The sequence below is a fragment of the Marmota marmota genome, unplaced genomic scaffold, assembly GCF_001458135.2.
Source record: "Marmota marmota marmota unplaced genomic scaffold, marMar, whole genome shotgun sequence".
Lineage (NCBI taxonomy): Eukaryota > Metazoa > Chordata > Mammalia > Rodentia > Sciuridae > Marmota > Marmota marmota.
The window spans coordinates 39,846,562-39,918,650 of NW_026000005.1; positions in this window are offsets into that span (position 1 = coordinate 39,846,562).

A 72,089-nucleotide genomic window follows, 5' to 3' on the forward strand; every position below is an offset into this window, starting at 1 on the left:
TCACTAGGTTTGGGTCATGAATTTACCCCTGGACCAATCACTTTGGCCCAGGGCAGGTGACTGCCCTGATTAGCGAAGCCTGGTTGTGCCCACCCTTATAACAAGGGCAGTGATTTTTGTTGCCTGCTTAGAGGAAGCTGGTAGGAGCAGAAGCACCAAGACAACCAAGCATGGCAGCTACCACATAGTCTCAACGGCAGGACTGGCCTTGTGGTAAGAAAGTTGTGCTCATGCTGAGTGCTCAATGCTACCTAATATCTTTCTGATCACGCTTTGGCTTCTCAAGTGACTGTCTGCAGCAGTGTAAGACATTACTTATGCTATTTATCTGTAAGTGTGTTTCTTAGTGTAGATTAATAAATTGGCATTCTGATTTGCATTCTAGTCCTGTAATCTTGGTCAAAGATCTCTGTCCTTGGGGGTAGAGTCTCTTCTCAGGGTGCTTACAATTCTGGCCTTCCTGCCTTACCTGAACCATGATGCATTCCCCCATGGGGGGTATCAGATCAGACCATTAAAGAACAGCAGCTCCGTGACACCATGACCTCACCTCACTACTTCCACTTGACCTTTAATGCCCAGTAGATGTAAGAATTAGGCAGGAATTACAAATGTGTCCCAAACACTCCCGATCCAGATGTTATCTGGAGCTGGTCTCAGAGTTTTGAAAATTCTTTTAAGTGTCTGCTTGCTCGCTGCGCTCTTCATCCCTCTGCCTGGATAACTCGCCGAGGGACTGAGGGAGCGTGACCATGCCTGTCTCACCCATGGCCGTGTCCCCAGTGCTGAGCCCAGTGGGTGCACAGATACAGAAGATCACTGGCTGTTTGTTTCATGAATCGGTGAACCATTGACATTTTCATTTCCTCTTTTCTTTTTATCACCATCCCATTCCACCCAGGCAGCAGTCATTTTAAAACTTCAAATTTCTTAGATTCTAGGTGTGCATTCCTTCTACACGTTAGTGCTGTGTCTCAGTACTGAGAAGGTCCTGAAAGGGAATACCCTCTGGTCCTTCTGTTGTGCTGCTGGGCCTTCGCAGGGCCCTGTTGATCATTCCATAGCCTTTGCAGAACCTTTTCTATCCTTCTAAAAGCTAGTCCGATGGCGGAATTACCTGGCTTTCTTGAAGACTTTTTTGTTGTCAGGTTTCCCTTTTGAAAGCAAAGCGTTCATTAAAAGTGGATGCAGAGCACGCAGCTTCCTATTGTGGAGCCCTCAGGCCTAGCAAACTCAGCGGTGAAGGTAAGGGGCTTTCAGGCCGCTGCACTGACACACCCTGACCCCCTGCTGAAGTCCCAAGTACATCCGTGGGTCACACAAATGGGTGGAAAAATACCCGTTCGATTTTAACAGTGACATTTCTTTTGCTAGGCAATTTTTTTGCTTTTTTTTTTCTTTACAGATAAAGAAAACTAGAAGAACCCTTCTTTAAAGGGCCCAACAAATGGTTTGAAGGATGCACCAACACCTGTAACAGGGAAGAAATCATTCTCTTAAAATGCCCCATTAGCTTCCTTCAATTTTGAACAGAATCAACAACAGAGCAAAACCAGTGTCCAAGTGTTATGGTCCATTCCAAAATGAATTCCCAGGAACAGCACATTGGAATTCTTCAAGAGCTACATAAACACACAATTAGAATTTTTTAAATATAGACTTAAGATTTTTTATTTGAATATTGAAATATTTAAATAGTTCCGCATAAGATGTTTTAAATATGAATTCACTGGAAGCTAAAATTCAGTGTTTTTTTTTTTTTGACTAATGGGCTCATATTTTTCTGAGTAGGAATAACTTATAATGCTTCTCGTGACCATTTGGTAGCCTGAGACTCCAAGGCAGGTGTGAATGACCTGAAAATTCACAAATACTTGTGTTTCTTGAATAGGGATTTTCTTTCTGCCATATTACTGAAAGAATATATGTCATTTAATTAGGAGTTAAAACTGCAAGAATTCTTTCACTTCTTGAATATTAGTCTGGATTTCAATTTTTTGTGTGTTAAAGAAAAGAGAATAGTGTTTTCACTAATTGGCTTTGTAAGTAAATGCCACAAATTTGAACCAGCGAAATGAATTTATCTAATAAGATACATCTTTTTTTATGTACCTGAGTATGATGTTTTTAAAAAGAGTGCTATTGATAAAATATATTCTGAAGACCACTTGATTACTTTATCTCTATTTTTTTGTTAAGTTCTAAAATAATTTGGTTCTATATGTCTAAAATCATGAAATGAGATAATGATTATTTGATTTCATTGTAAGCTACCCCTTGGCTAGAATATTTTTTGTTTTTGTTTCAGTTATCTATTGTTAGGTACCTCAAAAATTAGTGATTTACTTAAGTGAAATTTGTGTAGGATTCTTGTATTGACAGAATGGGGTCTTTCTGCCGCTCCCACCTGGGCTAACTTACGCAGCTCTGTTCAGCTGGTGGAACCCCTGTGAACTGAGCTCAGCTGAACCCTCTTTCTTTTTAAAAAATATCATGTCAGTGTCAAGTGTTGTTCAAAGAGAACCAATTCTGTTATGGCTTAGATGTGAGGTGTCCCTCAAAAGCTCACATGTGAGAAAATGCAAGAAAGTTTAGAGGAGGAAATGTTTGGGTTTGAGTACCTTAACCTGCTTGGTGCCTTCTTCCACTTGAATGGATTAACTAGGTGGTAACTGTAGGTAGGTAGGGTGTGGAGACAAGGCACTGGGGTGTGCCTTTGGGGTTTATATTTTGTCCTGGTGAGCAGGAGCTCTCTGGTTGCCTGGTGGCTACACCTGATTCTCTAAAGCCTTCTCCCATGATGTTCTGCCTCACCTTGGGCCCAGAGCAATGCAGTCAGCCATCCAGGAACTGAGACTTCTGAAACTATGAGCCTCAAATAAATGTTTCCTCCTCTCTATTGTTCTTGTTAGGTCTTTTGGTCACAGCAGTGAAGAAACAGACTAAGACAAGCCCATAAGTTCAAACTCTTATCAAGCTCCCATTTGTGTTATATTTATTGATGTTTCATTGTCCAAAGCAAATCACATAACCAGTATCAATGTGGAATGGGAGTCCATAAATATGTAATTTGTTGTGTGCTATTACTGTAATAATTTACTACAGTTTTCTAGTCAACAAAATTATAAAAGGCTCTGCTAAACTTTATGTAATTTGAAAACAAGGATCTTAGACTGCAAAGCAGGAGAGAGAATTGTAACGGCCCTAGTGAATGAAAACTTCCTCTGTTGATATTTCTTTATAGCATAATGCTGAAGTCTTCCTGTCTTAGTAGGGCTGCTATAACAAAATACTACATACTGGGTAGCATATAAACATCAGGAATTTATTTTTTACAAGTTCTAGAGGTTGGGAAGTCTAAGATCAAGGATCTAGCAGATTCAGTGTCTGATGGATCTGCTTTCTGACTCATAGATGTCTCCACGCTGTGTCCTCAAAGAGTGGAAGGGGCAAACCACCTTTCTGAAGTTTCTTCTAGAAGGATACTAATGAAAATCATGTGAGTGGGGCCCTCATGACCACCACCTTGGGGTAAGTATTTCATTTACCTGACATTCAAATCCTGACATTCAGATCATACATAGCACTTCCAACAGAGAGGTAGACACTGTTTCTCCACCTTGAATCTGGGTTGTCATTGTACTTGTTTTGACCAAGAGTTTGTGGCTGACTTGATGTTTGCGGAGCTCTGGAACATAACCTCAAGATGTCTTGAGGCCTCTGCCTTTACTTTCTTGGGACTTAAATGCAATATGAAGAAAAATTGGCCAGTCTGTTGAAGGGTGCGATGCCATGCAAAGAGAATTCCTGTTACTAGAGTTTTAGACCAGAGGCCTGACTTTAGGGATCTGGATCCAATAAATCTGGCCTGGACACTAACCCCCCAAAACAAATGGAAAATGCAATGGTTAAAAGCATAAAAGGAGCTGGCTTTGGTGGAGCATGCCTGTAATCCCAGTGGTTTGGGGGCTGAGGTAGGAGGATCATGAGTTCAAAGCCAGCTTCAGCAATTTAGCAAGGCCCTAAGCATCTCAGTAAGACCTGTCTGTAAATAAAGTATTTAATAAAGAGCTGAGAATGTTATTCAGTGGTTAAATGCCCCTTGGTTCAATCCCTGATACCAAAAAGAGAAGAAAAAAAGAAAAACATGAAAGAAAATTTAACCATATAGCTATACTAGGAAGAGAAAGAGATTCATGTCCTCAGCCCTGTCTTTGAGGAGCTGCCAATGACTTTGAGGTTTTATAAAAAGGGAATGAGGTTACGGTTTGGGGTTTGCATAGCTGGAGGTTTTTCATAGTTGCCAACCCAGATGATCTTGATCAAGTGTAGTCTGTCCATCATTTTCTCAGTATTAGTCAGGAGGGACCTTGACCAGGACAAGACAGTTGCTGTTGCCTCAAGGGTAGCTTGAAATTATCACAAGGTGGGTATCAATCAGATCTTTTCCCTGAAGTCCAAGATGACTCAAAGCAAAACACATGTAGGCAAAATGGAGACAGAGAGGTCAAGTCTTCATACTGCCCTTAGCCACCCATTGAACATTTGCAGGGAAAAGTGAAGACTCTAAGTCCTTGTTACAGTCCCAGCCTTCTAACCCTCCCCATCAGGGCTTCAGCCATGTGGATGAGGCCAGCTCCACATGACCCACCAGAAGAATGCAGGCACAAGAGCAAGACTACTCTGTCCAAGAATTTGTAAGAAAAGATTGCAGCCATTAACATAAATGCACATATTTTTTTTTTTGAAAACTGAACAATGCAAAATGTGTGAGAATATTCAGATTTTCTGGTGATGGAGCCATTGAGACATTGATAAATGAACTTGAGAGACCCAGGCTGGCACATCCAATTCCCATTCACCAGCTCATTTTCCTGTTAAGGGCCATAGTCTGAGAGGATCAAAATCACATGCAGAGCAAGAGAAAATATAGATGGTTCTACTTAAGATTTTTTTCTTTGCAATGCTGTGAAAGTCATACATATTCAAGTAGAAACTGTACTTTGAATTTTGAAATTTTCCCAGGTTAATGATGTGGGGCACATATGCACAAGACGCAGGGCAATGACAGCAAGCTGAACTTGCCAATCAGCCAGGTGATCCCAAAGGAGTATACCTAGTCCTCTACAGTGACCTGCATTGCTAAGCTGTGATATTTGGTGGGTTAGGTGTATTAAATGCATTTTTTGACAAGTGATATTTTTAAATTACAATAGGTTTGTCTGCACATAACCCCATCATAATTTGAGGACCATTTGTGGTGTATTTGTTATTGAATTTTTTTTCCCTAAGTACACTGGGAACATGTTCTTTTTTCTAATTATATAAGACACAGCTGAAATAAACATGTCTGAATATTGCTGAATGAGAAAGTGAGCTTAAGAAAGAGTCATGTATCTTAGAGCAAGAAGAATTGTCTTCATAAAAAGCTGAATCAAAAAGTGGCTGTAGCTGCTCAGGAGTTAAAGAAGAACAGAACCCTGCAAGTTCCCCCTCCACTTCCTCTCCCTAGGAAACACAAGTATGCAAAGAGAGGCAACATCAGGATCCATTCATTTTGGAAAGGATAATTTCCATCGATCTTTAATGAATGAGCTAGTGAATGGGAATTGGATGTGCCAGCCTGGGTCTCTTTTTTATTGTGTTTAGTTAGCTGAGTATTTTAGAAGGTAGTACAACTCAAAAGATGCTTAAGTTTCTGCTGGCCCCACCCCCACTCACTCCCAGGAGTGAGGCACAGAAGACAGACCAGGAAGTCTAACAGTCCCTGATGAATGTAGTAGTTTCCATAAAAATTAAACAATTGTTTTGCTTTACATTAGGGTTCACTCTTGGCACTTCATATCCTACGGTTTGGGACAAATGTAATAAAGCCCTCTGTGCACCATTATGGTATAATGGGTAATAATGATGTGTTGATGTAAGTTCAATTAAAACAAAATTTGAAAACATTTTCCATTTTCAGCATGATAGACTACACTAAAATGAAAAACTTGCACATACATCTTATGTGCTTGTCTGATGAATTCCTTAGGATACATTCTAAGAAGCAGAATTTCTAAGTCAAATGAAATATGTGTTTTTGGAGGCATTTATTTGTATACCTAAACTGCTCATCATAAAAGTGGTATCAGTTTATACTCCCCTTAGCATCCTTTTAAATCTTTGCTGTTCTGATAGGATAAATTATGCTGTCTCATTATTGTTTTAATTTATAGTACTCTAATTACCAGCGAGGTAGAATATAGTTTCATATCATGTCAGTCATTCACATATCATGTCAGCCATATCAGTCATTTTTCTTTTGTGATTTCCTCATATGTTTGCTTCACAGTTCAACAAGAGAATCCAGGCACTTTGGGTTATGTGACTCAATCTGGAATTTTTCCTGACATTTTATATTTTCACCTTGTTCAAATCTGTTCTTTCTTGTCTGATCTTTAGAAAAAGATTAGAAAACTAATACTGATGAAAACAAATTCTTTCATTTGCTGCTGGTTTTCCCAAGTTGCCTTGACCTCTCCTCTTTCAGTCTTTTAATAAAGGGCAAAGCAACACTGTCAAAATGTGACAGAATAATAGAGATATTCCTCAGAGATAAAGTGCATATTGCAATAAAGCGAGTCACACAGCTTTTGGTTTCCTAATGCACATTGAAGTTATGTTTGACTGTTCTGTGGTCTATTGAGTGTGCTATATAGCATCATGACTAAAAAAAGTTGTGCATACCTCAATTAAAATACTTTATTGCTAAAAATGCTAAGTCATTTGAGCTTTCAATGAGTCATTGTTTTCTAATGGAAACTGTTGCCTTGATGTTGATGATTGCTGACTGATCAGGGTGGCATGTGCCAAAGCTTGGGTTGGCTGTGACAACCTCTTAAAATATTACAACAGTGAAGTCTACCACATCAATTGAATGCTTGACAGCATTTTACAGAATGTCTTTCAAATTGAGTGTGAATCCTCTCAAATTTTGTAACTGCTTTCTCAACTAAGTTTTATGTAATATTCTAAATCTTTTTTGGTCATTTCAACAATGTTTGCAGCACCTCCACAAGGAGTACTGTCCATTTTAAGACACCACTATTGCAGCCAGGTATGGTGGCACACCTGTAGTCCCAGTGACTTGAGAGGCTGGGGCAGGAGGATTTCAAGTTCAAAGCCCAAAGCCAGCCTCAGCAATTTAGCGAGTCTCTGTCTCAAAAAAGAAAAGAAAAACAGAAAACAAAATAATGGGGATGTAGTTAAGTGCCCCTGGGTTCAATCCCAAGTAAAAAAAAAAAAAAAAGGAAAAAAGAAAGAAAGAAACACTTTCTTGTTCATCCATGTGAAGCAACTCTTTATCTGTTCAAGTTGGATGGTGAGACTGCAACTGAGATACATCTCCAGGCTCTGCTCCTGATTCTGTTCTCTTGCTATTTTGAACACATTTGCACCTGTTTTCTCCATTAAATATCTTGATTCCTTCAAAGTTATCCATGAGGGTTGGAATCAACTTCTCCTTCCAATACCTATTAATGTTAACATTTGGACTTCCTCCCATGAATCATGAATATTCTTTTTTTTTTTGGTGGGAAGGTACTGGAAATTGAATCTAGGTCTGCTTTACACTAAAACACATCCCCATCTCTTTTTCTTTCCTTCAATATTTTATTTTATTTTTGAGACAGGGTCTCCTCTAAGTTGCTTAGGGACTTGCTAAGTTGCTGAGACTGGCCTTGAACTTGAAATCCTCCTGCTTTAGACTCCTGAGTTGCTGGGATTACTTGTGTGCACCACTAATCCCAGGATGAATATTCTTAATGGCATCTAGATTGGTGAATCCTTTCCAAAAGTTTTGCAATTTATTCTGCCTTGATCCATCAGAGAATCACTTTCTAAGGCAGATAAAGCTTTAGAAATGTTTCTTAAAAATAATGACTTGAAAATAAAAATTCCTTCTTGATCTATGGAATGCAGAACGAATGTTCTGTCTGTAGTATGCAAACAACATTAATCTCCTTGCATATCTCCATCAGAGCTCTTGGATGACCCAGTGCAGTGCCAATAAGCCACGGCATTTTGAAAGGAATATATATATATATTTTTTCTGAGCAGTAGTAGGTCTCAACCGTGGGCATAAAATATTCCAAAAGCCATGCTACAAACAGTTGTGCTGTCATCTGGGCTTTGTTGTTCGATTTATGGAGCACAGGCAGAATAGCTTTAGCATAATGCTTGAGGATCCCAGGTATTCATCATAGTAAATGACTGCTGGCTTCGGTAAAGTTACCCGCTGCATTAGCCCCTAACAAGAGTCAGCCTGTCCTCTGAAGCTTCGAAGCCAGACATTGACTCCTCTATAGCTTTGAAAGTCCTGGATGGCATCTTCTTCCAAGAGAAAGATATTTTGCTCCATTGAAAGTCTGTTGTTTAATGCACCACCGTCATCGATTATCTTGCCAGGTCTTCAGGCGTCTTGCTGCAGCTTCTCCTTCAGCCCTTGCTGCTTCCCCGGGCGCCATTTTGTAATAGGGATGGCTTTCTTCCCTTGAACCTCAGAAACACACCTCTGTTAGCTTCAGACTTTTTTTTTTTTTGTACTGGGGATTGATACAGGTGTACTCAACCACTGAGCCACATCCCCAGCCCCTTTTGTATTTTATTTTGGAGGCAGGGTCTCACTGGGTTGCTTAGGGCCTGGCTTAGTTGCTGAGGCTGGCCTTGAACTCGTGATCCTCCTGCCTCAGTCTCTGGAGCTGCTGGGATTACAGGTGTGCACCATTGCACCTGACCTGCTTCAGGCTTTGCTTCTCCAGCTTCCTCACCTCTCTCAGACTTCATAGAATTGAGGAGATTTAAACCTCGCTCTGGATTAGGCTTTGGCTTAAAGGAATACTGGGGATGGTTTGCTCCTTTCATCTCGACCATTAAAACTTTCTCGTATCAGCAATAACGCCATTGTGCTTCCTTCCTATTTGTGTGTTCACTGGAGTGACATTTTTAATTTCCTTCAAGAACGTTGTGTTCCGATTTGGCACCAGAGGCCCAGCTTTTAGCTTGACTTGGCTTTCAGCAGTCCTCCCTCACTTAGCTTAATCGTGTCCTGCTTTTGATTTAGAGGGAGAGAGGTGCCACTGTCCTTTCTGTTGAGCACTTAGAGGCATGGAAGAGCTGGTCATTGGCCTGATTTCAGTATTGTTGTGTCTCACGGAACAGACAGGCCCGGAGAGAGGCAGAGAGAGGGGGCTATGGCCAGTCAGTGAAGCAGTCAGAACACGTATTTGTGATTAGAGTTCACTGTCTTATATGGTATAAGGCTCCCCACAAACAATTACAAGAGTAACATCAAAGATCGCTTAGAACAGTTCACCATAAAAGGTACAATACTAATAATAAAGTTTGAAATCCTGGGAGAATAATTAAAATATGACACAGAGACATGAAGTGAGCACAGGCCATTGGAAAATTGGTTTTGTTGCACTTACTATCTGCAGGGTTGCCATGAATCCTCAATTTGTAAAAAATACAGTGTCTATGAAATCCAATAAAATGGGTGATACCTGTGTTGCCTTTTTGAAATTCAGGCTTTTTCAGGTGGAGCAAGGGCTTTGATAAGAGAGAGGGTGGGCTTCTGGTCATAGAAATGGAGAGGTGGAATTAAAGGATTAATGTGCAAGTATCCTCAAACTTATTTTTCACATCTTTGCATTTGTGATAATCACAGGTGAATATTGGCAAAGGGTAAAGCTGGATGTATGCAAATGTCTCATGCACTATTTGAAAAATCAACACAAAATAATGCTGCCACAGTGGTGTGTCCAAAACATTATCATTCTATGTAAAATATGGAAAGATGATAATACTTATGGCTTGTATTAGGTTCAGAGAAACACATGACATAATACATAATAGCATATAATTTATATTACAGGATACTAAAGTCATGTGATTATGAGGCCAAGGTGTGCCACCATTTTTCATCTGCAAACAGGAAAACTGGGAAAGCAGTGGTGTGATTCAATTCAAGTCTGAAGGTGTGAGAAGCAAGGTTCTGATAGGGTGAGTTGTAGACTGAGTTTGAAGGCCAGATGACTAGAGTACCAATGTGTGAGGGCAGAAGATAGAAGTCACAGCTCAAGGGTAAAGAGCACCTTAGCCTTTCCTCTGCCTTTTTGACCCATGTGGTTCTTCAATGGATTGGACAATGTCCACTCACATTGGGAAGAACCCATCTGCTTAACTCAGTTCACAAATTCAATGCTAATCTCTTCTGGAAACATCTTACAGAGATGCCCAGTATTAGCCACAATCTGGGCATCCCTTAGCCCAGTCGAGTTGATATATAATCACATCGTTACTAAAAACTGTATCCTCGTAAGATGAATATTTGCTGCATAAAGGAGCAACCCCCAAATGTCCACATCCTCATTATATGAGTGAGTATTCTGGAACTAAAATGCTAGATCTGGCTGGGTCTTTGGAGCGTTCTTGCAGCTCAGGGTCATTGCCTGTAAAATGAAAGTTGTAGCTAAGTGTAATGTGATTCAGGAGCATATAATTCCAAGTGGAACAAACCCAGCATTCCTAAACCAACCCAGAATGCACTGCCTTGTACACATCACCCATATCTGCTTTGAGTCATGACTCTGGTACCCATTGTGCACACGAGGGCAGATTGCCTCATTCTGTGCTGACCCTACACCAGAGTTGGACTGCTCTGCTCCGGCACGTCAATGTGTTCACGGATGTTTCTTAACAAAGTTTACAGGGTTTATTAGCTATAGTTATTTGTTATATTTTCAAGTTTATGCTTCAGAGATGACAAAGCTGACTATGACTCTTAAAGTCCATAAGAATAATTATAGTGGGGAGTCTAAGATTTCTGTTTGCACCACGAAGTACACTGCTAATGAGAGATGCAGAATATTGCAGCTTCTCTGTTTTTTCAAGATACATTTTTGATGAAAAGATATTTCATGGTCCAAAGCCTCATATACTTCTGACTAGCTTTAAGCATAATTAGTTCCTTCTAAACCAGTGTCAGCTGTATTATGGAGGTCTCTTCTTGGTAAATGTTCCCATTTGGGTGAAATATGACGTTTACGGGGCACATTCTGTTGTAAAAATGAGAATGCAAATTTCTTGTCTGAAAGCAAAGTTCCTGGAGCATGTGAGTCAGGCAGCAGCAGTTTGTGCCTCATTTCAAAATCATTTCTGCTCATGAAGAACAGAATGCAAACTGCAATCAACTTTTGGGACTTTGCAGAAAACCCTTCCTATAAAGAGGAAGGTGATAAACAAACTGGGTTCCCACCAGCTATGGAAATTTCGGAGCTTCCTTTGAGCTGCTTTCCCCTGATAAGCTACCTCATGTTTTTCAAGTTCCCATAGTGAGCAAAACACTCAAGTGTGTAGTCTACAAGATTAACTGTCTGGCTGCAGCCCGCGGAGGTGGGGTCGCAACTCAACCTCCTGCCTCTCCAGACCCGCCCCTCCCTTCTCATTTTTATCCCTTGCTGCTACCCTATAAGGATCTTCTTGAGTCAGTGTGTTCTGTTTAATATGCTGCAAATCTGACTTGTTCTTCCAGCCTCGTTCTTGTCTTCCTGTTGCTCCCCTACCCCAGCTTGCTCCACATTTTCTCCCCAGGTATTTCTCACTGTTCCTCAGGTGCAGATGGAGCCCAGGGTTATGGAGCAAGCGTTAGTGGAGACTCACCTTGGGGCCAGGAACAATTTTCTGGGTGATGGGGATATCAATGTGCATAAGACATCGTTCTTTCCCTGAGGCATTCCCACTACTGTGAAATTCAAAGACCTAGGTTCATTCCAGTCACTTAGAATCCATTCTAAGTTTGTACAGCATTTCTTTTTAAAAAATTTTCAGTTGCTAATTAACCAATTTTTTCTTGTCTTGGAATGGTTCCCCACACAATCTCAGAACAGTTCTCCAGGCTCTTGGCTACTGCTTTTGTCAAGTTGAACAAATATATTCCTTACTGTACTGTTATTTATTTAAGATTTTTCTGGAATTTTTGTCCTTTTTGAATCAGTTAAATGTAAAAGGAAGTTTTATTGCTGTTTAAAATATAAAAATGGCATTCCTCTCCTTTGATAAAAAGTAACCCTAAAGAATATAATGAAGCCCAAATATTGTTATTAAATTCTACTGAGAAAGAGAACAATGATCATAGCAGCCTTATTCAGAATAACCCCATACTGGAAACTGCTCAGATGTCCATCATAACATGATAGATACGTAAATCATGGAGTTTCCATACAACAGGTTACTACACAGACATACAAAACACCAAACTATTATAACATCCAACTGGATGGATCTCAAAGACATACTGATGAATGATAGAAGCTAGAGCATTACTATGTAGCTCCAATACTATAAAATCAAGAATGAGAAAAACTGAGCTATGAAAACAGAAGTCAAGATAGTTCTAGCAAGAGAGAAGTATTGATCACGAAGAGGCACAAGAGAACTATCTGGGTGATGCAAATGCTTATATCTTAATCCTGTTATGGTCAAATAGATTCATCCACACATATAAAAATCCATCAAATTGTGAGTTCAGGATTAGCACAAGTTGTGCATGTTATTATAAAATTCCAGTGACATGGATAGAACTTTAAAGATAATTCTAGCTGAAGATTTTTAGCTTGGAAGTCTCTGAGCCTGAGGTCTGCTTTCTCTAAAAGGGAGATCAGGGAGGATTGGAAGGGTGTTAGGGACATACTGTCCCCTAACTGAGACTCTTTGTTAGGGGATTGAAGAAAATGTCCGTCTCACACTATAGTTAATGCTTTAGCATCATGTCCACTTGCAACCTAACATAATCATTTGTTCCACCACAGTAAGGGGCTCACCTTTGAGGCCATCCCTGTGGCATTTTTCCCATTCATTTTTAAGATTAGGCCCAGTCTCTTGACATACCCTAAAAGTCCTAGGAGAGTAGAAATCATCGCTATGCTCCCCTCTGCAGGATTGGGGATCCAACTGGTCTAGGGCAGTGATTCCTAACCAACCTCCTCAACTCCCTTTTGGAGTCTCAAATCCCTCTAGATTTTAATGCAATCTAAGGATTCTGCCTTAGAAAAGTGCAAATTCATATACACCTCCATTGTTTTACATGAAGTTTATTTTATTACATTGAAATTTGATCTTTTTCACATAGAATATCTAAAACCATTTTACAGTAACGTAGTCCATTTTATTCTTTCTCCTGTGCAAACCAATAGCCACTTTCTAAAATAAAGATAAACTCATCCTAATTGTATACTCCAAAGTATAAATATTAATTGTGTTTGGAAATAAATAGAGGGTAATTATCAATTAATTCATAAAAATATAAAATCAGGGAATGGTCTTTAAGGTATTATCTTTGACATGTCATCAGTCTCAACTTATTTTCATTTTTTTTTTAGCAAAATTTTCTGAAATTCTGACTCAGAAATGTCTTTAGTAGCAGAGAATTAGAGTGTCCTATCTTGCCCTCTTCAGAGGTGGGAAGGAAGGAGAACAACACAATTTCAGATTCTTGGTCACAATGCATCCTCTACTAGAATGTAAGTGTCACATGGCAGGAATCTTGTTTTGTCAGTGTGGTCTCCCCAGTACCTAGAATGCTACTGGCACATGGTAAATACTCGGTAAATATATGAAAAAAAAAATAAATGAAGGAATTTTCCTTTGTCCAAAGTTCTGTGAGATGATCTTTAGGAAGTCTCTTGAATCTGTGTTAGCTAGGAGACGATTATGGATCCTTAGCTCCCATTTATGGAGGGCTGAACTAAAGTACCTTTAGAATACTCAGGTACTTTTGGGTGTCTACAGTTCTATGTCCCCTTGACTTTGTCCTGCACAGCTCATCCATTTGGCATCTCCAAACTCCTCTGCCAGAATTGCCACCTGATCAGAAGACCAGCTGGCCGCTTACCACCAGCCCCTTCTTGGATGCTGAAAATACAAAGCTCTTATGTTGAGACATACCCTAGTTTTGCTGAAGTTCTAGCTTTTTGTAATCGCATCTTGTCATGAGAATGAGCCACACTGTTGGATGTATTTCTAGGTTGGATGACATATGACATTTCTTTGGTTTTGTTGGCTGTCTGCTTTGTGGAAAGGTAAGACTTTCACAGAGACAAAACAAGCATGACATTTCAGAATGAAAGTAAAACCTTAATATGCAAGAGCTTTGTGCTTTTTTTTGACATTTTCTAGTCTAAGAAGCTCAAGGCAAACAAAGACTCATGCCATAATTAAAATGATGAGTTTTTTTTAATTTCTACTCTGACATATGTTGTTATGTGGAAATTATAGCGACTATATATTCCCCTTACTGTACAGTAGCAGAAATGTCTTATGTTTTACAGATAGAAAATAGTAACATCATTGCAAAAAGTAATATTAATCTTTCTTGCTTATGAAGATGATTTCCAAAGTAATAGAAAGGAAACCAGAGAAAAATTATTTATGTTTGTTCCCTGATTCACAAACCTGGGAGTTGCTTCCTGGATCCCAGTTTGGAAATTCAGCCTGAACTCATGACTTAGTAGCATAGATGAAGAGGACTTTATAGGAGTTTCCAACTTTAGAAAGTTTAGAAAAACATATTACCAATTCACCCCCAAATATCGAGGGCTTTGGAAATCAGGACGCAAGGCTCAGGAAAGGGAGCTCCAAATGAGAAGACGCAGATTTTACTATCAGTTTGAGAGTCTCTGGATAATGTCAGTTGGATCTCTGCCCCTTTTCCTTTGCTCTCTGTCCTTTCCTCTCCTCAACATCTCATCAGATCCATAGACAGGATTTGGATGTTTTACATCATGTCAATGAAATGTGCCGAAGGACAACTTCACTTATACGCCAATGAGAGGTGTAGACTTCAAGAAATTTTCAGAGTATGATTCTAGCCACCGCAGCACCAGGAGAGCTATGATTTTGTTCCACAGTTTTCTTCCCTTTTTCCATGGACTCATCCTTTTTCTCATTCCTGGCCTTGCCCCGGTGATCTGCCTTCAACATGTGGGTCCATGTTGCTCTTGTTGTTTAACTAATTTCCAACCTACTTCAAATTTCACATTTCTCTCAGACTAAGATGCCAGTAACTGTAAGAAACATCACTGACTGTAGCTTCTTGCTGTGGGCAGAGAGTGATGGGATACAACTGTATTAGATGCACACATTGTTATTGCTTATAAAATGCAGTCAGATTTTAGAAATGAGAAACTGTGTGAAGTATTTTAGGATAGATAAAACATGTTATGGCTCTTGTTAGAGAAATGCATTTTAATCGTGAAGTTTCAGCCTTGGATGTGTGCGCAAGAAGGGATTTTATTTTCATATAGGGAGTCTTCCTTCTGCCCCTCTTACATCATAGCAAATCATAGGTCCTCCTCTGTTCTTTTCTGCCCCTGGTCTGGGAAGCATGGGCTCCTAGCTCCTGAGCTCCCACAGGATTCTTTGGAGAGAGAAAGCTGATTGACCTCAAGTGCTGCAACAGGGCAGCGTGGTGAAGCATGGAGAGAAAAGGTTGTGGAACTGGGATGAACAAGGATGCGGGACTCCAGAGGCAGCACCTGGCATCCCGGAGGGAAGACCGGCATTAGAGAGGGCAATTAAAGGAAATTGATGGTCACCGTTCTGCACAAATCAACCCTGTTCACATTTTTTTTTTTGTACATTAAAAAATATGTGCGCAGAAGGAAATAAACATGTCAAGGATTAGCATTCTGTAATCGTTCCTTAGTGCCACCAATTTGTGGCATAGTTAGGCCCACACTGGTGTGCCTCTGAGCCTGGCCTCAGGGAGGTGTTTGCTTCCATTGCTGACTGAACACCCCATGCTCTCTGTTAATGACAGTTTGTTCCCAGACGCCGGCACTGTGATAATCCTCTGTAGACATGCTTCATTTCAGCTTTATGGAAGCCCGAACTATTGCTCAAAAGTACACATTAAAACTACACTTGTGTTAGAAAATGAGAAACAGAATCAGCATTAGGTTTATAGGGGTCTTAGCCTGCAGAAATTGGTTCTCTGTACAGTGCTCATGCTCAGAACTGTTTGATACACCATAGCTACTCCCATTTTAAAGGTACAGAATATGTCCAAGGTGACCGGCAGGCAAGCACTCAAGCAGTGGTTTCAATGGGAGCTGGGGGCTAATTGGAGACCTTTGGCAGTGTCTGAAGGCATTTTTGATTGTCACAGTTTGTGAGGAACAACTATGGATATCTGGCGGTTAAAAGTCAAAGACATTCTTAAAAATCCTGGTGTCAGGACATCCCTGACAATAAAGAATTATTTGTCTCCAAACATCATTATAGCTGAGGGTAAGAAGCCATGTACCTGAACCTTTATTTGGATCTAGTTTCTCTTGCTTAGAAGCCTAGCTTTCCTGCTGCAGGGTGCAGAAAAGGTGGTTGCTCCGCGCCATCTTGACTTGTTTACAGACCCTAACAGCTTCCACTATTTCTAAGAGGGGAAGGCAGAACTTGATGAGCTCCAGAAAAATAAATTTAAAAGGTTGTGGACACTTTTTCCTATCAGGCACTGTTGTAAGTACTTAGCACTACTTAATTCCTCTTAGATTGAGCACAACTCTATGAAGTGGTTGACACACCAGGCACAGTGAATTTCAAAAAATGCCAACGACCCTGAATTCACATGTGGCCAGGCCGTGGACTCCACTGGATGTGCTGCTACATTAGAGAAAGCAGGAGAGGCGAGAAAGCTTCTTGGAGAACTTTGTGTGACGGTTCAGGAGCAGAAAGCAGAACTAACCACGCAATACTCCTAGGTCCAACTTCCTGCCTCCTAGCCCAGGTGCCTTACCTACACACTGTTAGAATCTAGGTTGCCAGGACCTTTGAAAGGCCAAATAACCCAGCGTTATTAAATAATTCATTAAATTTGAGACACCATAGATTATAAGATGCATGATTTATGAGCCACTTAGAAAGAAAAAGAGATCCTCAGTTTGAACTTGCAAGATACCATCGATTCTAAGACATAAGTTTATGTTGAAGACACTACCATGTTTTGAAAACAGGCATCTAACTGTTCAGTACAAAATAATAAATGGAAACTATGTGACATGAGACTGTGGTACAGAATACCGTGGGCATGAGAAGGGTCCCTGCGCTCAGAAAATAAAACAACAGCCTTTAGAATGATTAATCCATGGAGTCTCTCTAATGAGCAGCGTAGAAAGCAGCGATAGTGTTGGCCCTGCTGACTCACGAGGAGGAGGCTGATAAAGACTATTGAAGATAAAATCCTTTTTTGGTACAGAGAGCTACGTAGATTAGTTGTAAAAGGCCTAAGTTGTCAAAACCCAGTGTTTATGATCATGTAAACAGCATCAGATGACAGTTTCTTCACTGTCAAGTTCTAGACCAGTGCAGTGCACAATGTAGATTCTCAAAAATGTTAGTGGAATGAATGAATAATTATTTTTAGAATTTCACTCTTTTCCTCTCCTTTCTACAGTTTTTTTTTCATTGAAGAATATTACTAGCTTCTAGGGATCGAACCACCACATGACCCAGCCATCCCACTCCTTGCTGTTTTCCCAAAAGCTCTAAAATCAGCGTGCTATAGAGACACAGCCACATCATTATTTATAGCAATGATTTAAATTATCTAAATTATGAAATCAACCCAGGTGCCCATCAATAGATGAGTGGGTTAATGAATTGATATACATATATGAATATATATGAACATATATGAATATATATGAACACACACAATGGAGTTCTACTCAGCAATTACTAAATAATAAAATTATGACATTCGCCAATAAATGGATGGAAATGGAGAATGTTGTGCTAAGTGAAATTAGCCAAACTCAGAAACCCAAAAGTCCAATGTTTTCTCTCATATGTGGAAGCTAGAATAAAATAAAGGAAAGAGGGAGGGAGGGATAAGATTACATAAAGAACCAATCAAATATAAATTAATACATGAGCAAAAAGAAGTCTAATAGACTAGAGGAAGGAGAAGGGGGGAGGATGAGAAGGAAAGAGGGAGGGGGATCATGAGCTGAAACTGATGTTCATGCATGTATTGAATTTGTCAGTGTTTTGAATTTAAAAATATTATGAAGTTTACATTCTTAGTTTTTATGGTGAATTTACTGTTTCACAATCTACAGACTTTAATTTTTATCTTTATTAAAATTTTTATGTACATACCCTACCTTTGTTGAATCAGTAAATAAAAGCCATTTTTCATGTTATTACTCAAACCAAATATATGTGAAACATACTTAGTGTATAACCAAATATATGTGAAACATACTTATTTATAACATATTCATTGTATTAACACAGATAAATGTTTGGAAAGTGATTCCCACAGTTACAAGTATAGTAAATAAGAAGTGTTAATTAATTTAAATTGAATAATAAACTTAAATTGAATAAATATCCAAAAAATAACCATCAAGTTCAAATAATAATAATAATAATGGATATTCCAAACTTCTCACACTTACTTTCACTTTCTGTACCTAAAAAGGAGCAAAATGTTGAGTTTAGTTCTGGAATTTTAGAACATGGAAAAGGATATTAACCAGAAAGGTGAAAGGAATTTTCCCCAGGTATTTTAAATTTTTTTGCTTTTTGTTTTTTTGGTACCGGGGATTAAACTCAGGGATACTCAACCACTAAGCCACGTCTCCAGCCCTAACTTGTATTTTATTTAGAAACAGGGTCTCACTGAGTTTCTGATTCATTTATTCTCCAGGTATCTATTGAGCCTATCTTCTGTGGCAGATACTGCTCTGGGCACTGCTCTTAAGATGCTCCAGAAGAGGGAATAAAAAATACAATTATTCCCAGTTTTCTCTGCCAGGCAGAGGTAATGGTAAGTGTTGGGGGAGAGAAATAAGAGCCTTCATTGGAGCTTGTAGTATCCAGGAAGGGAGACCAATGGACCACAATATAAAAAAAATAGCAGGCATGGTCAACACTATGCAGAAATGCAAATAGAGTGTTTGGAAGAGGTGTCTAAGCTCCTTATCTGAACCTGTTTGACTTTAGAACACTGAATATGTCATTTTATCCAAACTACCGCAGCTTACACTGGAGATATAAATAGTCAAAGACACAGTCCTGTGCAGATATGGAAGTAGCATTTCATGAAGAGGAAACAAGTAGTAAAAAGACCCTAGTGTGGGAACAGGGATGGTCAGTATGTGGTGGACAAGGGGAAGAGACCTGTGAGATGAGAATGAAGATGTAGGAATGAGTTAGATTATGTAGGGCTTAATAAGCCCGGGTCAGAAGTTGTGCAATCTCATCAAATTATACACATACAGTATGCCCAATGATTTGTGTGTGTACACAAACATATACACACACAGAGCTACCTAGTGTTTCATAGCATGGCAGATAGCACGTATGATGTTGGTCCCATAAAATTATAATAAAGTTGGAAACTTCCTGTTACCCAGTGGTGGTGTACCATCATGATATCATGACCTCATAGCATATAACTCACATGTTTGTGTTGAGATGGTGCAAATAAAATTCACGCACTTCCAGCCATACAAAAGCATTGCATATGCAGTACTTCATACCTGGTAATGGTAGTGACTATATTACTAGTTTATATATTACTAGTTTATATATTTACTAGTTTATATATTTACCATATTATTCTTTTTATTCTTAAGTGTACGCTTCTACTTATTAAAAATTTTGCTGTGATACAGGATGTTGTGTTACCCTGGCAACAGCCTCATGTACTTCTCATCTATTGAATCTCTTGATTGGATTGAGCTGTCATCTTGGTTTGCAGGGGTACCCTTTATAATATCCACACCAGAATGAACCCCCCAAAGATGCAAATCTCAGATGTATCTCCATTATTAAGTGATACATGAATATACATAAAACTTCAGAGAGCCACTGGTAATTCTCAAGCATGGGTGTAATCTTGTATGATTTTAAAACATTATTTTAATGTGTGAGAAAGGATTATAGGTGGAGCAGTAGAGGAGCTAATAGAGCTATTCAGTGGAGAGGTGATAATGACCAGCACAGTGGCAAGGAGACTGGAGAAGGGATGGGTACAGCATATTCTTTGGGGCTAAGTAGAGATCACATGCTGGTGTATTTGACATGAGAAAATAAAAGAATTTTAGGACAACCACTAAATATTCTCCTTTAGTGGCAGTGTGACAGAAATTCTAGAGGGAGATCAGGCTGCCGTGGTGGAAGGGAAGGCTGTTGCATTTGTGATGCCTGTTAAACATACAGGCATGGATATTGAAGAGACAGTTGATATAAGAGTCAAGAATTCTAGGATGAAATCAGGATGAGACAAAAAGTTGCAAATAACTGTTATATAAAGGTTATTTAAAGACATGTGAAGAGTGTTGCAGGATATATAGACAGAAAAGAGAAGAGTGGCCTGGTCGGATCCCTGCAGGACTCCGATATTTCAAAGTTAAGAAGAGGAAGAACTGCTACCAAAGGAGACAGGAGGAGCCACTGGTGGTATAAGAAGAAGATGGTGATACAAAACCAAGAGAAGAAAATGTTTCCAGAGGGTGGGGCATTCTGCTATGCTGAGGACACTGGAAATTAAGGTAAGCAGTGACAACTGACCACTGGATTTCACAATGTGAAGATCATTGTCCTTGACAAGAGCATTCCCTTAGACAGACTGGGGACACAAATTATTGAGAAATAAAAAGAAAGGAAGAAAGGAAGAAATGAAGTTAGTGACTACAAACAAGTAGTTCTAGAAGTTTAAAATCGTAAATGGAACAGAGAAACCAGACTCTGGCTCATAAGATTAAGGGAGATGTTTTTTAAATGAGTTGGCCTATTTCTGTGTTGGTAGGAATGATCCAGTAGAAAGATAGCCATTTAACAAACAAAAGAGAGGATGCTTTAGTCAGCATTTTTGTTGGTGTGGCTGAAAGGACCGAACCAGAACAACTGTAGAGGAGGAAAAGTTTATCTGAGGGCTCACAGTCTTAGTCATAGAAGGCTGGTTCCATTCCTTGGGGCTGGAGGTGTGGCTGAACATCATGGCAGAAGAGTGCAACAAAGGGAAGCAGCTCACATGATGATCAGGAAGCAGAGACTCCACTGCCAGATACAAAATATAAAAACCCTAAAGCCATCCCCCAATTCCCCACCTCCTCCAGCCACATCCCACCTGCCTTCAGTCACCAAGTAATCCCATCAGGTGATTAATTCACTGAAGCTGGTTAAGGCTCTCATAACCCAATCATTTCTTCTCTGAATCTTCTTGCATTGTCTCACACATGAGCTTTTGGGGGACACCTCACATCCAAACCATAACAGAGGTACCAGGGATTGAACTCAGGGACACTTCACTACTAAGCCAAGTCTCTAGCCCTAATATATTGCAAAAGGGAAGACTTTATGAAGGTGGAGAAAAATGGGATTTAGTGGATTCCTGGAAGTGTGGGCCATTATTGAGAGCAGTGACATTTTATCCAATGTAATGGAAGAATGATTACGAGAAAAGATGTGCGATAAAGAGTTTTTATGGTGGGAAGATGAAGACTTTGCTTTATTCTTTAAATCAGTAAGGTACAAAAGAAGGCTGCTGGCTATTGAGTGAGATGGACAGATGGAGAGCAGAGTGTTGGAGGAGACAGGAGAAGGTGTGAAATGATCTGAAGAATTGATGAAGTAAATGAATTAAGGAAGCATAATAGGATTATTGGACTGTGTTGACTACTCTTTTGAGAATTTTCATTATAAATTATAAATAAGACCAGACAGCACTGTTGTATAATTTTCTTATCAGTATTCAACTACTTAGATGCATCCCACATAAATTTGGGTTAAACAAGATGAGAGCTTTGCTTGGCATGGCAGTGCGGGTGGGAGGTGCCAAGAAGGAAGGACAGTGTTTGCAAACAATGGTAAGAATGGTGGGTCTGCCTGTCAGTCTTAGCTGTGGGAGGCCACAAAGGGAATGACTGCTGATGATATGTGGTAGCCAACCTCTGAAATTGCTCCCAGTGACCCCCACTTCCTGTTACTGACTCCCTATGAGACTCCTTCATTTTCTGTGTGCTTTGGCCCAGTGTCTTGTTTCTAGTAAATAGAATATGCCAAAGATGATTAGGTACCATTTCTGAGATTAGGATACGAAAAACTGTGACTTCTATCTTGTTAGCATCCTCTCATTCTCTCCTCTGTTTGCTCTGAAAAGGTACACAGTCACATATGAACCGCCCGATGGAGAGACCCACATGGTGAGGGACTGAGAGTGGCTTCTGAACAATAGCCACTGCGGCACTGAAGTCCTTAGTCCAACAACCTGCAAGGAAGAGAACCTTGCCAGCAGCCTCAAAGCGGATCCTTCTGTAGTCAGGCTTTAGATGAGCCCAAGTCAGGGCTAGCATCTTTAGTGAAGTCTCATGGGAGACCCTAAGCTGAAGGACCCAGTTAGGTGTGTGCTGGGTTCCTTACACACAGAAACTATCAGAATACAAACACTCCTTGTTTTAAGTCATTAAGTTTCAGTGTCATTTGTTATGCAGCAATAGGTGAACCTTATGGTTTGATCTGCAATGTTCCCCAGTGCCTGGCTGAGGTAGTGCAGCAATGTTCAGAAGTCAAAAAACTGGCTCATGAGAACTCTCACCTTATTAGTGGATTCATCATTTGATAGATCAAAAATTTGAATGGACTTACAGTGCAGGGAAGTGGTAAAACTTACAGGCAGGTGGGGAATGGCTGGAAGTAGTCACTGAGGGTGTGGTCTTTGGGACTATAACAGTCCTGGGTCCCTTCTTGTCTTTCTCTCTTTGTTTCCTAGCTTTTACGAGCTGAGAAGCTTTCCTTCACCATATCCTTCTGCCACGATGCTTCTAGCTGAAAGCCAGCTGACCATGGAGTGAACGACTGAATCCATGCGCCAAAATAAGTCCTTCCTCCTCTAAGTTGATTTTGTCAGGTATTTTGGTTATAGCAACGAAAACTGAATAACGTGCAAACCAGTACATGGCAGAGTGAATGAAAGGATGGGTCAAAGGATGGGGCTAAGGAGCTGCTCAGATGGTTGAGCTATGGCAGGTGAGAACAAGAGACGGTGATCAACCAGCAGGCAACAATCATGAATATGTCATGAAATGTATCTAAAAGGATGTTCATTTTAACAGTATTTAAAATAGCAAAATAGAGAGTTGCTTAAACATTTATGGTAAAGCCAAAAATCGTGCTCAGTAGGACCTAAGAAATGTCATGCTGTTTAAAAATTAATGACAAGAAAGAATGTTTAAGATTTATTAGTCATTGGGAGGAATACGATTTCAGGACATAATGCTTAGTGTGAGCCCAATCTTACTTATTAAACTACACATATCTGCATGAAAATAGAGGTGTATTTTACCAAAATATTAACAGTGATTATCTCCAGAGAATAGAATTATGAATCATATACATTTTCTTTGTGCTTTTAAGTATTTTACAAATCATCTTCAATAAACAGGCTTAAGTATCATAATTTTTTTTAAAAAAAGTTAAAACCAATGTGAGATTCTGATAAATTAAGTATTCCCTCCAAAATGCACTAGGAATTAGTCTGGTCTTTCTTACTTTTATCCTAACCGTAGAGACCTGACCCAGGAGCCTGAGGAACCTCATCAAGAATTGGTTCAACTTTGTGTCCTCTCCAGAAGCAGGCCTAGTGGCCACCGAAGCCCACCTACACTAAGACTGGAACTTCAGAATCTGCTCTCTCCCCTGAGTGTGCTTCCTCTAGGTGGCCAGGAAAGGAAGGGAGTTGATGTGGAATTACAATCCTTTCAATACCAGATATGGTAACATCAATGATACTGAACAATTCACTTGGCCTGGTATCTTTAACCAGTTTAATTCTCAGCACTGATTCATAGACACTTTTTCAATAAGGACAATCTCTACTTTCTCCTTCTTCAAGGGATGATTAAAAATTGAAAAAGATTTTTCTTGAAAAATACAGTTTAATTTCTGTGACATTATTTTCTGAAGACATATTTGGAAATTCTTTTTTCTCCCATAGAAGGAATGTTTTATAAAACCCTGTTTATCTTAAAAAAAAAGTCTCTTTCTGTGATAATACAGTATAGAGAGAAGAAAACATTTCCACCAAAAACCAGAGTAGATTTCACTCCAGCGAATGGTTCACTTGTTGAATCCTTTATGGAGCCTCAATTTAATATCTTTTAAAAAATATAGCTAGATTGAGCTTCATATGCTTTGAGCTATAACATGGAAAAAGATGAAATGTATTTTACCTATGTATTTCTGCAGAAGGACACAAAATCATTTTTTTAAAAATCCTTTATGGGAAAGTGCATATATTATAAATAATACATAGTCTAAAATACATTCTTCTTATAAGTTTAAATTACTATACTCAGTTGCAGTTACACAGCCTCTGACCTTTGGAATGTTGAACAGAAAGAAACACAAAATTCGAACACTATTACTGCACATTTTCTTTCAAATTTTTATTGAATATTTTCTGCAGAATCCTTATTAGAAGTCAGCACTTCCTGATTTTGCCCTTAATGCACCATCAAATGACTCAAAAGTCCCATTAAAATGGATCATGGGCTACCTTCTGGCCTCCAGACCTGGTGCCCTGATGCATTTTACCAACTGAATGATGAAATCCAGTGTTGAGGCCCTGACTTCAGTAATTCTGTGATGGAGAAACATTGGCATAGCACAGGTCAATTGAGAACTGAAGTGCTGTTTTGATTTTCAAATTTGCTTTTATTTTTTAATTATATTTTCTTCAGCAAAGCAGATCTGGGCAACTTTCCAGCCATCTGAGTCAAGATCCAGGCGCCATAAGAAAATCTGTTTTCTCTGTTTCACAGTCTCCTTTTCCACTCACAGGACATGGAGGAGAGAAGGTTCAGATCAATTGTTCAGTAGATAGGAAGACTGGCACCACATGCTGTGAGTATCCTTCTCTGCAGAGCCCGGGATCTTCTGCATAGCCACGTTCTTCTAGCACCATGGCATTGAGATTCATGGGACCTCTTTTATTTCTTCCGTCTTGCTCACTCCTCACCCACAGAGGAAAGACCCCTGTATAAGCTCCGTTGTGGGGACCTTTGGATTCCTTCTGGTTGTTGACCCCAGCAGAAGGGGATGGGTTAGAACTGGAATTATGACAAAACATAGGACACATTCATCTATCCTCTGTCCAGAATCCTTTTGTCTGGGGGTGGGGTGGGGGTGGGGAAGACAACTATCTCAAGGTGAGGATCCATTCTGTAATCATGATATAACTTAGGTTATTAATTAGGATATATCTTAGGATATTTTCTGCATATTTGCAGAAAGCTCTTGGTTTGGCATCCTCTAAACTATAAATCATTATTTCAATGTTTCATTAACATGATTACTGGTGTCCACAGTGGCACCCTTGAGACACTGTAAGACACTAAAGGACTCAACAACATTGCTAAGTCGAATCATCCTCAGCAAAAGTTTTATCATGTCTGAATTTACACTCTACATACACTTTGAAAATGTAAACTTAAGGATGATTTCCATGGTAACATTGTGAACACCAAACTCTTTGATGAATGGGAACACTTGACAAGCTAGTTAAAAGAGTTTACTGGTTATTTCTGTGTTAGGTCAAGTGGAGTTATTGTAAGCCTTACATAACAACATTGAATATATTTTTTGAGAGGTTTACTGCATGATATTATGAAACCATATTTTGCAAAATTCAGGAGATTGAACTTCAAGCTGGTAATTTTGCTTCTTATATGAATAGTTTTTTTTTCTCTTTTACTCTGTGATTGCTTTCTTATTGAAAAGGGAAGATTTTCTTTTTCAACTTCATAGATATTTCTGGTGGAGATACTTTTTGTGCCTGCAGGGCTGAGATTGGAGCTTCTCTCTCAGCTTTAATTTACTTCTTTTAAGAGACCACTGACAGGAGATGAAATGTTAGCAATGAGTCTAGAACATGACTTAATGGCAATGGAATATCAGAGAATTTATTATGCTGCATAATGTACAGTTCTTGGCACAACAGTGTGTACGTTGCTGATTTCACCATGTACTTTTCCTTATTTAATAGCTCCAAGCACATACATAAAGATTCGAGTTTATGAAATGTTATTCACAAGTACAGAGGATTTCAAATATCATTTATCTAATTTATTAATTTGTTTTGCTTTGGTTCTTCTGAACTTTGTTTCTAAGAAAATATTTTCATATTAAGGCTTTAAAAAATGGATTTCTGATTCATATTCAAACATGTTTTGGAAAATACATGTTTTGTATAAAATGCATTCTAATAGAAATACAACATTTATATATCTAGTCCCCCCCCCCCCAGTTTTTATTTTCTATCCTAGATTTTTCTCTTGAACTGAAGACATAAATTTAACCACCTATGTGGCTTCTCTATTAGGACTCTTAGGAGATATATTAAATGTTGTTTGTCCAAGGGGAACCCTTCATTCCACCTATAGGGGTGACATGTCTCCACAAAGGTCATGTCCACCTGGAACCTCAGAATGTGAAATTATTTGGAATAAAGGCCTTTGAATGTGTAATTAAGGTAAAGATCTCAAGAGATGAGTGTCTTGGATTAAGGTGGGCATCTAATCTGATCACAAGCTCCTTCCTAGAGACAGAAAAGGAAACTGCAAAGACAGAGGAGAAAGACCACAGGAAGATCAAAGAGGACCATGGAATCAGGCTGCCCTAAGTCTCGCATCTAAAAGTTAACTCATTAGCCAATCCTGTTAGCTTTACCTTTCAAAGAGAGCTAGGACTAATTCTCACCACCACCAGCACTGTCAACCAGGCCAGGCTACTGCCGTCCTTTGCCGAGATCTCTGCAGTAGACTCCGTGAGGTCTGGCTCATTCCACCTTTGCCCCTCACTTACCAATGGTGGGTTATTCACTCAGATGCCAGGATAAGCCAGGTAAAGCTAAGCTGAGTCCCTTCTTGGCTTGAATCCTTTATGAGATGGATGTCCATCTCCCTTAGGGCTGGAGATCCTGCCAATGTCACCATGACCTGCCACTTCCCAGTGACCATGGAGGTCATTCTCTACCTTTCATGTCTCTTTGCAGATGGCACAGGAAACCTTCTAAAAGTAGCCCCCATCACTCTGTTCTCTTCCCTCGGCATTTCTGGTACAGTGACCATGTGCTGCCATGTTCATTGTGTGTCTACCATGACTCTCTCCCTCAGCCTTGAGTCTAAACCTCACCAGAACAAGAGCTCAGCAGCACTTGGTAATTATGGATGGAATGAAAGGGCAGCTCGGGCTGTACCTGGGCCTGGTTTTGCTAATACTCACTTTTATGGCATAAGGGAAAAAAAATCAGGCATTTTGTCTATGCATTTATTTTATCAGTAGTTTGATTTTATTTGAAATGAGTTAAAAACACATTTTGGTATGCTGGACTCCCAGAAGGCTGTTGGACTCGATCTATTTATCTTACACCTAAAAGGAGAACTCAAAAGAAAAGGTGAAAATATGTTTCCATTTCACTTGGATTCTCAGTTTCTGGCTCCACTTTATCACTGTTCTCCTAGGCAGATTTTAACTTGCTCTTAAAATTTTTATTAGCAATTAAGTTGATCCAAAATATAGCAGATCTGATCTTTGTTCCTTTCGCTTCAACAATATTAACAACTTTTGTAACTGGGAGGCAGAGGAGATGTCAGGTTCCTTCTACTCTGAGCTGCATAGCTACATCCCCTTGTAAACCTGTCTGGCCCGGCACATCAGGGACATATCATGGCCCAGCTCAGGAACCCCTGCCTTGTTTCCTCGGCATATTTAACTCCTGACGTTTCTCCACTTGGTTGTGTTATGGTTTTTCTCCTCCTCAGGGCTGATCCTTTCCACCTCTCCCCATAGCATCTGTTCCGCCTGCTCTCTAACTGAGGAGAGAACACGTAGCCCAGGCTCCAGAGCTTTCTCTGACAGCTTCAATTATCGCTTTTGATATCTCTTGACATCTGTTTCTCTCTCTCTCTCTCTCTCTCTCTCTCTCTCTCTCACTCACACACACACACACACACACACACACACACAATTATCTCTCTCTCTCTTTTTATAACCAACTTTATTAAGTTTATCTTATAATTTAGGAAATTAAATTTTGGTATAAAGTTTTGTTTCTCAACTGATAAGAAGAGCAATGCTTTGTTAGTCTAGAGAACTTAGAAAATTGTGAAAAAAAATGGAAGGTATTGATATTCTTCTATAAGACTTGCTTTAATTTTTTCCTTTCTTTTTGGTACTGGGGATTGAAGTTATAGGAGCTCTATAAAATACCCTTTTATTTTTAAAATTTTTAAGACAGGGTCTCACTAAGTTGCCCAGGCTAGCCTCAAACTTGTGATCCTCCTGTCTGTGTCTCTGAGGTCACTGGGATGATAGGCATGCCACCGTGACCTTCATGCTTTGAATATTTTCTATGCCTGAAACACAGAAAATTGTCATTTTCCATTATTCATATGTTTGTACTCCTTTTTGATATTGTGTTGTTAGCATTTTTTTTCATGTAGTTTACTACTATTTTAATTCTTTCCACATCCCTGTTGGTAGCTTTATAAGAAAAACTTTCTATAACTGAACTAAAAGCAATCCCCAAATACAAGAAGTCCGAGTAATTTCACCGTGAACAGCTACAGAAATGCTGTAGACTTCTATTCTTCAGTTACCGTGTTCATTCCAGCAATACTTAGATCCTTTAACTGCAGTGAAAAGATTTCTTGGTAGACATCAAACAAAATGGGATACATTCCTGGGGCCTGACTTCTCCCTGGTCAGTTGAGCTCAGCAGCTTAATCTGACTCTTAGTAGCCATTTCCAGAAAACAGCCTGGGTGACAGGGGCCTGGCAACAAAGTGACATGAGGAGCAGCTGAAGGACCTGGGGATCTGGGAGCAGGAGACAAGATGGAGAGGTGGCCACCACTGCTACCTTCAAACGCTGGAAGAATAGTCGAGTGGAAGAGAGTCGGTTCTTGATCTAGTCACCTCTGCAGGGTGGAGACGCCACCAATGTGAAGGCAAAGACAAGACATATGTAGCAGGATTTCTAATAATTCAACTAGCATGAAGGCCAGGGTTTCCATGGGTGATGTGAGCGCCCTGCCCTGCTGTGCTCCGATGGGATGTTCAGAGGGAATTCCAGGTCTCACAGGATTTGATGTTCAATTTGATATCTGCATCCTTTCAGGATCTGGAGCTATATTTCCAGGTTTTTTCTTTTTAACTTCTACCTACATCCAAATAAAGTCTCATTTACCATGAAAGGAGCAAAGGCTTTGTTTGAATCATTCCAGCCTTATCGTTGAGGTTTCATCCTACTTCATCCCACATGATTCCCTGATAGCAAAAAAGACAATTATTATCAGGGTTGGTTGTCTATTTCACAAAGACTGGAAGGAACAATCATCCTTTGCAGATGACGAGGGACAGCTAAGGGAACAGGTGTTACCTTGCAATAATAGACTGCAGCTTCTGAATCCCGCCCCTGCTGCATTGCCACCTGTGTGTCTTTGCCACTTGCCAAAGCCCTTTGTGTCTTGGGGGTCATAACTTCACAGGGCTTCTTGTGAGGATTAAGCGCATACATCCATGCTTGATACCTGGTAGATGTCAATAGCTCCCAAGCACATGTGCATTATTTCCTTTGAGATGCAAGGCTGGGTGCTTGGCTTACTCAACCAACACACTCACCTGCTCACCTTTGAAGAAGACTACAACCTAGTGGAAGGTACACTCAAGTGAACAAATACTACCCTGAGGTGTGTGCTTATGTTCTGAGGCTCTGCACAACTGCAAGGCTTGCCCATGGCTCAAGTGTCTGACCCTCTCTGGGAGATTAAGAAAGGCTTTATGAGGGAGGAGAGCTGAACCTGATCTGAAGGACAAACTACACTCAATGAACGAAAAGGGAGCAGCAGCCTTTTGATTGACCAGGAGAGTGTGTGCAAGAAGCCAGTTTAGGGGAAGCCCAAAGTAAGAGAGAACATGGTATATTCCAGGAGACTCCAAACACTTGTGCACAGTATGAGGTGGCAGGGGTGGATGGTGCGAGTTCCTTGCAACTTTCCATTATGCTCATCTTGCAGCAGTCTGATTCAGTTTGCATGCTTCACTTTCAGAAACTCTCATATTTGATCTTTTAGTATCTACAGGGCTTTTGTAGTTCCTTTTGTCAAGGAACTGCCAATTCCATTCTACTCTTTTTTTTTTTTTGTAGGATACTGACCCTACTACCCAAAAGCACATAGACTAAAAGCACATTACTATTACTATTGTTGTTATTGTTATTATTATTATTCTGACCCTGACAACAAAGCACTTCTGATTTTGGAGGAAGATTCATATGCACAGAATTTTTCTAGGTACCTGCTTAGTTTTTGCCAATGAACTGAGATAACCCTAAGTTGCCCTGAACTAATTTGCTCATTTGACCCTTTAAAATAATTAATTATGAAAAACCTGAGGAATCTCTTCCCCCCAATTTTTATAAAATAGGATTTTTTTTCCACACAGATTCTTTGTATTCTTTCATTTTTTCTTTGTAAGAACAATATTAGCATCATAATTATCAGCTCATTTTCAAATTTAACTACATTCTTTGTAAAGACCAAAAGACTATGTTTAACTATTTGAATTGGATATAATAATATGAAAAATCTTTTCCATTATTTGTCTTGGTTGATATTGTCTTATGATTTTTTTGTAGTAAAATTGAAGTCTATAACTTGATTTACGAACGTAAAATAGACTGCTTTTATTTATTTAAGTGGTATTTGTTGTCTCTTAAGCACACGTTCAATATTCGCAATTGCAAAAAGTTTTTAGGGTTCTGGTTAATGATGAAGACACATACCCATTTCACAACTTTACCATTGATCATGGTTTTAAATCTTCCATTTCGTGTTGTATATGCACGATCCCACCAGAAGGGGGCAGATGAATGCAGAACAGGAAAGGGAAATAGTGGTAGAAATCCTGTTGACCTGAGAGCTTACTGTGGTGGCCTCAAGACGTTTTGTTTGATAAATTTCTTTTGAAATAAAGGCAGCCAAATATAATGAAATGAAACTACCTAGGACAAAGGGAAAAACAGATTCTGTTCCTTAGAAGCCAGATCTATTTTGACCAGTCTGCCTATGAGATCTTATTTACTGTGGTGGTAAATAAGATCTGGGTTTCCCAGAAGGGCTCAGGCATGGCATCTAAGCCTGCCACTCACAAATGTGCCATCTTCTGATTAACGGTTTAAGCCTCAGGTTTGCTCATCCATCAAACGGTACGGATGTTGATTTCTACCTCACAGCACTGTGGTGAGGGAAAATGGAGTATTGAGCGCAGAGTAAATGCTCAGGGTTTGCTGTTGTTTCTAACAGACTTTCTGGGTGGCTAACTGCTCTTCCCCCTAAATCCTCCTTGAAAAGCTAGTTTCTATAGTTCAATCAAACTAGGCACATTATAGCTTTATGGCAAGACATGGTGGTCAACTTTATACAAAAAAAAAATGATATTTCACCTTTTGATCTGTTTTGAATCAGCTCTTAACTATGGATTTTAACTTGTTATTGAGCTGCTTCTCACATGGGCAACCCTATGTGGTGAATTACAATGAATTTTTTCATTAATGGTAGTGAGTGATGCCTCCTAGAGCCCGGGGAAAGACAGGTAGTAAACCATGTACAGAGCCTGGGAGGAGAGAATACCACATAGGAGAAGCTTAGGAACACGAGAGAAGCCTGTGTTTTTATCTCCCCTTGCGGTTGCATGCCCTTGGAGTAAACCAGTTACCTGCTTTTAATTTCAATTTCCTTTGTCATAAAATAAATAGGCAATAAAATAGGTAATATAATACCTAAGGTAGGTACTCTCTAAATATTCCTTTATTTACCCTTCCCCCTAATCAATCTGTCTTTCCTTTGATTTAGCTTTGTTGATGAACAGGGTAACCACATAATTTATAGTTCGAACTGTGACAGTTTTGAGAATGAAAAGTTGTGACAAAAATTGAAATTTGTAATTTTTAAATTTTTTATTTGTTATTTTTATATAGACATGACAATAGAATGTATTTATACATATGGAATATAACTTATTCTAATTAGAATCCCATTCTTATGGTTGAACATGATGTGGAGTTACAAGTGGTCGTTTATTCAAAAATATGAACACAGGAAAGTTATGTCCGATTTGTCCGACTATCTTTCTTATTTCCATTCCCCCTCCCTTCCCTTCATTTCCCTTTGTCTAATCCAATGAAATTTTATTTTTCCTTCCCCCATCATTGTGTGTTAGCATCCATACCAGAGAGAACATCTGGCCTTTGGTTTTGGGGATCAGCTTATTTTACTTAGCACAACATTTTCCACTTCCATCCATTTACTGGCAAATGCTGTAATTTCATTCTTCTTTATGGCTCAGTAATATTCCATTGTGCAAACATAGCACATTTTCTTTATACAGTTGTTTTTGAAGGGCACCTAGTTTGGTTCCATACCTTAGTTATTGTGAATTGAGCTGCTATAAACATTGATGTGGTTGTATCACTTGAGTATGCTCATTTTAAGTCCTTTGGGTAGGTATAGACTGAGGAGTGGGATAACTGGATCAAATAGTGGTTCCACTCCAAGTTGAAGTTTATAACTTTTAACATTTATGGGCCAAATTTAATTTTATTATTTTGGCTAACTAATAAAATCATCTATTCAAAAATTATTTTCAAAAATAAAATTGTTTCAAAAACTAAAGTGATAGACATCTGTGCACCTTGGAGAACAATTTTCAATAAATTCTACATATTGATTATCTGAACATTAAAAGAGCACAAACAGAGAAGTTTTCTTGGTCTTGTTTGTGATTCACCTTTTTTCTATTCATAGGCTTATATGTTTATTTTTCTACTTTATCGCTTGTATTTACAGAATATGTTTTTTTAATGTTTTGTTTCTGTTTTGTTCATAAAAATTGAAACATGTTTTTTCTTGTGGTTAGTAAATAATATTGGTTGATGCCTTTAATTGGCTCTTTTAATAAATATGATTTACTGACACTTTTAACTGATTCAATTTCCAGTTGAAAAAGTACTCTGCCCATAGCTGCTCAAATACCTGGTAATCCCAGAGCCAATTGGCTGTGTGAAGGTTAATCTCAATTCTGATTCTTCAAACGAAAATTTGTAAATATTTCCTCCCAACATTTTCATACACACTGTTATTTTGATTCCAGTTAGGTGACCTATCTTCAGAAAATATTTTTTCAAGACAAAACTCACTAAATATATTCTCTATTTATGACTTTGATTTTAAGTTTTATCAAATTTAGGTGTTACAGAGCAGAGGCCTTCTGAATTTCATTGCATGGTGGTTTGGGAAATAAATTTACTATGATAAAAGTAGCTCCGTCAAAAGATTCTACAGACTGAAGGACCCCAGAGCAGAGTTATTTAATCTTCAATATTTAATTTCAAACACTTTTTAAGTTCTCATTGTTTAATTTGTTCATTTCTTCATGAATTGAATCAGGATGAATCTCAATGACTACCTATTTACTTGTTTTTGAAAAGTTAAAATTTTCTAAAAGCTCTGAAAACAAAATTATTCATTGTGCCTAGTTTGATTAAAAATGTATTGATTGATTTTCAACAAAATACAACCAAAATTTATACACTAATTCAGAAAACAGTATCATTGTAAGATACTTAGTTCATTTATATTGAAATTATTTCAGGGTTCAAACATTTTAAAAATTCCAATAATTATTGGTTAAAAAGAGTATATATTTAAATTTAGCTCATTTTTATCTTAAAATATTTGAAGGTCAATTGTTTTTACTCTGTGTATATAAAACTATTTATATATTTTGGTATCTGTAGCTTCTATTCCTATTGGTAGAATTCTGTAGCTCATTTGTATGCAGTTAAGGTTTGTGGGTACCCCACAATCAATTCCAACTACACTTCTGTTTCATAGATTTCTTAAGTTAATATGAATATCATTCCCAGACCTTATGGCTCCACCAAAATTGTATTCATATTTTTGTTGTTAAAAAAAGAATCACACATTAAATCTGTATGTTAAATTTGCAAATTAAAATTCACAATATTATCTCAGTAGTCCTGGATATTTCATCTCAAACAGCATTACCTTCCAAAACTTTCACTTTGGGATTCTGTGACTTAAAAGAAAAAAAAAATGAGGCCAGAATCTGTGGTGTACACCTGTAATCCCTGTGGCTCAGGAGGCTGAGGCAGGAGGATTGCAAATTCAAAGCCAGCCTCAGCAAAAGTGAGGCACTAAGCAACTCAGTGAGATCCTGTCTCTAAGCAAAATACAAAATAGGGCTGGGGCTTGGGCTGGGGCTCAGTGGTTGAGTGTCCCTGAGTTCAATCCCCAGCACCAAAAAAAAAAAAAAAACCAAAACAAAAATGAACATGATTGGAACTTCATTAACTTCATTCATTTTCCATATGAAACATCCGATGGCTGTAAAAGAATATCGAGTTCATTTTACTGTTAGCAAAGTTATTCTATTAATGGAGGCAGCACATTAACAGCTATCCCTTCACCAATTTTCACATGCAAAGAAAACTTACTATTGTAAAATAAGTGAAATTAACTTAGAAAGTACTGTCATTTTGTAAAGAAGTCATTCTTCAAGGCATGATATATTCGAGTGTTTGCCAATGCACTTATTTAATCATCACTTTCGAGCCGTCTTCTTAAATAAATACTATTAAAGTAGATGTTGACTCTTCTTAGCAGCTTTGAGTCTTCTAGTTGGTAGGTGGCCCATGTCATTCCCACAGTTCCCCAGGGTGGGCAAACAGCAGTGAAAGTATTCTGTGCACGTTACCTGCTCATTGTCAACTTTTTTCTTTTTTCTATTTCTCTTAAAATTTTTCTTCATCATGAACTTGAAGAATTGGAAATGAAGGTTAATGTATTTAAACACATACTTTTTTTTAAAAAAAAAAGCTCATTACTGATGAAAAGGTTCAATATAAAAATTCAAAAGGGAATCAAACAATAAAATCATTATCTCTCTGTACCATAAAGCACACCAGCAATACTGCCCTCACAGAGCCGTCACACTGCTCAGCCACTATTTCTTACACTTTTGTGGTCACTGAGGCTATAATCTCCTATATTGCCCCTGACGCCACCCGTTGGCAGCCCAGTTGTGTCCTGCATTGCAGAGGCTGCAGCACCCAGTGGCTGACTGGGGCAGACATCCAATATGTCTCCCACCACCCTCCATGTTCAGCTCATATTGTCTGGGCTACCCTCCTGGCACCAGCAAGGGTCTTTGAGTGGATGCTAGCCATAATGTGTGTAGTGGGGAAAGGAGAGGATTGATGGGTTGTCACTGGTTGGTGTCAGATCTAACCACGTGTTCAGTGAACATTCCTTTGCTGAACACCTGTCCCTCACACACCACTAGACCAGACCTTGGTAGAAGCTACATTTTAAAGGGTTCTACCAATTCCCATCCTTGCTTATTACAGTACAACCCAAACCATCAGGGACAAATGCTTAGCATGACCAGATTCTGGGACAACAGGAGTTAATCAGAGCTGTGGCAGCCAGCCAGGGCAGGTGGCCAGGCTAGACCCAGAGCCACAGCCACACAGCTCTCTTGCTTCTGCCTGGCTCCTACTATCCCATTTCTGCATTTCTTCTAAATGCTTTTTTATTTTAGGAGACGTGGCTTGGCTTTCTCTGCTTTCCTTAGTTTTTTATGGGCAATAAAACTCCGCTTCTTCCTAGCTAAATGATTTAAAGCTTTGCTTTACAGGTTTAATGATAGTAATAACTCAGCATTTACGGAAGTTTTTTTTCTCTCTCTCTCTCAGAAAGAGAAGAAATTTATTTTCAATCATATGATTGCATTTTTTAAAAATGTGCATTTGGATTTTAACAAGTTCATTACAGTTACCTGTATACATTCCTCAAAGAAGGTGTTATTACTAGTGGAGATGAAGGTAAAAGGAATAGGGAACAGTAAGTTCTCCTATAACTGAAAGTTATATTTTAGAGTTGGCCATACCTCAGAGGAAGCTAGTTCCATTGCAGTGTGTTAATTCGCTGTTTGTTGTTTTTGTAATATTTTACAATATATATTTCAGTGTATTTTGTTTCTCCAACTAGATTGCAAACTCTGTGAGGGCTTTTCATTATGGTAGGATTACTCCATAAATTTTAGTATAGTGCCCATATTTATTTGGCCTCTATATTTATTGCCAGAACAGTCAATAAACTTTCTCTGTTTTTACCTGTAAACAGAATTCATTTATCTCATTTCATTGACTTCTTCCTGTCTGCAAGTCCTATCAGGAAGCAGGGAAATGAACCAGAAGTTGAGCTCTTGGGCATGAGGAATATCTCAAGGGGAAGCAATGCCTTTTCAATAAGATAAATGAGATTGGTTAGGTTTATTCCACACAGAAACTCGGCTGCCTTTGATTGAACTACAGTTTAGAACAGTGAAGTGCACAATCTTGACAATGCAGTAGCTTGTACAAATGTGTACACTCCTGCAATCACCAGGCCAAAGCAGATTATTACCACCCCCCGCAAAGCCTTCTTTCCACTCCCAACTCAGTCAGAACTCCCCATAAATCAATACCATTTGACTTCTTTAACCATACATTCATTTTGCTTGTTTGTGGGTTTGCATATAGAGAATTACAGATGATTTGGCCCGCATGTCCAGCTCCTTCCTTTTCCGAGTCAATTTTTAATTGAATTATACAGGTAGTAAGGTACACAAATAAATATATAACTCAGATCAAATAGTACAACGTGACTCGCACTCGAGGACCCCTTATTGTGCCCCATCTCATGGATGCCTCAGTGTCCAGGGTAACCACTTCCCTGACCTCTAAGAACATAGGACAGTTTGCCTTTGCATACGTGGGATCCTGGCCCCTGCATGCCTCTGTGCCAGGCTCCTTTCACTGGAAATTGTATTTGGTAGATTCATGGAGGCTCACGTGCACAGTTTCAGCTTATCCTTTGCATTTCTGTTCAGTGTTTAATTCTATGAACACGTCACCATTTAAAAAAAATTCATCAAGTATTTCTTTTGCTATTTGATGGCTTTCTTCTCAGGGCTACTTTGAATGGTGCTGCTCTGAATGGTGTATTCCTCGAATCCTTCTGGGCATGTGCATGTGCATTTCTGTTGGATCTAGACCTTGCAGTGGAGCTGTACATAGCCATCTTTGGGAGATGCTTTCACAAAGCTTTTCGAAAGATTACCAATTTACTTTTACACCAGTGCTGTATGACAGTCTGATTTGTTCTGTATCCTTGCCAATAGTACACAGTGGTGTAATGATAAACTGGGTCTGGAAGCGGAAAGGGCCCGATTTCTCATATTTGCCAATTTTTGTGGTGTAAATATGCCCAACATGGCCAATTGAAAGCTACCAAAGTGATGTGTCCTAGTGACAGAATTGGGAAGACATGCAGATACCAGCTCTCACGTATCCCTGGGTCTTTGTCTCATTTAAGCTATTTTTTGGACAAGGTCCATGCTGGTTTAAGATTTCTTTTCCCCTGGTGAGTAGTGAGTTATTTGACTGATATTGGTCATCTTTTTGTTGTTAATTTTCAGTTCTTTAGAAACTCTGGATAAAAGTCTGACAGATTTATACATTGAAAACAGATTTTCCTAATTCATACCTTGCCTTTACCTTTCTCTAATAGTATCTTTAGATAAACAGAAGTTCATGCTTTTAATGCAATTTGACTGAACAATTTTTTTTTCTCTGTGGTTAAAGCTTTTAGGCCCTGAAATCCTTGCTTACCAAAAACTCATGATATTTTCTCATGCTTTTCTCTAAAATATTTGATTTATATGTAAAAATCCACTTGGAGCTCATTCCGTGCATGGTTTGAAGCAAGAGATCAAGATGGGTTTTCCAGATGGATGGTCACCTTATGGGAGAAATGATTCTTTCCCACCAGCCTGCTATTCCACCTTTGCTCTAAATCAGCTTAAAAAAAAAAAGTGTGGGTCTTTTTCTAAATTATCTATTTCACTTAATTGATCTATTTGTCTATTCTTTGGCAATATCTTTGACAATATCTCTCTGTCTTACTTATTATGGCTTCTCCATAGGTCTTGATATCTGCTAGGGAATCCTCCAGTTTTGTTAAGTTGTTGTTGGTTGTTTTTTTTTTTTTTTTTTTTTTTCCCCAGGTACCAGGGATTGAATGCAGGGACAATTGGCCACTGAGCCACATCCCCAGCCCTATTTTGTATTTTATTTAGATACAGGGTCTCACTGAGTTGCAGCATAGTACCTCGCTTTTGCTGAGGCTGGTTTTGAACTCGCGATTCTCCTGTCTCAGCCTCTCAAGCCACTGGGATTACAGGCGAGAGCCGTCGTACCCAGCCAGTTTTTGTTTTTATCAGATATTTTCACAACAGTACTGAGTAATAAACTGCCCTAACCTTCTGTGACAGTCCACAGTAACCCTTGGTTCCCCTTCTCTTGGGTCTGTGCACTGGACATGAAAGCCTTCCTTCAGGCCACAGGTGGGCAGGTGGATTGGACGACCTTGACGTCCGGGTCTCCTTCGGGACTTAATTAGCTCCCAATATTTACCATGAAGTATGATATTTAAAAGAGCTGATTTGAAAATTTTATCAGATTAAGGAAGTTAATACCTTAAATATTGAGTTTTACAAGTTTTTCCTACTTTGTTGAGAGTCTTTCTATCATTTTCTATTCTTTCCTGTTCCCTAGGACTTTACTCCTTCCTGTAGTTCTGTGTTCCTATCTGGAGACATTTTCTTCTTAAAAACAAAACAAAACAAAACAAAAACCTCCCTTGAATATATTCTTTAGTGCAGATTTTCTGGTAACAAACACTCTCACTTTTTATGTAAGTGAAAAATACATTTTTTCCCTTTTTTATTGCAGTAAAATATGCAACATAAAATTTACCATTTTAGCCAAGTTTAAGTATATGCAGTGTAGTTATTCTATAACCATCCCCATCATCCAGCTCTAGAACTTTTTCATCATCCTCAACTGAAACTGTGTATATTCTGTATGCTAATCTTTTATCATGTATATGATTTTGTAGGTTGCCTCTTCATTCTCTTGATAATGTCCTTTGATGCACAAAACCTTTAACATTAGTGAAGTCCATTTTATCTACTTTTGCTTTTCTTGACCATGGTCCTGGTGTTTCCATTTTTTGTAAGAATTTCATTGAGTATAAAATTCAGATTTTGGGAATCGTTTTCTTTAAATGCTTTTTAAGCATCATTTCACTATTTTCTGGCCTCTGTATTTTCTAGTGAAGGTAGTGACTACTCCTTGGATGGTGACTTTTTTCTTGGCTGATTTTTAAAAATTATTTCATTCTTTCATGTGCATCAATTAATTTGGCTAGGTGTTTTTCATTCTATTTACCCTGGATGGGGTTTTCAGAACTTCTTGGTTGATGCTTAAAATTAGTTTTGTGTAATTATTTTTTGGTAATTCTTGGCCCTCATATATTCAATTGTGTCCTCATCTTTCTCTCCTGTACTTTGAGTTGTATGTATGTGGGCAATTTGCTATGCCCACAGCATTCTAATACTTTTTTCTATATTTTCTTCACTTTTTCCCTTAAAATTTCAATTATGTATTTTCTATCAACATATCTTCCAGTTATTAACACTATATTCAGCTATATCTATTGTTTGTTTAACTCATATTAAAATTTTAATTTTAGATCATAAATACTTCTAGATCTGGAATTTACACATGATTAATAGGTGCTAATTATTATTGAAATTCTCCATCATTTTATATGTATTTTATACCAACTCATCTATTTTCATGAATAAGTTATTCATATTTATTTTGAAGGGTTTTCCTCCAATTATATTATCATGTTTATCTGAGTGTTTGTTTCTATTTTTGTTTTTTTTTTTCCCTCCTTGTTTTTTTTTAATCACAAGATCCTGCTTTTTATCATGTTGTTATGGTTTGGATTTAGAATGTCCCACCAAAAGCACATTTTTAAGGCCATTCAGTAATGTTCAGAGATGAAACAGTTGTGTTATTTCAGCTGTAACCTCATTAATGGACCAATCTGTATAATGGATTGATAATTTGAAGGCACTACTGGGTGTTAACTGTAGGCAGGTGGGTGTTGCTAGAGGAAGCAGGTCAATGTGGGTGTGGCCTTGAGGACTATATCTTGTCCCTGGCTCCTCTCTCACTCTTTCTCTGCTTCCTGGGTCTATGAGCTGAGCAGCTTTTCTCCACTCTTTCTTTCTTCCATGATATTCTGCCTCACCTCAGGCCCACAGCAATGAAGTTGACTGACCATGTACTGAGACCACCAAAACTATGAGCCCCAAACAAGATTTTCCTCCTCCAAGATATTTTCAGGGATTTTAGTCATAGCTACTAAATGCTAACTAACCTATCTACTAGTTTTTTATTGAAACACAAATATTTATATAACATATTATGGAGGATCCAGATAATGGTGTTTTCCTTCAGAAACAGTTTACCTTTCTTCTGCTAAGGAAGTAGTAAGAGGTTGATCACTGTAAGTCATTCTAGATTTATTTTTTTTTCATTTTGATCAAGCTAGTTGATCTCTGATTTGTTCCTGTTCTTCTATGGCATGGAAAATCTAGTGGGCTCAGTGAGATCTCACCCCTCACAGATTCTTAACTTTAATTTGAATCTTTTTAGTTCCATAAAATGGCAGAAGAATGCATTCTGATCTTCCTGGATTTGGGTTTAACTTCATAGCATCCCATTAGGTAAAACTTTAGAATTCAACCAATGTCCTGAGAGGGAAATCTTCTCTGTGAGGCCAGTCAATCTTATTGCTCAGTCCCATGTGATGGTCAATAGCTGTGATAGTTTCTCTGGTACCCCATCAATAACATATCTGAATCCTTGGCCTCTCACCTGGATCCTAAGTCAGCAAATGAGGCCAGAGGGGAGGCAGTTTACCTTTCAAAGATTCTCCATTCTCTAGAGTCTCAGCCTCTCTATTCATCACTGATTTATCAGCTCTTTGATTCACTTAATGGAATTTTTTTTTTGTATTTTATCTGGCTTCTCTAGGGTTTTGTTCAGCAGAAACATTGTTCTATTGCCAATTAATCCATTCTACTTAATGGATTAATTTTATAATGTGAATATTTTAAGCTTCTATGCATACAATCTTAAAATTATTCTCATTATGAGCAAGGTGAGAAAATCTTTGTATGATATTTTTCTCATAAAATAATGGCAAGTTATTACATTCATGTTTTTAGCTCCATCAAAATCATGAACAATTAGAATGAAATTATCTTGTGAACATTTAATATCATCTGTAATGGGAATTAAAATCTCAGGTTACCCTATTCACTAGGTATAGTTTCCTGGCTTCCAGATTAGACATTATCTTGAAGTATTCTAGTTTCCAAAGAAGAAAAAAAAAATGCCACCATGATTTTTTGTTGGTTTGCTTGAAAGAATACTAATATCTCTCAACTCCATCTTTCACACAAAGGCATAACATGTCTGATTAGTGGGTATCAGTTTCAGCTACCTGAACTATAGTGTTCAATATGCAAACAAGTTAAGGCTGCTCTGAGTAGTGACCAGAGCATGGAGACTCTTCTTCTGCAGAGGAGAGGAATCTTCTTCAGATCCATCACATTTACTTAGCTGTATATGATATAAGCTTCCAACCTCACAAACTGAGTTTTCTGGTTTCTTTTAAGGGAGCTTCTGATATTCTTAGGTAGCAATGAATTGAAAATTCGCAAGGTCAACAGAAAGCAGGAGCATAATTTCTAGAAGCAACATTGGGGACACAAGAAATAGAGTAAAAATGTCAATCAGATGATAACTACTCATTCCTACCAGCTCTCCTTGCTGTCTTATGTAAGAAAATTACACATGATTTTTCCTAATAATGTCCTCTATTCTCAAAAAACACTCTCATTATTTTTCAAGCTCCATTTACTAAGTAATATTTTGTGTTTTATATGAATTTATATCAATTTTTGTATTCCAAATACCCCATTTCAGTGTGAGATGACTTAGATGAGATGCTTATTTCTTTCTTTGGGATGAATTCATAAGGTCCAAACAGGAGAAAGGCCAAAACACTTGGATTCAATAGCCCAGGACTCATAAATTTGGATTGAATATTTAGTTCATTTTTTTCTGCAGCTGCAGAAAAGTCATATCCTTGTTTTATCTTTCAAAGATTTTTGAATCATTGTGTTCCCTTTAAAGGTTTTCTGCTTTGCTAGCATCAAGGTAGTGTTTCCATAAATGAGGATGTTGGAAATGATAGCTGTTTAGCTCACTTTCTTTTGAAGGCACTGTTTATTTCTGAAAGGAGATAAGGTGTGCTCTGTACATTTCCAGAGTGAGCTCATCTGATGTGAAATACAATGTTCTTATATCTTTTGTTTCCAGAATAACTCTGTGATTTAAAAGTGATAGAGGAAGGAAAGGAAAGAAAGAAACAATTTTAAACAATAACTGCTTAACTCCTACTCCAATTTCAGTTCCTTGTTCAATTGTTTCTTTTTCAGAAAAAGTTTCTGTACTAACTTGTGATGTACCTCTCCTTCTATGAGAAAATACTGTCGGACCCTGGACTTCTCTTCTGGGCTTGGTTCCATCTCCAGTCTCACCTCTTTCAAGTTGGTCTTGCCAGAATTGTCATTCTCTCTTTCCATCCAGGCCTAAGGCAGGCAGACTCCAGGAGGGACCCATGGACCCCTGCCTCTAGCTAAGCTCACCCTGTGGAGTCCCTTCCCCTTGATTTGGGGATGGTCTTATGACACCCTGCTAGCCAATGGCATATGGCGAAGATGGTGGGTTTTCACTTCCATTATTATGTCTTTGATTGTAACTTCTGTTTCAATCTCCCTTGCTGGCTTTGACGGTACAAACTTCTATCCTTTGAGCTACCCTAGGCTCACTCAGCAAGAACCTGGGGATGGTCTTCCGTTGATAGTCAGTGAAGAACTGAGGCCCTTGGTCCAAAACCTATGAGGATCTGAATCCCACTAACAACCATTTCAGTGAGCTTGGAAATGGATGCTCCCCAGTTGAGACATCAGATGCAACATCGTGTTGCCTGACAACTTCCGGGGGGCATTGTGAGGGAAGGGGGAAAAAAAAGAGGAAAAAGGAGAAATACCAAAGCATATGCCCAGCATTTAATATAAATACGTGTCTATCAGACTGGAACTTAGATTGGAAAGAAAAGATGGAATAATAAAGATGTCCTTCTCTTCTCCCCAGACCTCAAGGTACATAGAGTCTCATTCATGCCCATTTTTTATGTGCCAGTTTAAGCTCCTGACAAGAAGTCCTAAAGAGAGATAAGGAGATGATTCTTATCTCCCATGTGATGTTTTGTGGGCAGCCTCTCCCGGAGCCTCAAGATCCTGCACTGCCTTAGAAAGCATGATCATCTGCTCACAGCTGAGATCACCCTCCTGCTCAGCAGCACCTGAGAAGAGGCTGGACAACCTCAGCACAGGAGGCCCATCACTTACACTCTGGGACCTGACTGCTTTGCCGAGAGCCCACAGTCGAGGGTGGCCGTCTCTTTCCTCTTCTCACAAGTTTAGGAACAGGGCCTCGCAGCTCAGCTAGGATGAATCACCTCTGCATTAAATGACCTGGAGCCTTTTCTTTGGCTCCATCCCTTTAGATATGGGGTATTTTGTGACCTTTCTGAAACCTTGCCTTTAGTGGTTTGATTCAATTCCACAATTGAGTATCTATCTGTTCCACATTAGGCTCTGTTCTTGGCAGCTTGGATACACCAGAGAGGAAAGCAAAAGGCAAAAACAAAAATTGAAAAATCCTGCCTTCACAGAGCTTACTTTATAGTGGAATTTCTAGACAATAAATATAACCCACAACTTTAACAATTAGAAAGGTAAAGGCAATAGGAAGTGCTGGGCACGGGGCCATTTACAGTACCAAATAGGGTGGTCCACATAAGCCTTTTGCAGAGGATGGCAAAGAGCAATGGTTTATAAAGGTGGGGCAGTTAGACACGTGGTTTACAGGAGCAAGAGCATTCCAGCTACCGTGGAGTCTTTGAGATGGGGTATGTCTGGTGTGGTCGAGAAATAGAGAGGAGCCTGCCTGCCAGGGACAGAGTAAGTGGCAGAGAAGGTGCTAGGTGATGAGGTTTGAGAAGGTGACAGGGGGCAGAAGGGACAAGATCTTGAAGGTATTTGTGCTCCTGACTTTCACTCTAATGAAATGTGGAGCCAGCACAGGTTTCAGAAAGGGGACTGTGACATGAGCTGACTTGTGCTCTAAAAAGGTGACTTTCAATGGAAGTCTCTTTCAGTTTTATATGTCCCCAGTGGCAGGCAGCTGGGTTCTGCAACAACCTCCTCACGACCTTGTCCATTGGAGCTGCATGTAGATGACTCTGGGCCCTCCAGTATCGACCTCCTATGTCTTTTTTTTTCCTGAAGGATAGACCTATTCAGTCCCTCCCAGTCTTTGGGTTCTTGCAGATGATTGCTTCATGCAAACTCCAACGCAATCATACCTTTCTTTGGGGCCAGGCTCCTTATTTATCCTAAGCATGGCGTCCTCGTTGATCCCCCATCTCCCTTTCATCCCTCTGCACTTCTGTCACAACTTCTAAGGGTAACCTGGCCTCCATCTCCAAACATCCAATGCCACACCAACATAGAATTATTTCTACATTGCTTCACACATTTTCGTCACACTTCCTCGGCTAGACTGTAACATTCCCTGCTCCCAGTGAGCAATACGCCCTCCCCTTTCTCCATCATGTTCACTGTGTCATAGGTACTGCAGGTAAAAGATGAGTAAAACTCACAGTTCCCTTGATCAAAGGCTTGCAGCCTAAATTAATCACCCGTGGCCACGTTACAAATAACCACATACAGTAGCTTTAAGAATTATTAATTTAGTTTCTGATGGTCACGATCTGAGCATGGCTTAGTTAGGTCTTCAACCTACTAACTTTCTCTTTCCAATTTCCCCAGACAACATCTTGTGAAACATTTATATATGTCATTAAAAATCTCTCTCTTTTTTAACAGTCTGCAAAACAAACTAACAAGTTGGTTTTCATGACAAGAAAGTGGGATTAATTCTTTACTCCTTCCATTGGTAAGGAGAAAAGTTTCATATCACGTTGTTTTTGAGAGAAGAATTGACACTTTTGAAAAATGAATCCTTAGGCATATAGATAGGAATCTGATACATGTACCAATATACGTCTGTGTGCATTATGATAACGTCAGGATGAAGATCCATCTTATGTAAAATATTTTATACATTTCAGATAGTGTAAGAGGCCAGAACACAGTCCACATTAGCTCATGAGTTGGGATTATTTGATTACTGAAGTTGTAGGATGAACAAATGAGAGATTTCTCAATTTTGGCTTGGTCAGCATTAGTAAGTCACTTTGTTAACTGTACCAAATACAGGGTTCAAGATTTGAAAGTTCAATATTTGAAATATTGAAAATATTTGCATGAATGCATGTGTGAGAGCGCACACACACACACACACAATGGGCCCATCTATCACCTTCTTTCCTATGAGAGGTGATTCCCTCAATCCTAGGACAACCCAGGACTGCTTGGACTCAAGTTTCCTAATGGTTCCCATTATTTGGATTGTTTCCTATGGCTACCATGAAAAAATCATGACCACTGGGTGGCTTAAACACCCGACGTTTATTTTACTATCTCACAGTTCTGGAGGCTGGACTTCTGAAATCAAGGTGTCAACAGGATCAGTTCCTCTTGAGGCCTGTGAGAAAGAATCCATTCCATGCCTTTCTCTTAGCTTCTGGTGGCTTCTTGGTAATCTTTGGAATGTTTTGGCTTGTACAAGCCTCACCCTGGTCTGTCTTCATGTCTTCCTGTGAGTATCTGTGACCAGATGTCCTGTTTTTAATAATGGCATTGCAGTCATATTAGAATGGAGGCCTTCCCACTTTGGTTTGATGATATTGTCTCAGTTTAATGTTTTATATCAGTCAAACCCTATTTGAAATAGGATCACGTTTTGAAATGCTGAGAGTTAGGACTTTGTATATGAATTTTTGTGGGGCACATTTCAGCCGAAAACAGATAGATTCATGGGGAAATAAAACACTTGAGTAAACTGATTTCTTGAGTGCATTGTAACGGGTTTGAACAGAACAAACCCATTCTTTATTTTTATCCCCCTAGATAAAATACTAAGTGACAAACTATGAATGTTGGATTCAGAAATACCAAACAAATTGAGGTGAGAAAAAATTATTTTTTCTTCTTCACTCCCTTTGAAATATTAATAATTTCAAAAAAAACTTAACTTGAGCTTCCTCCAACATTATTTGATTTGAAGGTTAGCCTCTGATCTTATTCTATCATGTCTCTGTGGATGGCAGAATCGTGGCCCCACAAAAGACGCCCATACCTTAATTGTGAGAACCTGTGAATATGTTCTCTTATATGGCAAAAGGGAGTTTTGAGATGTGATTAAGGTTAAGAACACTTAACTGGGAAGAGTCAGATGAGTTCAACCCACTTATTTGAGTCCTTAAAAGCTGAAAACATTTTTCGGATGAAGTTGGAGGGAGAGAGGGCTGAGGATGAGTGAGAGATGCAACCTGGCTGGCTTTGAAGATGGAACAAGGGGTGTAGGGAGGCTCCAGACGCTGGAAAATGCACAAGAACAGACTCCCATGGAGCATCCCGACAGGAACACAGTTTCCCTGACACCTTGGTTTTAGCCTAGTGAGACCTGCATTGTTCATCTGATTGGCAAAACTGTAAGATAATCAGTCTAAGCCACTAAATTTGTGGTAATTTGTTGCAGCAGCAAAAAAGAAAACAAAAAACAAAACAAAAACAACTAATGCACTCTCTAACTAGATTGTGTTTCATGTCTACCTCTATAAGGCCTAGCATAGCTTTCTGACATAGTAAGTTCTGCATAAATGATTTTATAAAAGTCATCAACTATGGATCACGATGCTATTTGGTAAAATTGTACCAATCTTGAATTTTGTGCATTTGTACGTCTTTAGATAAGCTAAACATGTATAGAAATCTAAACTTAACTCCTCCTTGGTTTCTTAAGTGGATTATTTGGGTCTCCACTTTGCTTGAATCAATAAAGGTATACAGGTCTGGGTTTATAGTATTTCTATTGTTAGGTATATTTCATAGTTATGCCTTCATCCTGGATAATTATTTCAGTAGGGAGGAGGTAAGACAATAATTTTTTTTATTATGGGAGTGAGGCATTTGGGGGTTGGCAATTCATGGGGGGGGGGCAGTTTGACTGAGTTGTTTAAATATTTTGTCAGTTTCCTAGTGAGTCAGTCTTAGCCTGAACATCATAGGCAGGTGGCGAAAATTATAATGGGAGAATTTTCTACAAAGACAGTACAGGGTTGACAAGCTGACCCACAAACTAGCCAGCGTCTCTACAGAAAAATAGACCACTGCAGATAAAAGCAAGCAATGTCGTTCCCACTGAGAAAATTATAATGCAGAGAATCTAGTCAAGGTTCACCAGGCAGTTTCTCAGCAGCTGAGGAATATTGGAAGAAGGGATAGTGTGTTATTACCTCAATGAGAGCCTCCAAGGAGTTCTAGTCAATTTTCCCTCCCTCAATTTTCTTCCCTAAGGATGGCAGGTAATAGGCTGCTGCTTTATAAAATGAGACCAAGGTGATCGGATGCTCTCAGTGGCTACATTTTTGGTCCTTTCTCCTCCTAATTATTTTTGTTTTTCTATTTTAATATCATTGTATTTAGCTCTTGGTGAAGGAATGCAAACCGTACACACATGCGCACGCGCACGCGCGCACACACACACACACACACACACAAGGTGGCTGAAATAACAGACTTGAAAGCAGCAATGTTGATTTACATAAGGGTGCTGTCCTAGTGGCTGCCCTGTTTTCTTCCGGGCTTAAATCAAGATTGATTTTATCCATTGATTAATTAGTGATGAGTGCATTTGTCTATTTTCTGTTACTATAATGAAAATAAAGAAAAGAGCTTTGTTTAGCTTACAGATTTGGAGGGTGAAAGTTCAAACAGCATGGCACAGGTGTTGGTAAGGGTGCACCTGTCTGTGTCACCTCACAGCATGGGCATCTTGCTGTATATGTTTAAATTAATGACTCTGAGATAAACTATAATATCTTCAAGAAAATAGTAAAGATGGATATTTTCTTTTTATTCCTGCTTCAGAGGTAGTAACAGAGAGAAGTACATTTTGGACAGATATCTTTCAATAAAGGTGAAACTAACGATGGTAACCATCTCTGTACATGTCACCACCAACACTCTTTGTCTCACACTGAAAACTCAGGGGGCATTTTTTCCTCCTTCCTTTTTCATATACTCCTCCCCATTAGACAGTGCCAGTGGGTCTACCTTTAAAGTAGGTTGTGAATCTTCCAGGACACATCTCCTGTGATAGTAAATCCTTAGATCCGAGATGCCCCTCCACACACTATGTACATTGCAAAAGACTCCTAACAGGTCTGTCACGTATAACTTTGCCCCAATATTGTCTAAAAAGTAGCAAATGCAGATTTGCAAAACCTAAGGCAGAGCTCCTCATGCCTTTGCTCATCACCTGCAGTGACTCCCTCTTCCACTCAAAGTAAAATCCCAGGTCCTTGTCCTATCTGTTTCTCTTTCTTCGTGGTACTTATTACTGATTTATCATTGGGCTTCTCCCATACAGTGCAAACCCCTTGAGAATGGGGACTCTGTCTCCTTCACTTGCTGCTTCAATTACAACACTCAGTACAGTGTCTAGTATGTACAAGGGAGTCGATAAACTTTAGGTGGCTGAGCATATCGATGACTGTGAATAAGAGATCTGATAAGCTGATGATACATAACTTGCGCAGCAACCAACTGAAATAAGTTCAGATCACTTTCAGATAAGAAAAAATGTCAACCCAATAGAAAATACCATTCCCCAAATTCATTGAAATTTCATGTTGCTAGAAATTTAATTGGAAATTTGTCAAATTATTTTATATTTTCTTTCTATTAATTCTGATGTGGCAGATGAACTTTTGCTTCTTTGGGGAAAACATGACATGTTACTATGGTCTTCAAGTAACTAGTGTCCCTGTAACTATCAATAATTCCTCCCATCCCTAAAACTGAACTGGTCTTGTGACTTCTTTTGCCAATAGAATAAGATATAATAAGGTATTTTATAGTTCCAGACTTAGGTCTTAAAAAACCTTATAGGCTTCCACTTTTACTCTTTTACAAGTTAGTTACCATGTGTAGAAGATTAAGCCAAATTATTGAATGGTGGAATTTTATGAAAGGACAGAAAGGACATGTGGAGAAGACCCCAGGATGATTGTCAACTCCAAAGCAACAAACTATGAGTGAGGACATCTTGGACCCTCTGACACCGTAGCCAATACCATAGGAAACACTCCTAGCCACCCCAGCCATCCCAGTGAATGCCCCAAATATTGTAGAATATAGGCAATTATTCTTGCAAAGGCCTGACCCTCACAATCACCAGCAAACAAAATAGTTGTAATTTTGACCTGTCAAATTTTGATGTTCTTTACTATGTGGTAATGGCTAACTTGATCCAACCATTACAAGGGATTGCATTAAGAATTTTGGACACCTCAAGTCTATTATTTGAAAATTATGATTGAGCTTAGATTAATCTCAAATATATATATATATATATATATATATATATATATATATATATACGATGAAAATAGAGGGGAGATCATCNAAGAGACAGGGTAGCACATATCTGGAGGAAGCTGGTCACTGGGAGCAGGTGTTTAGGGATTGCATCTTGACCCTGGCTTCCTGCTCCTTCTCTCACCTTTCCTTGGCCATACCCCCCACCATGATGTTCTGCCTCATCTTGGGCCCAGAACAATGGAGGGGCCAATCATGGACTTAAACCTCTGAAACCATGAGCCAAAATAAACTTTTGATCCTTTCAGCTGTTCTTCTCAGGTATATTGGTCACAGTTCATGAAAAGCTGACTAACATCATGTATATGTGTGTGTGTATGTACGAATATATGTGCAAATACATACCTTTGTATATACTTTAAACATGTATCTACACTTTTTCTGTCTACATTTTATTGGAAAGTTTTAATATAAAACTAAATCCCCTGCTGATACAATCTTGGCAATTTTTTTTATTGCTTTTGTATAATATCATGGAAACTTTGCCGTTTTCAAATACCACTTATTTAATTGTTTTACTGGTTGGTTTATTTTCAACCAAGTGGAAAAGAATTGTGAAAAGGCTTTCAAATTCCTCTAAATTCTCAGGAGTCTAGCGTGTATTAAGTTCCTCTGCTCACTTCCTCAATCTTCTGCTTCAAGTTTGAAATCAGGGTCTTCATGTGTTTAATTTTGTTCAAGAGTATATTCATTGCACTCGCCTGGCCCGGGTTCGATCCTCAGCACTACATACAAACAAAGATGTTGTGTCCGCCGAAAACTAAAAAAAAAAAAAATATTAAAAATTCTCTCTTAAGAAAAAAAAAAATGATCCTGGATTCAATCCCCAGCACTGAAAACACAAAAAAGAAAAAAAAAAGAGTATATTCATAAAACTGCCTGCAATTCAAACTGAAATTCTCAGGCACAACAGTAGAAATCTTAGGGTGAAAGAGCAATAAATTTGAGTTTTCTCAGGTGTCCAATGTTGATTTTTGTTTGAGTCATTTTTTTTTCTGTGTGACCCAAAGACTTGACAAGAACAGTTAGAAGAGGAAAAGTTTATTTTGAGGCTCACAGTTTCAGGGGGTTTAGTCCATAATGGCTGACTCCATTCCTTGGGGCCTGAGATGAAGCAGAGCATCATGACAGAAGTGTGTCATGGAGGCAAGCAGCTGGGGACACGGCACCAGAGAGAAGAAGGAGGAGGAGGAGGAGGAGGAGGAGGAGGAAGAAGAGAGAGGGCTCAGCTCACCAAACATATACCCTAAAGGCACAACCCCCATGACCCACCTTCTCCAGCCACACCCTGCCTGTCTACAGTCACCATCCAGTTCATCCCTATTAGGACACACTCTGATAAGGTTAAGTTCTCATAACCCAATCATTTCACCTCTAAGTTTTCCTGCATTGTCTCACACATGAGCTTTTGGAGGGTGCCTCATATCTAAATTATAACAATTTTTCCTGGTGGAGAAGAGACAAAAGTGGGGAAATAGATGCTTTCATGCCTAACTGACTTAATCAGCATTGTCAAAGCACGGATGAACTCCCATGGCTTAGGAAGTTTCTGAGAGGAGGCTCCTTGTGACAAATACGCTTTGTCCTCTCCTTACAAAATTTTAAAATGTGACTTGGCTCAATTTGTTTCAATGGGCCTTTTCAAAGTCTGCACTTCTCAGCTTTGTAGAAAGGAAGCTACCCTCATCTGCATGTGACTGCAATGATCTCTCCAGATCATTTGGAGAAATGTTGGGCAGGGCATATTAACTAAGTCTGCTTTAATACAACAGGAATCTGAAAATAAAATGTATTCAAGAAATTGCCTACCTATACCATTTTGCAGACAGGAGTGGGAAAGGGAATCAGGTCAGACAATGGTGGCAAGAAATCACAGGGTTCAGCATGAAGTCCCATGAAGATTAGGAATCACTGGGCCAGATAATTCCCTCTACTTTTTAACCAGACATTTATTTTTGAGAATCTGTGAAGCACACCTTGGCTAATTATCGGGATTAAACTGGATCAAAACACGTAAAAAGCTGCTCAGTGTCTGAGAGAGATCACTGTGCTTCGAGGTTTGCTATATTGATCCTGTTTTATTACTTTGAAAATGGAAAACCCATGCTTTTGTCAATCATGTGAAATGGGAAACCACAGTCCAAATAGTTGCTTTAGTTTCCTCCAAGTAAGGGAAAATAATCCACAGCAGTTTCCTCCAAGTAAGGGAAAATAATCCACAGCAGTTTCCTCCAAGTAAGGGAAAATAATCCACAGCAGTTTCCTCCAAGTAAGGGAAAATAATCCACAGCAAAAATGAAAGTAATTGATGTTTGTCACCAGTTTGAAATGTATATTTGTTGTTATTTTCCTTTCAAAGCAGAAAGACTATCAGGTTCATCATATGAAAGAATGCTAATTTATTCTCAATAAATACAAATTCGTTAATTAAATGTGATGATTTAAACACTGTCATATGTGCCTAAACTCAAAAATTTGTTTTCAATTAAAAATGATTTTGTTTTGTTGTTCTTTAGATATTATTGAATATTTGTGCTTTGGTTTACATGTATTTTCTGAATTTTAGTAGTACTGCAAGACACGAAAATTTCCTCCTCTGCTCTCATCTCCAACCCTTTAGTCCTATTATAATACACTGTTTAATTTGAAAATGCTTGGATATTTTTTGCATTTTCTGACTGAAGAGAAAATTCTCTATGTAAAAATTAAAAATTTTAATAAAAGTTTTCACAGAGGATGATGTTAATAATGTATCATTGTAATCAATGTATTTGAGTTTCTTTTTTGCATTACAATTTTTATTACATGTATACAACATAAATTTTCATATCTCTGGTTGTATTAAAGTATGTTGACACCAATTCGTGTCTTCATACATGTACTTTGGATGATGATGTCTATCACATTCCACCGCCCTTACTAATCCCCTGCCTCCTCCCTTCCCCTCCCACTCCTCTGCCCTATCTAGAATTCATCTATTCCCCCCATGCTCCCCCTCCCTACCGCACTATTAGTCAGCCTCCTTATATTAGAGAAAACATTCGGAATTTGTTTTTTGGGGATTGGCTAACTTCACTTAACATTATCTTCTCTAACTCCATCCATTTATCTGGAAATGCCATGATTTTATTCTATTTTATTGGTGAGTAATATTCCATTGTGTATATATGCCACATTTTTTAATCCATTCATCCACTAAAGGGCATCTGGGTTGGCTCCACAGTTTAGCTATTGTGAATTGTGATGCTATAAACACTGATGTGGCTGTGTCCCTGTAGTAGGCTGTTTTTAAGTCCTTTGAGTATAAGCCGAGGAGAGCTGGGTCAAATGGTGGTTCCATTCCCAGTTTTCCAAGAAATCTTCATACTGCTTTCCATATCGGCTGCACCAATTTGCAGTCCCACCAGCAATGTATGAGTGTGCCTTTTCGCCCACATCCTTGCAAACACTTGTTGAGTTTCTTTAAGAAATTTTGAAACTAACATTTAGCATTGCTATTTTTTCTGATAATAAACTAGAACATATTTATTTTAAAATTCAAGAGGATATAAAGAAGAAATCCAGAGACATCTATACTTTCTCCTTTCCTTAGAAGATGGAAATCCTTTTAGTTGTCATATATACATCAGTAGATATGGTTACCTATAATTACCTACACAAATTGAACTCTATTTTCTTTTTTTATTAAATTTATTTTTAGCTGATGCATAAAAATTCAACACTGAACTGTATAGTTTCACTTAAAACAATATAAACAGTTTTCTAAGACATTATTTCTCAATTTAAAATTGAATGACTACATATATTTCCACTTTGTGCATGGCCTGTTATTTATTTAACCAATCTCCTTTCAGTGAACCTGTAGATTGTTTTGCATTTTATTAAGACTATGATGAGTGGGCATTATACATAAATCTTGTTGCACATGTTTATTTCTGAGTGTGTTAGTCATATTTCTATCACTGTGACAAAATACCTGAGATAAGTGGCTTATAAGGAGGAAAGGTTTATTTTGGCTCACAGTTCTGAAGGTTTCCATCCATGGTCAGTTGGTGTATTGCTTTGGGGCTGTGGTGAGGCTACTCATAGCACAAAAGAGCAAAGGGTAAATAAAGAGCTGCTCACCTCACGGCAACAGGGAAGCAAAAAGAGACAAGAAGGAGCCAGGGATCCCCATATTCACTCCAATGATCTCACTTCCTTCAACTAGGCCCTGGCTCCTAAGAGTTCTGCCCTCTCCCAGGCTGGAGATTATGCCCTAGACACATGAGCCCTTAGGAGACATTTAAGATCAAACTGTATCTTCAAGCGGTAATTAAGTATCAATTAGATCATCTCCGAGCCTCACCATACAAACTTTAAAAAACTATCTTGATGTAAAGAGCATAGCAAAACCACTATCTCTGATAAAAACCCTTCTAAGTTCTATGGCACTTGGGAGAGGGGCAGGACTTTGGGGCAAATGGAAAACCCATACTGTACACCAGAGGCATGAACTGAGAGGGTCAGTAACTCAGTCTGGTGGAGTCTGGGTGCTGAGAGACAGAGGTGAGGGACACAGGGCCAGGTGAAGGGGGAACTGAGATGCCCTGTGGGCTTCTGCCGTGTCCTACAGGAGATGAGGAGCCATCAAAGAGTTTAGGTATTAGTACAGTGAGCTCAGCCTTTCATTCAAGAGAGGTAACTTGGCAAACTGGAAGGACACAGTGGGAAGCGGTAGGGATAGGCAGGAGCTGGTTACCACAACCCTGGGCCTGGCCTGGAGCAGTGGAGTGGAGACCTAGAGAAGAACCCAGTTCACGAGTTTGCACTGAAAGACTTAGAGCTCAATAGTGGAGGAGGGAGCGGGGCTGCCAGACAGGGAATGGGGTATTGTGTTGGTTCAGGTCCTCTGAGAAGCAGCCTCCATGACGGGATGAGATGCCAAGGAATTCTATGGAGGAATGCCAGTAGGGAACACAGGGTGACTGAGCAGGAGCAGGCAGACCATGGTGGCGTTCAGGGAAGGGGAGAGGAGGAAAGACAGGAAGGAAGAGCTCCCAGACTGCAGCACAGCTCCCAGGAAGCCTCAGTCACTCTGGAGTGTGGTTCCTGAGCAATCGCTGTCTTTGGAAGACTGCTGCATCCGGCAGGAAGGAGCCAGAACTAACATCTCCACCAGCTTGGTGATTGGCAGGGAGCAGCTGGGAGGCAGCCTGGCCTGGGTGAACACCAGTGGTAGATCTGATCAGCAGGGTCGGGGTGCAATGGGGGCCCAGGCAGCACTGCTCCCTGTGTCCCACAGTAGAGTCTCTTCTGAGCTTCACATGCCCTTGGCCATAAGGCGCGAACTGCGTCTGACTCATAATGAATGGATGGTGCATGGAAAACACCAAGTGTAAAATCAATCTTAGATATGGGCCTGGGCTTCCATGAATGTAATAAGTAAGATGGGAAAGGTTGTTCTTGATTGGGAAGAAAACATAGTGTCATAGAAAAAGAAAGGGCATCGCAACCAAGCCATACTGTCATGTCTCGTATCAATTGCTATCTGTGGTACCTTGAAGGAATGATAGTCTCTCATCCCTAAAGTGAGAATGAAGGATACAGGCCTCACATAGACATCTCGGAGGTGGTTTTATTGTGTATTTTTATTTTTTATTTCTTATGCCTCTTACCATGTTTTGAAAACCTTTGATCTTGATTGGGACTATTGCTTTCTCAATTAGCCCCTGTGCCACGGTATTTAGGCACATTTGTCTTCTAAAGTATAATTGAGATCAAAAGCATGCTCTTCTCCACACCATGGAATCCCTCTGCTGACAGCCCCAGAGGGTTTGTCAGAGTTGAGCCCTGGTGGGCACAGCTGCTGAGTTGTTCTTAATCTGCTTGGAGCAACAGAGAATCCACTGGACTTTCCAGGGTCCACCATGCAAACCAAATCCCAGCCATTCATCTCGGGCACTTCACGGCGCTTTGTATGAGGTGTGAGGGGGAAATAATGACTTCATCTCCCTTCCTACCCTGAGTCAGGACTCAGGGTTTCCACTGTGTATTTAGTAATGGAACATGTAAACCGTTGGATTTGGCAAATTGCTGTGGAAAAAAAGAATTCCACTCAGAGTGATAGACACAAACTTTTGGGAACATCGAAACAAGATAATTTCTAGGGGTGGACTTAGAATTGATACATAGAGGAAATTATCTGGCTTATTTATCATTTTGATGTTTCTACCTTTTTAATCTTTCAGATATCTACTTTAGGCAGAATTGCCTGCCTGAGTGAATGTTCTGATCTGAAGCAGTTTATAGAGGGGATACAGAATACCCCGACCTGTCCTGGTGTGAGTCCACTGGCCCCCTAAGGACCCGTCATTGCCTTGGAAGAGTGGGCCACCTGCTGCAGTGTGCTGTGTGAGGCGTCTTACTAGTGAGCCTGGGGTGACACACTTCTGAGTTGAACACTGGTTCCTGGTGAATGTACTCGTGGTCAATCTTTGGAAAAATCATTTAACCTATCTAACATGAGTTTCCTCATCTATAAAATGAGGAAAACAGTGCACATTTGTATTCATTCCATAGGAACCCAAGGCAGACCTGAAAATCAGGGAAGAATCTGGCATGTTCTGAGATACTTGGGCATAGCTTAAAGGTCGAGAGGGCAGGAAGGCAGCTGGAAAAGGGGATTTTTTTATTTGGACAAATGGCTTCTAGTCTCCTTTGTGACCAGGACGGGGCTCTGTCACAGTGTCTGTGTGCTTTTCATTTTCAGGCAAAAGTCAACTTTATTTGTGAGAGCAAGAAATCACAGAGGCCCTTCCAGCAGGGGTAGCTCACTGAGGTTTTCCTTCATTGAGTCTCCTGAGAGTGACTAAGAAACTTGGCTTTCCCCAGGATGGCACAGGTGGCTGTCTCAAAGGTTGGCCTTGGAATGAGAACATGCAAGAGACAGAATCATGAGCTGCAGCACTATTATGAATGTAACTTAAACCCATTTCAGGGTCTCCGACAGGTTTTGTTTGCCATCATTTACTGAGTTACCTGCTCAGTAAGTTGAGATCTTCAGTGAATGTGGAAGCACAAAATGCAGAAAGAGACAGCAGAATTGGGAAAACATCATACGTCACCTTATTTTGCTTTTCTCTTTTATGTGTGTGTTCAAAGTTTCTGCAGAAGTAGTTGAGATACCAGAACCAAGGAGGTTTGGGAGGTAGTGATCAGAAGGCCTGGGTGGCCTGGGAATGTTTATGGATGAAGTTTCAGAAAGATTAGACTAAAAGAAGTGGAGATGTGCATGGCTTTTTAGAGAAAAAAAATTAGACTTGGCCAAAGCAATGTTTTTCGAGAAAAAAATGGTAAAAATCCTGAAATAGAAGATTAAGGAATAGGAAGAATGGACTTGACTCTGAATACAATGAGGTACTACTAATGGTTTTCTCTTGAATGTCAAGAGAAATTTCCAAGTTAAATACCTAATGTAGATGAACGGTTTCATGTAGATAAAAATGTATTCGAAAAATTGAAATACAAATAAGATAATTTAAAAAAATGACCCCTCAACCACAAAGGGCAAAGATTTTCTTTGTTGAGCCAAAAGCACCTAAAAAAAAAAAAGACTTCTTATCACATTGACAGAGGAACACAAGCAGCACCTCTCCTTGGGCCCCTCTGAAGTTGTCAGTGTTTATTCTAGAAATAGAACTTCTGTCTGCCATTACCCACTAACCATGAGTTCAACATTTTGTAAAGCGGTAGTTCTTCTAAGTAAAAAAGATGAAGCAGCAGCTTGTATGGTTTCATATTTATGTCTGCTTTCTAGAAAAAAAATAGTATTTTTAATTGACTTATAAAATATTTAAGATGCCAAGACATCCTGAAAGTTATCACGGACAACCCATACCTCAATTTACCTCCAACATATCATCTTTTGCCATGTTTTCTTTCTATCACTCTTTTTGCTTTTGCTTTTTCCCAGTTTTATTGCATTATGGTTGGCATGTATCAAATATAGCTCTGCAATTTGTTCAGTTTTGATATGTACACACACTCAAGGAACCATCACCCCGGTCAAGATAATGAACTGCTCCATCAACGACATGTATCACTTTATAAAAAAGAAAATATTCCCAAAGTAGTTGAGGCTCTGAGAGGGTTTTCAACCATCCCTCATCCATTCCATTGCTCCTAAATCTATTCTTCCTGTGATTTTGTCCCTTTCCAAAACCTATTATGTACCACAGATAACACAGTAATATTGAAGGATATTCTGTCTAAAAATTTACATAAATGACATCACATTGAATATACGTTTTGAATTTGCTATCTTCCTCCCCACAAGGTGTCTTTTATCCATGTTAAAAATGTAGATTCATTCATTGTGGCTATTTTATAAAAAGTATTCCCTTATAATTAGAAATTAGACAAAATTGAAGCTTCTGACTTCAAAATTGGAAGTCCAAAATTGAAATTCAATATTGAAGTCCAAAGCCAGCTTCTTGTATTGTATCATTGTTGCCTTGTAAGGTGGTAGCAAATATCAATCAATTTTTAATAGTTGTTTATTTATATAATAGAATTAGTGATTTTTGTTTTATTCTTTGTATCTTTTTCTATTTCCTAGAGTCTCCATAATGATTAAGCAAAATTTTAAACTAAGACTATTAAAATATCAAGGTGAATAATTGGTGTACTTTAATGTAAAGCTACATGATTAAGAAATTTGTAGGCAAATCTTAGCATTTAAAAACAATGATTCTAAAAGTATGCATAAGCAGCTGAGACAAAGAGACAGTTGGGGCAGCTTTGGGCAGGTAGAAATTTTCTTACTGCTTTCTCAATTGTGGTGGATTTGCTGAGAAGGGAACTCATTAGTCTTTACTCAGGGAAACTTCCAAATAGAGCTGAAGGAATCCCAGTAGATTCTCACAGGGATCCCCTAATAGGCAGTGGAGGGGACACTGTGTCATTTTTTTGCTAGACAGATCACTGCTTCTGTTCATTCCATGAAAGGAAGGGCTTGTTCTTTTCACAAGGAAGTCACTATAGTTTGAATATGTTCCCAAAGTTCAAATATTAGAAACTTAATTTCCAATGCAACAGTGTTGAAAGGCTGGGAGCTTCAAAAATTAAGTCCTGAGAACTAGGTCCTCATGAATGGATTAATGCCATTATATGAGGGTGGGTTAGTTATTGCTGGAGCAGATTCCTAATAAAGGATAAGTTCAGATTCCTTCTCCTTCCCATCTCCCTGCCCCCAATCTCTCTCTTGCCCTTCCACCTTCTGCCATGGGATCATACAGCAAGGCAGCAAGGAGTTCCAGAACTGTGGAAATTAATCTCTTCCTTCCTTTCTTTTTTATTTTTAAACAAATTACTTCATCCTATTATTCTGTTGAAGCAGGACAGAATGTATTAAGTTGATGGAGGTCTTGGCATTGATCTCCACTGCTTTTTTTCCCAGTTTAAGAATGCATATTATTTTTCCCAGTCAATAATAAACATATTTTCCCCAGTTAGGAATATATTTGAAAAGAGATTTAGTGAGTGCAAGCTGCCCATCTCTTACACATTTTTTTTTTACTTAACTCATTTCCCATTGATTTTCAATAAATATTCTCTATACTCTTCCAGGTAAAAACTACTAACTGTTTGCCTGCGTGTCCATGTTATGGTTTAGATCTGGAATGTCCCTCAAAGCCTCATGCTTAAAGGCTTGGGCCCCAGTGTAGCAATGTTCAGAGGTGGGCTTTAAGGAAATGATTAGAAAACGAGGCTTCTAAGTTCATCAGTGGATTAATCCATTTGATGGATTAATATTTGAATGGACTACAGGGAGATAATGAAAGCTGTAGGCAGGTGGGGCGTAGTTGGAGGAAGTAGGACATGAGGCCCCACCCTGGGGAGCTGTATCATGTTCTCTACCTGACATTTCCCTCTTACTCCTTGATCTTTCTCCTTCTGGAATACCAGTAGCTTAGCTGCTTCCCCCCATTATGATATTCTGCCTTTTCTCAGGCCCAGAGCAATGGGAATGGTCAACCATGGACTGAAATCTCCAAAACTGTGAGTCAAAATATCTCTACTCCTTTAAGTTATTGTTTTCAAGTACTTTGATTACAGTGATGAAAATCTGACTAATACAGTCCATAGCTGAGGGAAAAATAGAAGAGCAGAATATTTCCCCACATTTTCCATAACATTGAAAAATGGTGATTTGCATATTTTTGAAATAGGTATCTTGGAGAAAGCTCAGGAGTCATGACATGATGGGAAAATTTCTCTGTTCCATTGTTAAAAGTTTCTATCACTCTAGAATGCTGATGAATTATCTTCTTAATTTGTAAATTCATTTATGGGAGGTTGTAGTGCCTTTGTAACTTACCACAATACAGTAGAATGAGAACTTAATGATAGTGCTACATAGTTGTGTGTTGGGTATTCCTGGCATATGCCACTGTGAATGAATTAATTTTATTATTCTGTCTTTAAGTTATTGTAAGTTAACAATAAGAATCTTTGTAAAAATGTATAAATTTGACCCAGACATCTGGAATTAAGCTTATAGAAATAGCCAAATGCAACATTTAAGATGTTTCTTTCTTTCCATCTATTTGATTCTGTATAATTACACACACACACACACACACACACACACACTTACTTATGGCAAATATGTAACTGTATTTTTTCCTCACCCAGAATTGTAGATGATAATTACCTATTGATAACCAAATTATTTGTGTTAATTGCAGAAATACCTCAATCTGTAAATAAATAACATCAAGTAGTAAAAATCAGTTTTTTTGACTAGGAGCAAATTTTCATAAAGCTCCATACCAAGGAGATATTTTATATATGTGCTTGGCAGTAAGTAAATGGAAAATGTCTCATGCTCAGAGAACCCCAAATACTGAGTTTAAAAAAATGCACAAACTTATGTTATTGATAAGTGTGTTTATAGAAATGGTCATTGAATATGGTGGATGTCCATTGCTCTATAGTAAAAGGGAAAATTCAGTTACAGATAACATTGCACTCTAATTAATACACATCCACACCCTAATTGATACAATAATACACCCTAATTAATACAAATCTAATACTAGCAATTAATTAGAATAGTTGAGAAGTAACATGTGCAAAATATCTTTTGCAGTATTCTCTTTTTGTAAGTGCTAATAAAAAGGAAAGATGCTCTTTTTAAACAATGGAACTGTGCAGTTAAAATTATTTTATTTGTATTTTATTTTTAAATAATATTACTCTTTATAGCCCATAACTATTGAAAATTTGTAGTAAAGCATCAAATATTTTTTCGGATCTGTTCTCTTGTTGCATTATAGCTGTCTTCACCCATTGTTTCACATATTACCTATGAGATATTGCTTTAAAAGACAGTATTTGGAGACACTCTAACCACATAGTCTTCTAAAGAAATCATTGCTTTTTTATACATCATCTTGTTCAATAATGCACCGCTTGACAGGAGAACACTCAGAATCATACATGGCACAAAGACAATTGGCATTGATTGTTCTCGTTTCTAAAGATGTTGCCTGTGATCATGTTGTTTTGCTTGAATTGTTACAGCAGAGTGAGAAAATAGACTTGTGAAGGGTAAATAGCTGGTTCAAGGTCACGGAGCAGGAGAGCAGTGGAGGCAAGAGTCCGTCACAGTTTTCCTGATTTCACCTTCTGTGTCCTTTCACTTTGAACCAGCTCCTTTTCAAACAGGGTCTTGAGAAGTGTACCAGGGGAAGAGAGAGGAGTAAAGAGCCAGTACTGGGACAAAAAGGGAAACTCATTCCAAACCTAACTTTTAGACAAACACTTAGACCAGGTGATCTGAACAGGGGACTAACTGTTCTTGTGCTCTCAGAGATGGGGACATGGGGCCCTGAGACCCAGGCCTCAGAGTCCTTGTGCCCATACCGCACTGGTCCAGCAGGAGAGTTCAAAAGCAGCACTGAGCATCAGGAGTCCCTGCAAGCCAGGTGGGAAATCAGGTAGATGCTCAGGTCAGATGATGGTTTTGGCTAAAGGATTATCCCTGACTCTCAACACAACTCTATTTTTTTTTTCTGTTGTAATGAAGGAACAATTAACTTATGTATAGACCACCAATGGTCCCTATGGAGAAAAAAAAAATGAATAAATAATTTTAAATATAAAAATTTGAATGGCAAGATTTGCTGAAAAGGGTGAAAAGGAAAAGGAGAAGAAAGGACAAGAAAATAAGTTTGCTATGTCTTCTTGATTTCTTTATATGATAGTGTTCACATTATAGGTATCAGAGAGTGAATATTCCAGTATTACTAGCACATGATGACTTTTGTGGCCTTATAGAAACTGCAAAACTGAGATTTAGAAAAATCACAGAAATATGATTAGTTATCAGTAAAACCAAGGCATGGCTCTGGGTTTGTAGATTCTTTTTACAAAGGAAGGGTGGAAGCAAGTAACACCCAGTAACACCCATTCATTAGCTGAGGAAGATATTAATGTCCATACAATTAGGGTGAAGGAGATTATGATACGTGTTTTCTGGTAGGTGAAGAACAAGTATTGAATTTCAAAATGCAGCCTGCGGAGTGATATCTGGAGAGATTCCCAGGGCCGTTGGTCTGCGGCTGCCAAAGCTTCTTGTGGGGTTCCTGTGGTCTTGTATTGAGGAGTTTACTAAAGATAAAATATTTCTGAAGACTGAGTTTTCACCTTGGCTCACCTTCGCTTGGTTGAAGACCTAAATTTACTGCTTTTTAAAAGGAAGAAACAAAATTATTTTATCGTTGATTCCTTGCATCTCTTTCCCAGCATGCAAATATCTCTGCTTGGGGTTCCAGGAGTTCAGGATGGCAGTAAGCCAGGGTGACAAAGGAGAGAGGCAGAAATGGAGAGTCAGCTGAAGCTTCAAAGCAACAGGTTTGTGTGAATTCTTATCCCCATGAATATGTTGCCTAGTGACTTGTCTCATTTTGTTTACTAGGGAAAGCATAACTTCTTACTAAGGAAGTTTGGGAGCATTTTAATATAAAAATGAAAGGACAATGTCTAGGCCCTTTGGAAATAAATGCATCGACAGCCCACTTTTGATTTAACTTCTGCTGCTTATGTCAAGAGGCACCCAGATGCCTCCTTTAATTGGATCCAGTTAAGATAATCCTGGTGGAAAATTTAGTATATTGGCTGTAGTTATTGAATTAGTGAGTCACAGACATGATTAGAAAGAAATTAACACAGTCACCTGACTCTTGTTAAGATTCTAATTGATTCTGGTTATTGAAGTTGCCCCAATTAACTTAGTGCTGTCCGTTGGAAACTCAACATTCCCTAGCAATATTAAAGTGACTTATTTGCACAAAACTTTCTTTTTGATGTTGGCTAGACAAGCAATCTCTATCTCTTAAATGTGTGCATATAAATATTTTTCTATTAATAATTTAAGTTTCTAACATTTCTTTGCATTTGGGGAAAATCTTATGCTCACCCTAGAAGAGGAAAGTTGGAGATGACCATAAAGATCTATTCCAGTCAAGAGCCCTTTATTGTGTTAACACTCTAGAAAGTTGAAATTGAGTACCTCCATTGAAGAGAACTCCTGTGTCAATCCATTTAATCTTTAGGCAGATGTAAACACGGGAAATTATTTCTTATGCTAAGTTCACCCATTGATTTTACCAGTATTCATTGTGTACCTACTACCTGCCAACTATTGCATCAGGTCACTGTATATTGTGGTTAACAAAATTACTTCTACTCTGGAGATTAAAATTGAAGCTGAAACATTCATATTTTTACCTATTAGTCCTTGACCTGCCCTTGTGGCTACAAACATCACTCCTCAAAGTCTATAAAGATCACTGTTATTAGCTTTTAAACTCTTTTCTTCCCCTAGATCAATACTCATAGTTTTTTATTTATTTCTTTAGAATTTTCATAGATTTCAAGCCCTTTTGCAATCTGATGACTCTTCCTTGAACACTTTTTAGCTTCTCTCAATCGCTTTTAAAGTGTTGTGCTCAGAATTAAATATGATTCTGCAGTGCAGGGGTTTGTTTTGCTGATATCATCCCTAAAAGAACTTCAAAAACCAGGAACTCCTTTGAACCCTTTTCCATAGACATCTAGAACTTTTCATCATAAGTATAAATAGTTGCAGAGGATATTATTTCCAGTATATTTTGGAAATATTGACTTTAAGAGTGTTGCATCACTTTTTTCTAATGTATTCAAAGGAATATAAATATCAAGGTGATTTAATACCCTCCATTATCCACTTTAAAAATACACATACATGTTTGTATTTTGTAGATGATTTAAACATCTCTATTTCTCCTTGAGGTCATAATTTTATTCCATTTTCCTCACAGAATTTTATCTTAATGTAATATTCTTTTATACTTAAAATCTTATATATTAGTCACACTAATTCTTCTCTGCAATAATGAAATCAATTTCATTTTATATTTCTTGTGATAAGTATTTATGTGTTAAAATTTTATAAGATACATAATAACAATACCATACAATTATTCAAAGTACAAGCTCATTACAAATCCTGATAAATGAATATTAAACAAAAGGTAAAATTTTATCCTAAGTACTTTTTAATGAGTTAAATGGGTTGGATATTTGAATGAATCAGCTTAGATTAAATAACTTGTCTAATCGCTGTTGTTCTTTCTTTTTTGTTTCTCTGAAGTGTTATGAATCTTTGGGCAACATTTCATTGCAAAACTGTGGGTAAGAGTTTTTTAATATGGAAAAATGATATGGATGGGGTGGTAGAAAAGAAAACCCTGGTCACGGTCTCCTGCTCACTTCAGGTTTAGAAACAGTAATATGGGTGGTGAGTATCTGGAAATGGATTCCCTTAAAAATAACCACATTATTTTCTGAAATAAATATAAAAATAACCACATTCCTTCTGAAATCTTCACAATTTCCCCTGGGTGATCACATTCCAATCTGAAGATCAGTGCTCGAGGGTAGTCTAACCAGACGTAGTAGAATGGGATTTTTATCCCTCTCGTTTTAGAAATAATCCTTTTATCATTATAAATGAAGAACACGCTAAATATTTCAGGGGTCAAATCATACCCCAAGTTTATGTGAATTCCATGGTGACTTTCCAGGTCTTTCCCAGCTATGCTTTTGCTAAAAATTATATTCCTCTCTTGTCCTGTACTTACAGGAAGGCTTAAATTTATCTCTGTGAGGTTTCATCCTCTTAGGTTCAGCCATTTCTCCAGCCTGAGGAGATATTTTTGGATTAAGATTCCATCTTCAACCCACAGAGAGGACATTTGAAGACTACAGGCAGATATTCCTAGGAACTAAAAAATGCAACATTTTCCTAACATTTTGTCTTCAATTATCAAGATGTATTTCGACTGTGCTAGCTTTGTGGTAGTTTTTTCAGAAAAGAATTAACAGGGCATTTGACTTGTGAGAAGGACTAAGCTCTTACTATATCATTATCTATATCATTCATTTATCAACAAACATGAATGCCTTCTATGTCCTGGGCTTTATGTTAATCATCATGAAGTTGGAGATGAAGAAAATTATTCTATTTGAACAGAGTGAACTTAAGAGAGTCCAACAAACCTCTAGACATAGTACAAAGTGGTAAGCTCTATGAAAACTGTGTGTCCAAGGTGGTCCAGAAGTACCCAGAGGAGATACTCTCATCTGGATGAGAGGTGGTCAATTAATGCCTCTGAGAATAAGAATCTATAGGAGTAAATAGAAGTAAATGTGCCAAGAACAGCAGAAATTTAATGACTGGGAGGGAGGTTATTGCAAGAAGAGTGAGTTTTGACCCATACTACAAAGGGATGCAAGTATAGAAGCATCTGTGTCAAATTGTTAAACCCATGGAGCAGAAAAAGAAAACTCAAGCTAAAATAAAATGTGACTTCTACGAAGAAATATTAGGAGAAAAAAAAAGTTTATTCACTTTGATGTCATAGTACAATAAGAATCAAAGATGATAAGTTTCCTTGAATTATGTGAAAATGAGAATTGTCAATAGCTAAAGTGCCTGGAACGGAGGAGGCAATTGAAACAAACCCCATGACACTGATATTGTTTCAAGGTTGAATTTCTAAAAAATTTAACCCTGGAGTACCTCTTTGACCTTTGATTTTACCTCTTCCTGCATCTCTATTTTGAGAAATTCTGATTTTCTCTAAGTGTCAGATAACAAGATCCCCAAACTCCTACTCTCAGAATAGTCATGACTTTTCAAAACTATTGTCCCATGAATATTCCTGCATATCATCTCATGGAACTCGGAGTAAGTACTCTTATTCTCACAAGAATCATGATTTCTATGAGAGGAGGGGCTATGTCTTAGTTTCATATCCCTGTCAACTACAAAGGTACCTCCCACTTTGGGAACTCAAGTGATGTTTTCTGATTGAATACGGTAGGACAACTTTGGAGGTTGTAAATAAATGTATATGAAGAAGCAATATTCATATTGAGTACCATTACTACCAGTGGAAAAGAAAGCAATAGTAAAAATTCTGCATCTACTGTCTCTGCAGTAGCAGGACCAGCTATTTATAGATAAGACCACCCAGCGTAAGAATGTACTACAGTGATATTAACTACCTGTATTTGGGTTGATAGGTTCTCTGGATAATCTGTTTTTGAAGTCTAGGTCTCTCAGGAAATGCCACTTTGAAATCAGACTTCATTTCATTAGTTATTAGGTTGTCCCCTAACTTCCATGAAGCCTATGTTATCAAAAATAAGACAGAACTTTGTTATGGCACAGCAACTGGAATTTACAGGAACATACCATGACTGAATTGCAAGAGTACCATTGGTGCTGGTGGGGTCAAATGAGGGGAGGGTTGGGTGTCTTATATGTGTTTAGCTGCTATTGATATGAGCCAAGGTTATACCCAGCTACTCCATCAGGGAAAAAGTGATTACCTCCTCCATGAGGCAGCAACTCAGGTCATAGGACCTATGATGCTGTCCATGACGTTGCTCTTGCTTCTCTCTTGAACACACAATTTGCTCAGATGATGCCTAGGTGGTCCCGTTCCTCCTCCTTATCCTTCCTGGAGTGGTGAGCACTATAATTGTATCTCTTCCTTAATCTGGAGCCAAGTGGTTTTTGAGATTGTTCTCTTACTTTTTTTTAATCTGCTATGTATGTATTCTATGTAAGGCCTTGTTATGGTTTGGATGTGAGGTATCCCCCAAAAGCTCACATGTGAGACAATGTGTAAAGGTTCAGAGGAGAAGTAGTTGGGTTGTGAGAGTCTTGACCCAATCAGTGAATTGATCCCCTGATAGGGATTAACTGAGTGGTAACTGAAGTGGTGGGGTATGGCTGGAGGAGGGGGGAATTGGGTATGATTTGGGGGTATATATTTGTATCTGGCAAGTGGAGCTTTTCTCTCTCCATCCTGATCACCATGTGAGCTGATTTCCTCTGCCACACTTTTCCACCATGATATCTTGCCTCACCTTGAGCCCAGAGGAATGGAGCCAGCCTTTTGTGGACTAAGATTTCTGAAACTGTGAGCCCTCAAATAAACTTTTCCTCCCCATACAGTTGTGCTGGTTGGGTCCTTGGGTCCTTTAGTCACAGAAGCAAAAAATCTGACTAAAACAGGCCTCACTTAGAGGAATAAGACTATTCTTAGTTTTACCTTTGGATCTGAGAAATTAGTGTTGAAGCAGATCAAAATGTGTATTCTATTCTACAGTCTTCACACCATTTATCCCATTGGATTCTCCCAAGACCCCCAGAATGTAAACAGAAAGATGTGAAAGAAAAATTTTGGGTGAAATTTCTGTTACAGTTCCCTCTCTCTAATAATGGCACATGAGCCCAGAGAGAAAGGTATGTATGTAACACGATTTAACCGTTTCAGCTGAGGACTCAAAGCTGAGAACAATGGGTCCAATCCAGTCACCACATTCTAAAATGGGGTGCTAGGTCATAATGCGTCACTTGTCCAGAGTACAGCTAATCCATCAATCCCTGCATTCCAGAGGATGATCACATACAGATAAGAGGTTCCTGGGAATACTCTGACATGTGCAATTTGGGGAGATGAGCAAGATTCAACAATGGTGACTCAGAAGGTACATGCTGTGAAGAAGAAGGAAATCCAGAAACCAAGAAAGAAATTTGCGAGAGGATGGGATAAACTGTATCAATGGTTCAATGACTGCTTCTAGGTTGAATAAAACAAGAACTAGAATGCTAGCCATTGGATTTGGTGACAGGTGTATCATTAATAAAGTAGGCAAGAGTGATTTTAATGTAGTTGTGAGGATAAAATTTTAATTAGAGTTGGTTCAAAAAGACGTGGAGGAGAATTGGTGGCATCATATACAGGCAGATATTTTTTGTGAAATTTTTCTTATGAAAAGGAGGAGAAACTTAGGGCGGTAATTGATGAGGCATTTTAAGTCAAAGAAGATTTGCTTTAAGATGGGAAATACCACAATGTGTTTCTCCTTAGACATAGAACTATTGATGGATGAGTTAAGCTTTGCCTGGGTCCCACAGATCCTGTTGTAGGATCTCTTCTAGTGGATCCTAGCTCATGTGCCAGCATAAATCCAAATGATTTGCAGCAAATTACATGAATAGATTCAGGGATGTTAGAGCATGATGCTGCTATCTAACCTGTTCAGGACAGCCATATACCCAGACTTGAGATGTTAGCAGTGTATATTAGAAGATATTACCCTATCACTTTATGTCTCTTTAATATGAGCTACTTATGGATAATTGAATTATTATTTTTAACTTGATAATTAAAATTGCCTCCTCTTTTGGGAACCCAAAAACCCTTTATGCTTATAAGATGATTTAAAATGCTACTGGTGGCATATTGTGAAAAATGCTATTTCAGTTGTTTACCACATTTTTTTCTCTTTCTAATGTTCGTTCTCCAACATAAAATTAGTTGTATTTTATCTACCAAGAATTGCAGTGTAGACAGTGCCAATATTAACTGGGCTAGAATTTGGTTTTAATGGTAAACTGACCTTATTCCCTCCATGATTTAAATAATCTTGGGCTTCAAAAACTCCATGTTGATATTACCTCAAGTCTATTGGTATAGTTTACACAGGTCCCAGTTAAGTGGTCACATGTTAACTGCCCTCCAACTTATGTTCTCTTAGGATAAAAAGTTGAGTACATGTGGATTCAGAGGGTATTCACTTCATTTTCCTGAACTCCACCATTTTTTAATCCTTGGGAATTTCACATAACTGTGGTTCCTGATTGATCCACAAAGGCATTTCATTTGATGATCCTTGAATAAAATGAAAGAATATACTTTACTGAGTCCCCCAAAGTCTGATGTGTACAGAGGTAGGGCTTTTAAGACGATGATTGGATGAAGAGAACTCTGTCCTCATCAGTGGATTAACCCATTGATAGTGGGATGGACTACTGGGAGGCAGGATCTTACTGGAGGAAGTGTGTCCCTGGAGGCATACCCTGGAAGGGTTCATCTTCTCCCTGTCCCCTTCACTCTGTCTGCTTCCTGCCTACCCTGAGCTGGGCAGCTTTCCTGTGCCATGCTCTTCAGTTATATTATGTTTACCTCCAGCCTAGAGCAATGCTATCAGCTGACCATGAACTGAACCCTCTGAAACTATGAGCCAAAGTAAACTTTCCCTTCTTTGTTTATGTCAGGTACTTTAGTCATAGCCATGCAAAGCTGACTCACACACTGAGATTAATAGAGTCCTGGTAGGAAAAGTAATTCCATTCAGATGGTTCAACTGAAGAGACTTATATTCAGGTATTACTTAAGAGCAGAGGGCAATGTTAAGTGTATCAACCAAGGAAGTGCTTAGGGCCTGGTAGGAGGGAGATTATTGCCATTGCTAGATCTGAAGGCCAAGGGGAACAAATAGTATCACCCGGGGCCATGAGGAGTAGGAGCTGTGGAGGAGGGAGCCACAGAGCTGAAGTGGAATAGGGGACACCTAAACCCACCTATCTCCTGCTTTAAGATCTCCCTCCATGGGAGTCAAAACCAGTCTGGTGCTATCCCAGTATTCTCTGGGAATACTGACTCAAATTGTATGGGATCACTGCTTGGGACCCTGAGAGACAACCGGGTAAAAACAAGTCTGAATGAAAAAAATGCTTAGGACACACTCACAGGTACTCATAGATGTATGTGGAAGGTATTCAGACAAATTTTCCATTAAGGATGGGCCTGTGTTTCTTGAATTCAGAAACCTTTATGTTTTAAATGTTGGGGATTTCAAATGAATAACAACAAGAAGGTTCTTGCTATATGCATTGTACTCAGAAAGAGCGGACATTGTAGATTCTCCCATTGCTAAAGCTCTACTAGGCTTAAATGGATAGTTGTCTCCTGAGACAACTTCCAGGGGTATTCTAGATCCAGCCCCAGGAGCCCACCTTGTTCTGGCTGATGGGTTTTCTCATATGGATGGGACCCATGGTTTCACACTGAGCTGGATGTTCAAAGTCCTCTGATTTTCTTTGGAGCAGATCCATGCTGCTTAATTGATGGCAAACCCTACCAAGTCTTTCCAGGTCTGAAGGCCTAGGGTATACCTGGAGTGGCTCCTCATTTGACTGAATTTTCACTCTATATCTAGATATATACAAACTTGGGTGGGAAATTACAAATATCTTTCCTCCAATCTTAGAACCACTGGGATTGAAGAACTAAATCTAGTGTTTTAATCAATGACCTTAGCATGTCAAGACTTGTCTGATAAAAAGTCTTTATACTAACCTCATGTAAAGTTCTAGGTCCCCTGAAATAAGCATTATTATTCTGTTCAAACAACCAAAGGAATTGATTATAAATATTTATGAGAGCTAAATAGGCACAGTAAAATATTTTATTAGAAACAAAAGATTTTTCCATTAACATTGAAAGGGAAGAAAGCCATTTTCTGAACATTGGCATTTCCCTTATACAAACTTGTGTGTTCAACTATCTCCAACAAATAAAACAGTCTCGTCATGTCTGAGAGTTTGAGCCAAAGAAAATAATAACTTGAATGGATATTTCCTATGTATTTCTCAAAATCAAGTTAGTTTTTTATCATCTTGTTTTGCAATGCAGAGGTGGCCCCATACTATTATGCCTACTGGTTAAATTGGAGAGCTAAATAATTTCTCTGATCCAATATCCTGAAGGCTTTCCCTTGGCAATGGATACAAAACACATATTCCACGGTGAGTTAACATCTAAGTTATGCTTTATCAATTAGTCTTGCTGTACATGTCCCTGTCATGAATATGGAAAGTATTTTCTGAATTCATTGGCACTTTCTCAATATAAAACTATACCTATCTCAACAGGGCAGATTTTGTTTCATTTGTCTGTGTTCAAGATGCCAGCAGAGCAAAAAGAGGCCATATTTTACTTTAACCCTGAAAGTTTTGTTTTCTTAATCTGCTCTGTAAAAAAAAATCATACAAAAATTACTAACTTGCAATAGCTTGAAAGACTATTGTGTTATTTTTCAGTATGAGTGTTGGATGCATTTCCCAAAGTAAGAGTTTGATTTTCTACATCTACAAATATGCCCAAAGGAGGGGAATTAAACTATGTTTCTTTTATGTAACCTTTCATCAAGTCTGTAAGCGTGAAGGACTAGGGATCAGCATGTATCTAGTCCCCAGTGGGATGGTTTCTGACATGCATTCATAAACTAAATCCTAGTGACAGCAACTGAGGAACATTAAATGTTGTTTCTGAACATTTTAAAACACATCTGAGAGATTTAAAACAAAATATTCACCTACTTTGGGAAACAATAAAAAAATATTACCCAGAGTCAGCTGATCTTGGTAATCAGCTGAACTTGGTACAATTTTTTTGAGAGGTTCTAGACAAGAATATTTTTATATACTGTATGGAAATAAGAACAAACATGTAAATTATCTTAACTGAGGGAAGACTCTTTTGCCCAACTCTAAATAAGCTCCAAGAGATGCTGGAGTAAGCAGCCATCCACTTTTACCCAGGTGAGTGATTTTTATTGTCAAGTCTTTACCATCAGCTACTGTCTCTTCACCTTCTCTTCATGCCTATCCAGAGCCTCTCTCATTAGCTCCTTCTTTGGGTTAAGACTGGGAGCTTCCAAAGACTTATGTACCAGGCAGATGCTCCCCAGAGGATGGCATGCTGAGCCACTTAGTTCCTCACCACACAGTTAACTCAGGGCTGTGAATCAGCTTGAATGATTATCATCCCACAGGGCCCTGAGAAAATAGGACATCTCGTTTATAGGATTTGGCATGAGGAACAGGAGAGAGGAAGGGGAAAAGTG